This window comes from Hordeum vulgare, chromosome 2H, assembly GCF_904849725.1.
Source record: "Hordeum vulgare subsp. vulgare chromosome 2H, MorexV3_pseudomolecules_assembly, whole genome shotgun sequence".
NCBI lineage: Eukaryota > Viridiplantae > Streptophyta > Magnoliopsida > Poales > Poaceae > Hordeum > Hordeum vulgare.
In genome coordinates this window covers 613,006,735-613,078,823 of record NC_058519.1, presented here as the reverse complement: position 1 = coordinate 613,078,823, position 72,089 = coordinate 613,006,735, and the positions used below count along the sequence as shown (strand labels likewise).

Here is a 72,089-nt window from a genome sequence, read left to right as displayed (position 1 = left end):
AAGTTAGTACTTAGGCGATTCTGGATCGCAGCTAAGCCCCCGAGTGTCACGTGAAGTGCACACTCGGAGAAGGTTAATACTTAGGCAATTCTGGATCGCACCTAAGTTCCCGAGTGTGACGTGAAGTGCACACTCGGAGACGGTTAGTACTTAGGCGATTCTGGATCGCAGCTAAGCCCCCGAGTGTGACGTGAAGTGCACACTCGGAGAAGGTTAGTACTTAGGCGATTCTGGATCGCAGCTAAGCCCCCGAGTGTGACGTGAAGTGCACACTCGGAGAAAGTTTATACTTAGGCGATTCTGGATCGCAGCTAAGCCCCCGAGTGTGACGTTAAGTGCACACTCGGAGAAAGTTTATACTTAGGCGATTTTGGATCGCAGCTAAGCTTTTTTTTTGTTTGGAGACCGGAGTCTGCGACCTCAGAAGAACTTTGAACCTGCAAAAAACTCAATCTGCTTTATATTATTTCACCAATACTTGTTCTTTACATTGCTTCAGTCGACGATCACGTGTAGAAGCGCTTCAGGAGGTCTCCGTTCCATGCTCGCGGTTCGTCTATCTCCCTGTCGACGTTGTAGAGTCTGTATGCTCCATTGTTCAGCACCTTTGAGATGATGAAGGGTCCTTCCCAGGCAGGAGCCAATTTGTGAGGTCTTTGCTGATCCACTCGGAGCACCAGGTCGCCTGCTTGGAACGTACGACTCCTGACGTGTCGCACGTGAAAACGCCGCAGATCTTGTTGATAAATGGTTGAGCGAGTCAGTGCCATCTCGCGCTCCTCCTCTAGAAGGTCCACTCCGTCTTGCCTTGCTTGTTCTGCTTCAGCTTCGGAGAAGAGTTCGACTCGTGGAGCATTCTGAAGTAAGTCACTCGGAAGGACTGCTTCTGCTCCGTAGACGAGGAAGAACGGTGATCACCCTGTAGATCTGTTCGGGGTTGTGCGAAGACCTCAAAGCACTGAAGGTAGCTCGGTGACGCATGCGCCAGTGGCATGTCCCGCCTCTCGCAGGAGTCGGGGGTTCAAACCTTGCAAAATAAGTCCGTTTGCCCGCTCTGCTTGTCCATTGGATTGAGGATGCGCCACGGAAGCAAAATCCACTCGGATGCCTTGGCTTGTACAGAAACCTTTGAATCTGTCCGAGTCAAAGTTTGTCCCGTTATCCGTGATTATGCTGTGAGGTACACCGAATCTGGAGATGATGTCTCTGACAAATTTGACTACTGTTGAGGCGTCGAACTTCTTGATGGGCTTGGCCTCGATCCATTTCGTGAACTTGTCGACTGCCACCAACACATGTGTGTATCCCCCTTGGCCTGTCTTGAATGGTCCGACTGTATCTAATCCCCAAACAGCAAACGGCCACACAAGAGGGATTGTCTTCAATGCAGATGTCGGCTTGTGGGACTTGTTGGAGTAGAACTGACAGCCCTCACATCGGCTAACCATATCTTTAGCCATCTCGTATGCCTGCAGCCAGAAAAACCCAGCCCTGAATGCCTTGGCGAAGATTGCTCTCGAAGAAGCGTGATGACCGCAGGTTCCCGAGTGAATATCTTCCAGGATCAGTTGTCCCTCCTCTGGGGAGATACATCGTTGGAGAACGCCTGAAACGCTCTCCTTGTACAATTGGCCATCAATGACGGTGAACGAGTTCGACCTGCGGACTATCTACCTGGCCTGGACTTCGTCTTGTGGTAGTTCCTGCCTCAGGATATATGCAATGATCGGCACAGTCCAATCGGGGATGACGGCAAGGATCTCCATGACCAGATCAACCACAGCAGGTACATCGACTTCAGTCGGATCCGTTGAACTCTTTGGTTGTACCGGCTCCTCTGTGAAAGGATCTTCTTTGACTGAGGGAATTTGGAGGTGCTCGAGGCAGACGTCACTCGGGACTGGTCTCCGAGTGGATCCGAGTTTTGCCAACTCATCAGCTGCTTGGTTCTTCAGTCTTGGAACATGGTGAAGTTCTAGACCTTCAAACTTCTTCTCAAGCTTCCTCACTGTATTGCAGTATGTAGTCATGGTGGGGTTCCTGACGTCCCACTCTTTCATCACTTGATTGACCACCAAATCCGAATCGCCGTAGACCATCAGGCGACGGACGCCGAGTGAGATGGCCATACGCAACCCGTAGAGGAGAGCTTCGTACTCTGCTTCATTGTTGGAGGAATCGAAGTGTATCTGTAGCACGTACTTGAGCTTGTCACCCTTTGGCGATATGATCACAACGCCAGCGCCGGAGTCATTCAACATCTTGGACCCATCGAAGAACATTGTCCAATGGGCCGAGTAGATGTGGGCCGGTTGCTGTTGTTCTACCCATTCTGCTATGAAGTCAGCCAGAGCTTGAGACTTAATAGCTTTCTTGGCCTCGAACTTGATACCACAGTACAACATCTCCATCACCCACTTCGCCACTCGGCCTGACGCGTCTCGATTGTGGAGAATTTCCGACAATGGAGCATCAGAAACGACAGACACCGAGTGGTCTTGGAAATAATGGACCACCTTCTTCGCAGTCATGTAAATCCCGTAGATAAGTTTTTGATAGTGGGAATACCTCTACTTGGAAGGAGTCAGGACCTCGGAGACGTAGTACACTGGCCGCTGAACTTTGTATGCTTTGCCTTCTTCTTCTCGTTCGACTGTAAGAACAGTACTGACGACTTGATTTGTAGCCGCGATATACAGAAGAAGGGGCTCTTACTGAGCGGAGCAGTAAGAACCGGCTGGGTGGAAAGTCGGACTTTGAGGTCGTCGAATGCGACTTGGGCTTCGTCTGTCCACTCGAAGGTATCTGATTTCTTCATGAGTCGGTACAGAGGAAGCGCTTTCTCGCCGAGTCGACTGATGAACCTGCTCAAAGCCGCTAGGCAACCTGTGAGCCGTTGAACGTCGTGTATTCTGACCGGCCTCTCCATTCGGACGATGGTCCCGATCTTTTCGGGGTTGACATCGATCCCTTGTTCGGAAACGAAGAAACCGAGTAACTTTCCGCTGGGAACGCCGAATGAACATTTGGCGGGGTTGAGCTTGATATCGTACCTACGAAGGTTGGCGAATGTTTCTGCCAAGTCAGTCAGCAGGTCAGAACCTTTGCGTGACTTGACTACGATATCATCCATATACGCCTCCACATTTCGACCGATCTGGTCGAGGAGACATTTTTGGATCATGCGCATAAAGGTAGCTCCTGCATTCTTCAAACCGAATGGCATAGTGATGTAGCAGAAGCACCCGAATGGGGTGATGAAGGCTGTTTTTAACTCGTCGGGACCATACAGACGGATCTGATGATAGCCCGAGTAGGCATCAAGAAATGACAAACGCTCGCAACCCGCAGTCGAATCGACAATTTGATCTATGCGGGGGAGCGGAAAATGGTCTTTCGGGCAGACCTTATTGAGATGCTTGAAGTCGATGCACATTCGAAGCGACTTGTCTTTCTTGGGCACCATGACAACATTGGCGAGCCAGTCGGAGTGGTGAACCTCGCGAATGAAGTTGGCCGCTAGCAGCTTGGCCACCTCTTCCCCGATTGCCTTCCTCTTGTGCGCGGCGGACCGGCGCAGGCGCTCTCGGACGGGCCGAGCGATGGAATCCACGTGCAGTCGGTGCTCAGCCAACTCCCTGGGTACACCTGGCATGTCAGAGGGTTTCCATGCGAAGATGTCCCAGTTCTCACGGAGGAATTGGGTGAGCTCGGCTTCTTATTTAGGATCGAGGGTGGTGGAGATGTTCGTCGGGGCAGCAGTGGCGTCCGTCGGGTGGATGCTGACCTTCTTCGTCTCTCCCGCCGACTGAAATGCAGACTCTGAAGCTGGCTTCTTTGAGCGCATCAGGTCGGCGGGGTCGACTGTTTTCTTGTACTCGTCCAGCTCGAGGACAGCCATCTGCTGGTCGGCGATTCTTGATCCCTGTTGCAGACACTCTTCAGCCCGCTGCCGATTGCCTGTGATGGTGATCACATCCTTCGGGCCTGGCATCTTCAGCTTCAGGTATACGTAACATGGACGGGCCATGAAACGCGCATACACTGGGCGACCCAGAATTGCGTGATAAGCGCTCTGGAAGTCGACCACTTCGAACGTCAGCTTTTCCTTGCGGAAGTTCTTGTCGGAGCCAAAAACGACGTCCAACGCGATCTGGCCGAGTGACTTGGCCTTCCGTCCAGGGACGACTCCATGGAACTGCATGATGCTCTCGCTGAGTTTGGACATCGGGATGACCATCCCCTTGAGTGTGTCGGCGTACATGATGTTCAAGCCGCTGCCGCCATCCATGAGGACTTTGCGCAATCGGACTCCTTCTACCACCGGGTCGACGACCAGAGCCTGTCTCCCCGGGGTGGGTACATGTGCCGGATGGTCCGACTGGTCGAAGGTGATCGCAGTGTGAGACCATTTGAGGAACTTGGGGTTGGTAGGGGTGGCCATGTTCACCTCTCTGTTCACCAGCTTCAGTCGGCTCTTGCTCTCGACGTCAGCGAAAATCATGAGGGTTGCATAGACTTGGGGGAACGGATCCTCCTTATCCTCCTCATCCTGTCCATGGTCCTTCTCACTCGGTTGCCCTTCGCTGAACCCCTGGATCAGGAGGCGACACTGTCGAGTGGTATGCTTCGCATATATGGGTTGCCCTCTTCATCCATCTTCGTATGAACCGGACATGGCTGGTCCAGGATGGGGTTATTGAACTGCTTCTTCTTGGGGGTGAACTGAGCCTTCCCTTTGCCCTTGAACATGGCATTGGTTACGGTTGCAGCTTCTGCTTGCGGAGCGGTCGAAGCTTTCTGCTTCTGCTTCCGAGTGTTGCCCCCATCTCCATCAGCAAATGTTTTGTGCTTGCCGCTTCGGATGCGGTCCTCTTCTTTGCCATTTGCATAGCGTGTTGCTATCTCCATCATCTTGCTCATGGAGATGTCGCCTGTTCGGCCGAACTTCAGGTACAGATCCCTGTACCGCACGCCTGCCTTGAAGGCACAGACTGCTTGATGCTCGGTGACGTTCTCCACCGTGTGGTAGAGAGTTGTCCAACGCTGGATGAAGTCGCACAGGGGCTCATTCTGCTTCTGGACGCAGTGCTGGAGCTCCACGAGGCCAGCAGGGCGCTTGCACGTCCCTTCGAAGGTCCTGATGAACACCCGGGCCAGATCTGCCCAGCTGTAGATGCTTGAGGGGGCCAACTAGTTCAGCCACGCTCGCGCCGAGCCGTCGAGCATCAGAGGGAGGTGCTTCATGGCGACATGGTCGTCTCCTCCTCCGATCTGGACTGCCACTCGGTAGTCATCCAGCCATGTTTCTGGCTTGGACTCTCGTGTAAACTTGCTAATTCCCGTCGCCAATCGGAAGTTGGGAGGGATGTCAGCCGAACGGATGGCCCGACTGAAACACTCGGGACCAGAAACGATGGTCCTGCTTCCACTCGGACGGTCCATATCGTGACCATCACGGTGGGCTCGGCCCCTGTCGACCCTCCGCTGGGCGATATGCCCTCTTGCGTCGGGCCTTGGGTCGTAAGTGTCACCGACTGAACGCCGATCATCATGATGTCGGGGCCCTTAGGGGCCACCCCACGGAGGGGTGCGTGAACGGCGGCGATCTTCGTGATTTATGGAACGGCTGCCTCCTCTGTGCCGCTGATGGGAACCTTGGCTGTGAACTGACCGATGCGTATTCGCATGAACAGAACTATTATAGATCCTATTGTGCGACTGGGAGACCGCCGAATTCTGCTGCTGCGCCGTGTGCAATAGGGCTCGGATCTGCTCGATCCCTCTACCAGCCTCTGAATCAGTCGGTTGAAGGGAATCGGCTATCTTGGCAGCCGCAGCCAAGTTGAGGAGGGGTGTGCGGAACAGCTCCACGTTGCTCCGCCGAGTGTGCCGACTGGCAGAACGGCGAGGCGGACGATGCGCGCCGGACGCTTCGCCGATCTCGTGCTCGTTCCGGCCAGCTTGACGGGGGTCTTCATGAGAATTGGCCATGTGTACTTCTGCTGCAGGCCCGCGACCAGCGTACTCGGAAGGAAACTCAGTCGAAACCGAGCCCGAGCGCTGGGACGGCGGGGCAACCACAACTGACTCTAGAACCGCCACTTGTGAATACGCGTTCTGGCGCGCCTGGGCGTGTTGCACCCAACGCTGGAGCCGCGGACGGCGGGACCGCTTGATGCGGCGCGCGACGGCGGTGTAGGTCGACACCGGAGCCGACTGCTCGAGAAGAAGAATGCCGCGGGCGCCGGCACGGAAGTGCGTAGCCCCGCGACGGGGAAGCGCCTCGATGTCGAGGGGCGCATCCCGAAGCCACGCCGAATCGTCGACGATGAAGGAGAGAGCGCCGAAGAAGATCTGGTGACCCATGCTCGAATCTCCACCGGACGACATGACGAAAGGAAGTAGTCGCAAACTCGCCGGAAGTCGCTTAGACGCCTGCCCCACGGTGGGCGCCAACTATCGTGGGTATAAGCCTGACAGTAGATGTACAGGGTACGAAAAGGATGGGCAGAGCCTTAGCTACGGCGAGGTTGTATGAGTTCAGGCCCCTCTGCGGTCGAGGTAATAGCCCTACGTCTCAGTGCTCAGGGAGCTTGTTGTCGAGTGGAAATATGGAATACAATGAGTTGCTAACCCCTCTACCAGTGGGGGAGGGTGGCTTATATAGAGTGCGCTGCCCTCCACAACGGTTCCGGTACAGGGGTGGACTAGTGGGGATTGAATGCGTACGTTACAGGTAACGTACGCCCTAAATGCCAATAAATACACCTGGAAACGTACGACCGTTTCCCTCCAGGGGGGTTGCGATGTACCGAGTGGTATCCAGTCGGTTAGCTTGATATCCTCCGAATGTTAATCTCCGACTGGATGGTCGAGGACCTGTTACCGACTGGATGATGGGGACTCCTTAATTCAGTCGGAACTGACTAAGGGTCTTGTACTTTGTGAGAGGTAGTCCTTGGATAGAACTTACATGACAGGCCTATGACCCTACCCTAGGACTATAACCCCATCAGATGCCCCCCACTTAGTGCAGAGGTTTGGAGTGCTCGACATGGTGTATGATGACGTCCTCAACAACAGATCAGGCAACTCAGCATCTACCTAATGCGTGAGTTGCTTCCTTGCCCCAGGTGCCCCATGTGAATATATAGCCTAAATTGATTGTGTGACCCGTCCGAATTCGAGACGGGATATGAGATCGACGGAAGGTGTCCTTATGCACCGGTCGACAGCATTTGTTATACGGCCATGTTTTAATTGTGTTTGTGTGACTACTAAGTCCACCTGAAGAGTGTGATTGTGCAATGATGAATGGGCAAGTGCTGGCAACGCATGGTGACGTCATCTGGATGGTGCTTTTCGAGTGCAGGGGCTTAAGTTTTAGGGTAAAACTCTTAAATCAACCCTCCATTCGTTGAACCTGACTACATCATGGCTACAATGGTCGTTGTTGGAGTATTTATCGTGTTACACCTGTTACACCTGATTGCCATCATTGATAGCTGATGTTAAAAAGTTATTATTTTTACACAATACAATCTCAGACATCTATACCCACGCACCCCTATAAATGCATGCACGCACATTCTATGTTATAAGCACCTTTGAGATATTGCAAGATATCATATCTTGAGAATGGTGATGTCATCATAGACGACTCGTGGTCGAGGAAACAAACGTCTCTAAAAATTAAAATAAATTAAAAAAATGAACATCAATGTCAAGTATTGGATTTAAACCAGTTGTTTGAATCTGCTAGTTACTCCCTCCGTTCCTAAATATAAGACATTTTAAAGATTACACTATAGACTATATACGGATGTATATAGACATATTTTAGAGTATAGATTCACTCGTTTTGCTTCGTATGTAGTCTATAGTGTAATCTTTAGAATGTCTTATATTTAAGAACGGAGGGAGTAGCATATATATAGCATGTTGCGTACCAGTGTTTTTCAAAAGGACCGATCGATCTTCAGTGCGCTACTCGCCCGAAATAAATCGGCAGCCAAAGACTCTGCTGCATACGAGTATTCACCAAACGGTTATGTTAATTAAGGGTGTGGTTAAGAGTCACTCAAGTGACAAGACATGGATTTCACTTTGAACTATATATAAAGCAAAAGAAGTAAATTTATACTTTAGAATATATCCATATACATCCGTATATAATCTATAGTGAAATATTTAAAATGACTTATATTTATGAGCGGATGAAGTAAGAAAAAAAAGATAAAACTGAAAAGATATTTTTTTTCATGGATCTTAATATAAGATATCATGAAGATAACATCGACTAAGACATAATGAATCTCAAAAGATATAGCAAGACTGATAAGTGAGTCGTGTTATAATTAACATGAAAAAATAACCACTCAAACGGAAGCAAGGGGTCTGAGATATTTCAACAGCACACCTGTGCCTGCGGGGTCTGAGATATTTCATACACCTGTGCCTGCCTATACTGTGGCGATCGACGGCAGCTGCCCTCTCCTAACACGTACCTGCGCCGACGACGCACTGCCCTGCCGCCCAGTACACCTACGTGCAAGTGCCACCGAAACAAAGCTCGCCTATAAAAGGCAGCGTACACACGATGCTAAGCCCAAGCTCACTCAAACGCAGCCACACAACACTATCTCCTCGGTACATCAGAGCCTCCCAGTTAGCAATATGGCAAAGTGTCTCGCCGCCGCGCTCCTGCTACTGGTGGTGCTCGCGTACTGCGACGGTAGGGAGCTGAACCAGAAGGACCAGGCACTAGCAACGGCACGCGGTGCCGGTGCCGGTGCCGGTGGTGGCGTCGGCGAGGAGAAGATCTTGGGGTTGCCAGAGTTGCCGCTTGTGGGAACCGTTACCGGTACCAGCACCGTTACCGGTCCGGTGGTGGTGCTTCCTGCCCTTCCTGGGATCCCTGCTCACCCATGATCATCTCCAGTTCATGTGCTGGCTTACATGCTGAAGCTGAACATGTGGCTCTAGATCTCTAGCAAGCACTGTCCGGACGATAAACGCCGGCAGGAACGGCGTTTCGCTCATTTCATGTTCCTTAATAAGCGTCTGTATCAACTATCCTATCGTCTGTATTTTCTTTCAGTTCATGTCCTAGTATTTTCCGTTCCTTATGTGCTATGTATCGTCAACCTAATAAAAAAATATTCATCGTGATTACCTTCTTGGATACTCCATCGACGTGTACTGCTATTTGATCACTCTGATCACAAAGGTCCCAACTCCGGAGTTGTTCTGGTAAAAGAAAAGGTTTAGAGTTGTGGAATACGTTTCTACTGGTATTGTATACATATATACAAAAGCGTTGTCAAGGTAATCAAACCAATAACAATATCCCAACAACATCAAATGAGCAGTAGAGATGGAGGGTGTATGTGCACAGATCAGAGTTCTGGCACAGATCCAAAACCAGATATATAGCCTCGCACTAACCCTGAACTGACACAGAGTTCATGGTCATGGACATTGTTTACATGCAAGGCAGCTAGCTGGCGAAGAAGCTTGCCAATTTCGTCAAACAGCAAGATCGGGGGTACAAAGCGCCCCTAGCCAGCGTACGAAGATAGGTCGTCTACAAGCAAGCGCAAAAAATAGTGATATTCAGCGTTCTCCGACTAGTTTCGTCTAGGAAAAAAGAGATCAAACATCGTAGCCCATGAGACATTGAGGCCCTTTTGTTTAGAGACGCTCCGCTCCACAGCTCCGCAAAAAGAGCTGGCGGAGCTGTAAGGGAGCTGCAGTTTTTCAGCTCTACAGATTCAGAAAGCTGATGGATTACCGAACAGGGCCTGAGATTGGGTGTTATGTTATGTCCGGCCGTCAGTCTGGTACTGGAGCTGTGCGGAGCTCCCTGCTGCCAGACCAGATCGCTTAAGTTGTTGCTACACACTATATGCATGCGTACGCTATGTTTTCTCAACACAGTTCTCTTTTGCGCTCAGGAAAAAAAAGCCCCCAAGGTAGGCAACAAGAAGAAAAATCCCAGCAGGGAGTTCATTGCTGGCTTGAGAGCATCTACAGCTGGAACATGCAAATTCGGCTCCGACACATGTCTAATTAACAGCTCCACATCTGGGCATTTCATAATAGATAGTACCTCCGTCCAAGTGTATAGGGCATGCGCGTAGTTCTAGGTTGTCAATTTAACTAATTAAATATATATTATATGTGATAAAAATTACATATTCAGAAACTACATTTCCACATGAATCTAATGGTATATTATTTATTACATATAATATATATTTAGCTAGTTTAATTAAGAACCTAGAACTACGCGCATGCCCTATACACTTGGCCGGAGGTAGTACTTATATTCATTTAAAAGTATGCAAATCAAAAACCTATGTACTACATAGCTACTCCTCCTCGGAGATGTCGACTATCTCCATGCCCTTGAGTGGATACATGCATCGCAGCTGCAGCTCCGTCCCCTCCGACGACTCCGGCTGCTCCACTCCGGCCTCCTCCATCGCTATCTCCGTATCGAGCTCGTCGAAGAGCGTGCCGGCCTCTGTCTGCTTCTGCCGGATAAGCTCCCAGTTGGCCTTCACCTCCGCCTCATCCTGGATGGACTCCAGGATGGCCTGCTGCCCCGCCATCTCCTTGGTTTAGGCGAGGGCAAACTTCGCATCCTCCTCAGCCATGTTGAACTAGGGAGCAGGCTCCTCCTCCTCCGGATCTGCCACCTCCATCGGCTCCGACAGCTGCTCTCTCCCCTCCTTCTTCGGCTCCGTGAGTCCGGAGGCACACCCGTAGAGATGCGTGTGGCTCGCCTAGCCTGGATTTCCACCTTGATCTGCATTTGACGCTCCTGCGTGAGCATCGCGCAGGTCGTGATCTTACGCCGGATCATATCGACATCGGAAAGCGTGGGAGAGGAGGCGGATGGGCTTGGGTGGGGTGTATAGAGGGAGGAGGTGGATGTGTTAGGGCTGGGGGCGTCTGCCGCCTTAAATAGTCGGATTTGGCCTCGGGTTGCAAGTCGGAGCGGCACCACACGGTGTTTCCTAGCGAGTCCGCATGGGACCCCATCGTCAGGTCGAAATGGCGGGCGTGTCCGAGCGCCCCATGTCCTTCCCATATTTGAACTGGATATGAGGGGTTTCCGTCAGCCCAGGCATTTGTGGAACGTTTGGGAGCCCGACTGGATCAAAATTTCATGACCGGTCAGTGACCAGGTGGCCTGTCGAGGCGTTTAAGACTGGTATGAGGGGTCTGGCTATATATGCTCTCACATACAAGGACCTACCGTCGAGGCAGATGGGTTGTTACTTCAGTTCACCGAGACAGTGGGGTGAATAATGATCGTATGCCTGCTAGGCCTAACCATGCATTTCGTCCTCCCGCATTTGTTTGGGTGTGCACGGTCCATGTGTGTGTTTTGATGGGCCTAAGTTGTGAGAGTCGTGACGAAAGTCCAGACTCCCGCAAAGCCTCCTACTTTGCTACTGAATTATGAGAAAATGAACAGCCGGATCGGTATATAAAGAAATATGATATGGTATTAGATGGCAAAGTGCATCCAAATAGTTCAATCCAAATGGTTGTGGATAGTTCAAGAATTCACCTTATAGATGCCCTTACAACTCATGAAGTATCAAGGTGTACCACCTTCTAGGAAGAGAGTATCAAGGTGCAGCAGGCAGTGGCGGAGGTAGAGGCGCCCCCTGAGATTTACAATAGCTTTATATCATAGAAAAAAATAAAAAATATTACAAAAAATAATTTTAATGTATAGTTCTACTATTGGCCCATCCTAACCCATTAGGTTAGATCCACTACTGGCAGCAGGTGCGAAGTTACGTGTCACACCATACTCTAGGTGTGGCGCTACATCTGATTGTGGTATGTGTGTGAAGCTCGCAAGTTTCGATTTTGCATCCTTGAAGAAGATAATGTACCCAACTTTTGTTGGTGATAAAAACAATTATTGCATCAGTCAGCTTCTTTTGAAATCGATTGCTTTTATAATGTCGCGGAAAAAGGTCTATTTAAGACCGGTGGTGGGGGCGGCAGACGATGTGAAGGCGCCGAATAGCATTTCCACTGCCAAGCTCAAATATACCTATGCGATCCTAGCAACTACATGCGATGAGTGATCGTCACTGTTGCACGACCATCCATCTGCGTCAAGTCTTCGTTGGTAGTTTGTAACTCATCGCTGCCATCAGGTCTAGAGAGATGAACCTTTCAAAGACCTTTCAGTGACCATCGTGGAGTCGTAGGAGATCGTTGCACCACAGTGTGAAGCCACCACTACCCAGTTGATCGGATCTGGATCATCACCATCAAGTCGTCCAAATCTGAATCACGGCACCCGCGTCGGCTTGATCATGGACGGCGTCGAAGCTATGACTGGCGAGCATCAGTTCCAACCGCCATGGCATCTGCATAGCCGTGGACAATCACCACCACCTAGAAGCTCATCTGCTCATGGGCCGCTGCTCAGGTTCCAAGAGTCCATCGTCTGCGCAGGAGACAATCGAAGGACCCTCGATACCATGATAGAGGCCGACAACCACAGTGGCGGCAAGATCACTACCCGCCCTTCGTGCCAGCCTGATATACTTGGGCCAGCACCCGTCACACACCGGCACGTCGTTGCGCCATATGCACCCCACCTCGGAAGTGAGGGGGGAAGGCCCGCCACAGTCGTCATAAGTTCTTTGCACAGCGGCGCTTGTCGGCGACGACGGGTACGGTCGTACGGAGGGGATGGTGTCCGGCGGTGGCTAGGGCTAGCACCCAAGTCACCCATACGGAAGCCGACATATGCTGTTTCGGTTCTCCTGATACATTCATGGTTATAAACGGTGGAGGACACAGAACACTCGTTGATGTTCATCCATAAAAAATCAAATGTTTTTTAATATAGTTTAGAATTTATTCTTCATGCATTGTGCTCAGGACTAGAGTCACGATCCGAACTTCCTTTCTCATGCACCAGTGAAGACCAGAGAGCTAATTTGGGGCACGCAAGTGCAGGGCACTCCCCTCGCGCATGTTTGGGAGTAGGCTTTGGTACCGTAGTGCCGACAATCTACAGATTGTTGGATTTTTAACGGAGCACATCAAGCAAGCAGATGAAAAACGACACGGCAGCCGAAAACATGCACGTCCCGTCTCACTGTCTCTGGAGTCACTCGGAAGTTTGGATCATTCCTTGAGTCTTCGCACCATCACATCAAACAGGTTTTTCTTTTCTTTACACGATGATGAATAAGGTCTAGCGAACTGTTACCAGGGTCAGATCACTAGTTGCAAGGTTGCTGCATGCGGAACGTCGGCACGGAAAAACGAAGCCATCCGGCTCCAGTCCATTCCACCCGTGACGCATCGATCTCCGCGCGATGTCGACGAGGGAAGCAGAGATTGCACGTCTGAAGCTAGCTAGCTACACTCCGTCGCGTCGACGTGCCGCCCGGCCTGGACGCGTGGAGGAAGCACGTACGCCCTATGTAGGGAGGAGTACGATCGAGCATGTGCGGAGCTCCATGTTGCCGTCGACTCAATGACCGGACGCAGAAGGACGGGAACCGGCGTCGCCGTGCGTCGAGCGGAGGCCCGAATCCCTGTTTTTACCCTTTTTGTTAGTGTCAGATTGATTTCTGACCCAATTTTAAAGGAATTCATGGCCTGGTCTTATTGGACGCGTCTAGTGGCGGCCGATCTAAATAGAATTTTTTTACTTCCCCGTCCCAAAATTCTTGTCTTAAATTTGTTTAGATATAAATGTATATAAACACATTTTAGTATTTAGATACATCCATTTCTAAACAAAACTAAGGGCCTGTTCGACAACTGCCCAGCTCCTGGCTTCTCTGAATCAGCGGGCGAAGATGGCCCGAACGGGTCACCTCCGAGAAGCTAGCTTCCCAGATCTAAGGCGAGTTGCAGTGTAGAAACGAGGAGCTCGTGTTTTGGCGATCTCAGAAAACGAGGAGCTGGAGTTAAAGTTATTTACAGAAAGATGCCATCACGAAGTGAAACAAAACGATTCGTATAAGAAAAAAATAGAACAAAGCATGTAACTTCGCTCTCTACCAGGCCAGGATCGAGTTTATTGGGCCAAGCCGCTACCAACCCAGGACTAGCGATCTGGGATCTAAAAATTCTATGTCGAACGGTTTTTCTCATCCACGATTTTCGTTCGGAAGCTGGAAGTGAGATCGAGAAGCTGGATTTGAGGATTTATGAAAGCTGGGCACTTGCCGAACAGGCCCTAAGACAAAAAAATTTATGACGGAGGGAGTAGTCTTTAATCCATAAAAGGAAATCATTTGTCTTTCTAATCATAGTATAAATAGAATTCTAATTCATGTTAGAAAGAAAAAGTAACATGTAAACAAAAAAAGTGTAAAAACATATGTGAAAAGGTGTGAACACATTTAATACGATTTCAGAAACTCTAAAAAAATCGTAACTTTTAACCCGTGCGTCGAAATTAATATCAGTTTTCACTATTGAAATCTTCGCAACGTGTTCTTCAAAACACGATCCCGCGTGGTATGTTTGGATGAGTATTTTTTTTTGCAACTTAATTCTCGTTTGTGCAACTGTCTATGAGTCAATGTGCAACTACATGACAATCGTTGTGCAAAAATGTTCCTATTTGTGGACTTATAATTTTCATCCTAAAATCTTAAACGTGCACGCGCGCTATTTGCACGAATCGAGCGGCCACACGGTGACCGTTCCGATCGGACTCTAAACCTAAACTAAACTGACCGCTGACGTCCGTTCCTCATCTTCGGATGGCCCTGAGCCCTGGAAAATGAAGCCCCACCTCCTCCGCAACCATGAGCCTGAAGCCCCACCTCCTCCGCAACCATGAGCCTCGGGAAATGAAGCTATCTGCCTCCGTCCTTGGGAACTGAAGTTATCCGCCTCCCCGTCGTCGCCATGTGACACCCTGATTTTTGCTCTGATTTTTCGTTCGTGAGATTGAACTCTCGTTTTTTCTTTCGATGTCACTTGATTTTGTTTTTTCTCTTGGGTATAAGAAAATGGTTAATTAGAAATGACTTTCCCCTCAAACCAGAGATTCTTCTCAAGCCATCATTTCTACCAATCCCTACTTTCTGAATTATCGAAGAGGAAACCCTAATTCCTTGAGTTACAAAGGAACCCTAGTTTCCTTTGATCTTTTATCTCCCACAATTTTCCCGTGATTCCCCTACATCTATATACCATGTATATGCAAAAATATTACCAATTCATTTGCAATATTTTTATTTAAAAATATTTTTTTTCTGCCAGTTGAAGGAATTAAATCGAGATAAATATCTATGCATCTATTAAGTCCATGAAAACTTGTGGAAATGTTCCTTGTTACCATATTGACCTTTCTTAAAATATTGGGCAAAGTTAAATGACAGAAATTACATTTTCCTATATAAAGCCAATATTTCAAATATGCCACTTTCTAGCTACCATTTTGGTTGCTCCTAAAATTCCTAAATTATTCCTATAAATCCTATGACCCCTATTGAGGGAGTCCGGGACTAAGGGGTCGTTGGGCCGCCGACCTATCTTCGCAGCCGGACTCATGGGCCACCCTATAATTATCATTGAAGGGCCGAACTACAAGACGACGTTGTGTCCAAAACGGAATCTTTCGAAGCCATGGTGTATGCTCCAAGTCAAGATCATAATATCGACATGTTTCTTCCCGGATGTAACCAGCATTGTGTAACCCTAGGTACCCATGGTATCTATATAAACTAGAGGGTTTTAGTCCGTAAGGCAGATTAAGATCATTACTCCTAAGGATTTAGACCAAATCAAACGATCTCAAGGTAGATCAACTCCATACTTGATACTTCCTCATCAATACAAACAAAGCCGGACGTAAGGTATTACCTCCATCAAGAGGGACCGAACCTGGGTAAATATCGTTTCCCCTATCTCTTGTTACCCATCGATGCAAGATCCATAGTTCGGGACCCCCTACCCAAGATCTACCGTTTTTGACACCGATACCTATATATGCCACATATGCCTAAACATGTAGTTCCATAGTTCAAGTTGTGAGCACATGATCCATTTGCAAATTGTTCCCAGTTTGGCATGTTAGAGCTTATTTCTCCATGCATGGTTTTGGTAATTGATGACAATCCCTATGGACTAGTGGTTGCCTTGAGTTATATTCGAAGGATTTGTCCATAGGCACTTCTTGGAGTCCATATGTTGGTTTCAAGGTGTTTATATGGTGACCAAGGTGGTATTCAAGGATTTATCCAAATATTGGTCATGGAGAAGAAATCCCTAGGTTGATCAAGACTAAGTTAAACAGTGAATCAAGTTGATCAACACACAAAGCGTACAAAATTTATAGAGAAGGATCACTTGATTCCATGGTATGGTAGGTATCGTCCATTACACTTTGTGTACTAACCCATGGTCTACGTGAGAGTTCTATGCGGGGTTAGCTATATTTCCATGGACTTGCGCCAAGAGGAAGATCTCATACAACCCATGAAGGATGACATCAAGTGGTGATCGTGATCAAGATTGCGGTGTGCAAGTTCAAGTGGAGCATCACGAAGAGATCATGCTTCAAGCTCATTATGGTGACAATGGACTTGTGAAGACGTGTCGAAGAGTGGCTCACCCATAATGAGTATGGGGAGCAATCAACTAGTCTTCATCGAGCCAACACAATCAAGAAAGATGGTCCATCTTGAGGAAGTCAAGATCGTCATCACCTAGCTCAAGTGTACTATGTGCAAGGTATAGGTTTGCTCTTGATAGGTTTTCTATTTTACCAGTCTCATGGTGGTAGTTGGAAGATCAGGTTATATGATCGATGTCGTACTATCAAGGGGGGCTCTGAAATGAGTAGCTTGTTCGTATCGTTCGTTGAGAGATCAAACCATTTGCTTCCTTGCATCATCTTTCTTGGTTATTGTTTGTTGTTTCTCTTTGTGAGTTTTAGAGCTTATGGTCATCTTCATGCAAGCTCGAGTTCATCGAATTAAGAGTCCATATGCATCATCTATGATATTTTTTGTTTTGGCATTTTTGCCGGCTCTTCATTCATAGAGGTTTCACATCTTTATATCATTGGCATTTTTATATTGTCACTGTTGGATAGCTCTTGTCATCTTGAATCCAACAATATTGAGTTTGCTCAATTCGGAGCTCATTTGCAGAAGTTATGGTAGTTCTGGTGTTCACTCATTCATCTGTTGCTTCCTTTCTCGTCCGGAAAGATCCCAGCGGTAGTACCGCTCCCAGCAGCGGTACTACCTCTTATCTATAGCAGTACCAGCCTGGTTAGTGATCGTACTGCTCTCGGGCGGTAGTGCCCCCTGGTCAGTGCCGCTGCCTTGGGGTCTTGACACTTTTCGTGTCGGACTGGGTGGTTTCTGGAGTGGTCGTTCTGGGCGGTAGTACCGCTTACTACTATCCCGCCACTTCCACCCATGTTTTCTCGGGCTGGATTCTCGACGGACCTTGAGCGGATGTAGGAGGCGGTACTACCCCTTATGGGTGGTAGTATCGCTCCTGGCAGCGGTAGTACCGGTCCGACGGAACTACCCCCTACTGCCTTCCCTCCTTATCTGCTACTCACAGCCGCAACGGTACTACCTCTTATCAGTGGTAGTACCGCTTGTATGCGGGATGAGGGGATAACAGTTATAGTTTTTTTCCTTCTACAAAAGGGGTTTTTCTTCCCCATTGAATCTGATCCTATAAGCTCGTGTTTGCCCCCCATTGTTGACTTTCTTTGAGCTTGTTAACTCTCAGTCCCTCCAATGATTCTTGCTAGTTCTTGAGGGAAAAGAGAGAGGAGATCTAGATCTATGTTTCCACCGATCACTTTCTCCTCTATGTGAGGGAAATCTCTTGGATCTAGATCTTCGAGTTTTTTGTGAGCTCCTTGTTCTTCCTCTCATATTCCTCCATAGCTTTTGTTGTTGTGGAGGGATTTGAGTGTGAGGGATTTGACCACTTCGTGTGTTCTTGCCATTGCATTAGTTGCATCTGTTTGAGTTCTCCGCAGCGGTACGTGGAAGTGAAGTTTGAGAAGCTTATTACTCTTGGGTTCTTGGTACCCTAGAGCATGTTTATCTTTGGTGCTTTGGCGTCCTAGATTCTTGGTGGTGTCTCGGAGCTCAATGATTATGGTGTAAAGCTCCGGACAAGTGTCAGAGTCTCTAATTAGGTTGTGGAGATCACCCCGAGCAATTTGTATGGGTACCGGTGATCGCCCACAAGGGTTGCCAAAGTGCATGGGTTCGGTGACCGCCCCCAAGTGTTGCCACTTGTACGGGTTCGGTGACCGCCCTCAAGGGTCCCTTAGTGGAATCACGACATGATGCATTGTGCGATGGCGTGAGGAGTTTACGGTGGCTCTAGTGGCTTCTTGGGGAGCATTATGCCTCCACACCGCTCCAAACGGAGATTAGCAACCGCAAGGGTGTGAACTTGGGGATACATCATCATCTCCACGTGCCTCGGTTATACCTTACCTGAACCCTTTACTTATGCACTTTACTTTATGATAGCCATATTGTTTCTTGTTATATATCTTGCTATCAATTAGTTGTTTATCTTGCTTAGCATAAGTTGTTAGTGTACATAGGTGAGCCTAGTTGTTTTAGGTTTTGTGCCTTTACTAATTAAACATTAGTTTTATTCCGCATTTGTTCAAGCCTAAACCGTAATTATTTTAAAGCGCCTATTCACCCCCCTCTAGGCGACATGCATGTCCTTTCAGGGCATGTGCAAAGGAAGTTCTTGAATCCTTAATCCTTCTGAGCTGCAATTTCGCAGGGCTATTTACGTTGATAAATCACTCATGCAAACCAAAAAAAAAATCAGCTCAATTCATCTATCCAATCTTCCCCAATCATTTATCAATGTTTCTATTCACATCCTAGCTTTGTGAAGGAAGTACCTTCATAGTGCATCCAAATGAGCTGAAACCCCTACCAGATTATCCCCATGCCTATTATTTTGCTACCCACAAGAAGTCAGTTCATTCCATCTAACCATTCTCTCATAATCATCCAAAAACAATTTATGTCTAGTGGGGCACTTTGCAAAGGAAGTACCAAATAGCCTCACCATTTGTGATGATATTTTGCCAGGATGGTTACCCTACCAAGTGATCATCCTCAACCAAATCCCATCATCTTTGTGTTGGGGAACGTCGCATGGGAAACAAAAAATTTCCTACGCGCACGAAGACCTATCATGGTGATGTCCATCTACGAGAGGGGATGTGTGATCTACGTACCCTTGTAGACCGTACAGCAGAAGCGTTAGTGAACGAGGTTGATGTAGTGGAACGTCCTCACGTCCCTCGATCCGCCCCGCGAACCGTCCCGCGATCAGTCCCATGATCTAGTGCCGAACGGACGGCACCTCCGCGTTCAGCACACGTACAGCTAGACGATGATCTCGGCCTTCTTGATCCAGCAAGAGAGACAGAGAGGTAGAAGAGTTCTCCGGCAGCGTGACGGCACTCCGGAGGTTGGTGATGATCTTATCTCAGCAGGGCTCCGCCCGAGCTCCGCAGAAACGCGATCTAGAGGAAAAACCGTGGAGGTATGTGGTCGGGCTGTCGTGGAAAAGTCGTCTCAAATCAGCCCTAAAACCTCCGTATATATAGGTGGGAGAGGGGCAGCCTTGCCTTGGGACTCAAGGAGCCCCAAGGGGGTCGGCCAAGCCAAGGGGGGGAGGTCTCCCCCCCAAACCGAGTCCTACTTGGTTTGGTGGGTGGAGTCCTTCTTTCCTTTCCCACCTCTTCCCTTTTTTTTCTTTTCTCTTTGATTTTCTTCCTATGGCGCATAGGGCCTTCTTGGCCTGTCCCACCAGCCCAATAAGGGCTGGTGTGCCACCCCAAGGCCTATGGGCTTCCCCGGGGTGGGTTGCCCCCCCCCCCCCCGGTGAACTCCCGGAACCCATTCGTCATTCCCAGTACATTCCCGGTAACTCCGAAAACCTTCCGGTAATCAAATGAGGTCATCCTATATATCAATCTTCGTTTCCGGACCATTCCGGAAACCCTCGTGACGTCCGTGATCTCATCCGGGACTCCGAGCAACATTCGTAACCAACCATATAACTCAAATACGCATAAAACAACGTCGAACCTTAAGTGTGCAGACCCTGCGGGTTCGAGAACTATGTAAACATGACCCGAGAGACTCCTCGGTCAATATCCAATAGCGGGACCTGGATGCCCATATTGGATCCTACATATTCTACAAAGATCTTTATCGTTTGAACCTCAATGCCAAGGATTCATATAATCCCGTATGTCATTCCCTTTGTCCTTCGGTATGTTACTTGCCCGAGATTCGATCGTCAGTATCCGCATACCTATTTCAATCTCATTTACCGGCAAGTCTCTTTACTCATTCCGTAATACAAGATCCCGCAACTTACACTAAGTTACATTGCTTGCAAGGCTTGTGTGTGATGTTGTATTACCGAGTGGGCCCCGAGATACCTCTCCGTCACACGGAGTGACAAATCCCAGTCTTGATCCATACTAATTCAACGAACACCTTCGGAGATACCTGTAGAGCATCTTTATAGTCACCCAGTTACGTTGCGACGTTTGATACACACAAAGTATTCCTCCGGTGTTAGTGAGTTATATGATCTCATGGTCATAGGAACAAATACTTGACACGCAGAAAAAACAGTAGCAACAAAATGACACGATCAACATGCTACGTCTATTAGTTTGGGTCTAGTCCATCACGTGATTCTCCTAATGACGTGATCCAGTTATCAAGCAACAACACCTTGTTCATAATCAGAAGACACTGACTATCTTTGATCAACTGGCTAGCCAACTAGAGGCTTGCTAGGGACAATGTTTTGTCTATGTATCCACACATGTAAATGAGTCTTCATTCAATACAATTATAGCATGGATAATAAACGATTATCTTGACACAGGAATTATAATAATAACTGTATTTATTATTGCCTCTAGGGCATAATTCCAACAGTCTCCCACTTGCACTAGAGTCAATAATCTAGCCCTCACATCATCATGCGAATTACATTGTAATAAATCTAACACCCATACAGTTCTGGTGTTGATCATGCTTTGGCCATGGAAGAGGTTTAGTCAGCGGGTCTGCTACATTCAGATCCGTGTGCACTTTGCATATATTTACGTCCTCTCCTTCGACGTAGTCGCGGATGAGGTTGAAGCGTCGTTTGATGTGTCTAGACTTCTTGTGAAACCGTGGTTCCTTTGCTAAGGCAATGGCACCCGTGTTGTCACAGAACAAGGTTATTGGATTCAGTGCGCTTGGCACCACTCCAAGATCCGTCATGAATTGCTTCATCCAAACACCCTCCTTAGCCGCCTCCGAGGCAGCCATGTACTCGGCTTCACATGTAGAATCTGCTACGACGCTTTGCTTGGAACTGCACCAGCTTACCGCACCCCCATTAAGAATAAATACGTATCCGGTTTGCGACTTATAGTCGTCCGAATCTGTGTCAAAGCTTGCATCGACGTAACCTTTTACGTCGAGCTCTTCGTCACCTCCATACATGAGAAACATCTCCTTAGTCCTTTTCAGGTACTTCAGGATATTCTTGACCACCGTCCAGTGATCCACTCCTGGATTACTCTGGAACCTACCTGCCATACTTATGGCCAGGCTAACGTCCGGTCTAGTGCACAACATTGCATACTTGATAGAACCTATGGCTGAAGCATAGGGGACGGTGCGCATATGCTCTCTATCCTCATCAGTTGCTCGGCATTGAGTCTTACTCAATCTCGTACTTTGTAAAACTGGCAAGAACCCTTTCTTGGACTGTTCCATTTTGAACCTCTTCAAAACTTTATCAAGGTATGTGCTTTGTGAAAGTCCTATCAGGCGTTTTGATCTATCCCTATAGATCTTAATGCCTAGAATGTAAGCAGCTTCTCCTAGGTCCTTCATAGAGAAACATTTATTCAAGTAATCCTTTATGCTCTCCAAAAATTCTAAGTTGTTTCCAATCAGATATATGTCATCCACATATAATATTAGAAACGCCACAGAGCTCCCACTCACTTTCTTGTAAATACAAGATTCTCCAACCACTTGTATAAACCCAAATGCTTTGATCACCTCATCAAAGCGTTTGTTCCAACTCCGAGATGCTTGCACCAGTCCATAAATGGATCGCTGGAGCTTGCACACCTTGTTAGCATTCTTAGGATCGACAAAACCTTCGGGTTGCATCATATACAATTCTTCCTTAAGGAAACCGTTAAGGATCTCCGTTTTGACATCCATCTGCCAGATTTCATAATCGAAAAATGCAGCTATTGCTAACATGATTCTGACGGACTTAAGCATCGCTACGGGTGAGAATGTCTCATCGTAGTCAACTCCTTGAACTTGTGAAAAACCCTTTGCCACAAGTCGAGCTTTATAAACGGTCACATTGCCATCAGCGTTCGTCTTCCTCTTAAAGATCCATTTGTTCTGAATAGCCTTGCGGCCCTCAGGTAGTACTTCCAGAGTCCACATTTTGTTCTCATACATGGATCCTATCTCGGACTTCATGGCTTCTAGCCATTTGTTGGAATCTGGGCCCACCATTGCTTCTTCATAATTTGCAGGTTCATTGTTGTCCAACAACATGATTGATAAGACGGGATTATCATACCACTCTGGGGCAGCACGTGGTCTCGTCGACCTGCGTGGTTCAACAGAAACTTGAACCGGAGTTTCATGATCATCATCATTAACTTCCTCCTCAACCGGCGTCGCAACGACAGAGGTTTCCCCCTGCCCTGCGCCACCATCCAGAGGGATGAGAGGTTCGACAACCTCGTCAATTTCTATCTTCCTCCCACTCAATTCTCTCGAGAGAAACGACTTCTCGAGAAAAGCTCCGTTTTTAGCAACAAACACTTTGCCCTCGGATTTGAGATAGAAGGTGTACCCAACTGTCTCTTTTGGGTAACCTATGAAGACGCACTTTTCCGCTCTGGGTTCAGCTTTTCAGGCTGAAGCTTTTTGACATAAGCATCACATCCCCAAACTTTAAGAAACGACAACTTTGTCCTTTTGCCATACCACAGTTCGTATGGTGTCGTCTCAACGGATTTTGATGGTGCCCTATTTAAAGTGAATGCAGTTGTTTCTAATGCATAACCCCAAAACGATAACGGCAAATCGGTAAGAGACATCATAGATCGCACCATCTCTAATAAAGTACGATTACGACGTTCGGACACACCATTACGCTGTGGTGTTCCAGGCGGTGTCAACTGTGAAACAATTCCACATTGTCTTAAGTGAGCACCAAACTCGAAACTCACATATTCACCCCCACGATCAGACTGTAGGAACTTGATCTTCTTGTTACGATGATTTTCAACCTCACTCTGAAATTGCTTGAACTTTTCAAATGTTTCAGACTTGTGCTTCATTAAGTAGACATAACCATATCTACTCAAATCGTCAGTGAAGGTGAGAAAATAACGATATCCGCCGCGTGCCTCTACGCTCATCGGACCACACACATCGGTATGTATGATTTCCAACAAGTCACTTGCACGCTCCATTGTTCCGGAGAACGGAGTTTTAGTCATCTTGCCCATGAGGCATGGTTCGCACGTGTCAAGTGAATCAAAGTCAAGTGACTCCAAAAGTCCATCGGCATGGAGTTTCTTCATGCGCTTTACACCAATATGACCTAAGCGGCAGTGCCACAAAAATATGGCGCTATCATTGTTAACTCTAACTCTTTTGGTCTCAATGTTATGTATGTGTGTATCGCTATCAAGATTCAATATGAACAACCATAAAAGATGTTACTCATAGAAGTAGAACAACCATTATTCTCTGAGTTAAAAGAGTAACCGTCTCGCAATAAACAAGATCCAGATATAATGTTCATGCTCAACGCAGGCACTAAATAACAATGATTCAAGTTCATAACTAATCCTGATGGTAACTGAAGTGAAACTGTGCCGACGGCGATTGCATCAACCTTGGAACCATTTCCTAGGCGCATCGTCACTTCATCTTTCGCCAGCCTTCGTCTATTCCGCAGTTCCTGTTTCGAGTTGCAAATATGAGCAACAGAACCGGTATCGAATACCCAGGCACTACTACGAGAGCCGGTTAAGTACACATCAATAACATGTATATCAAATATATCTGATTTTTCTTTGGCCGCCTTCTTATCTGCCAGATACTTGGGGCAATTGCACTTCCAGTGACCCATACCCTTGCAATAGTAACACTCTGTCTCAGGCTTAGGTCCAGCTTTGGGTTTCTTCGTCGGATTGGCAACAGGCTTGCCGCTCTTATTTGAATTACCCTTTTTGCCTTTGCCGTTTCTCTTGAAACTAGTGGTCCTATTCACCATCAACACTTGATGCTCTTTACGGAGTTCACACTCTGCGACTTTCAGCATCGCAAACAACTCGCCGGGAGACTTGTTCATCCCTTGCCTGTTGTAGTTCAACACAAAGCCTTTATAGCTTGGCGGCAATGATTGAAGGATTCTGTCAGTGATAGCCTCTTGCGGGAGTTCAATCCCCAGCTCAGCTAGACGGTTTGAGTACCCAGACATTTTGAGCACATGTTCACTGACAGACAAGTTCTCCTCCATCTTGCAAGCATAGAATTTATCGGAGGTCTCATACCTCTCGATCCGGGCGTTCTTCTGAAAGATAAACTTCAACTCCTGGAACATCTCAAATGCTCCATGATGCTCAAAGCGACGTTGAAGTCCCGGTTCCAAGCCATACAAGACTGCACATTGAACTACTGAGTAGTCCTCCTTACATGCTAACCAAGCGTTCTTAACATCCTGATCAGCCGTAGTGGGTGGTTCATCTCCTAGCGCAGCATTAAGGACATAATCCTTCTTCCCAGCTTGTAAGATTAGCTTAAGATTACGAGCCCAGTCTACAAAGTTGCTTCCATCATCTTTCAACTTAGCTTTCTCTAGGAACGTATTAAAATTCAGGATGACTGTCGCGTGAGCCATGATCTACAACACAAATATATTCAAAGTGGACTTAGACTATGTTCAAGATAATTAGAGTTTAACTTAATCAAATTACTTGCTAAACTCCCACTCAAAAAGTACATCTCTCTAGTCATTTGAGTGGTTCATGATCCACTTACACTAGCTCAAGTCCGATCATCACGTGAGTTGAGCATAGTTTCAGTGGTAAGCATCCCCATGCTAATCATATCATCTATATGATTCATGATCGACCTTTCGGTCTCATGTGTTCCGAGGCCATGTCTGCACATGCTAGGCTCGTCAAGCTTAACCCGAGTGTTCCGCGTGCGCAACTGTTTTGCACCCGTTATATGTGAACGTTGAGTCTATCACACCCGATCATCACGTGGTGTCTCGAAACGACGAACTGTAGCAACGGTGCACAGTCGGGGAGAACACAATTTCGTCTTGAAATTTTAGTGAGAGATCACCTCATAATGCTACCGTCGTTCTAAGCAAAATAAGGTGCATAAAAGGATTAACATCACATGCAATTCATAAGTGACATGATATGGCCATCATCACGTGCTCCTTGATCTCCATCACCAAAGCACCGGCACGATCTTCTTGTCACCGGCGCCACACCATGATCTCCATCAACGTGTCGCCATTGGGGTTGTCGTGCTACTCATGCTATTACTACTAAAGCTACATCCTAGCAAAATAGTAAACGCATCTGCAAGCACAAACGTTAGTATAAAGACAACCCTATGGCTCCTGCCGGTTGCCGTACCATCGACGTGCAAGTCGATATTATCTATTACAACATGATCATCTCATACATCCAATATATCACATCACATCGTTGGCCATATCACATCACAAGCATACCCTGCAAAAACAAGTTAGACGTCCTCTAATTTTGTTGTTGCATGTTTTACGTGGTGACCATGGGTATCTAGTAGGATCGCATCTTACTTACGCAAACACCACAACGGAGATATATGAGTTGCTATTTAACCTCATCCAAGGACCTCCTCGGTCAAATCCGATTCAACAAAGTTGGAGAAACTGACACTTGCGAGTCATCTTTGAGCAACGGGGTTACTCGTGGCAATGAAACCAGTCTCCCGTAAGCGTACGAGTAATGTCGGTCCAAGCCGCTTCAATCCAACAATACCGCGGAATCAAGAAAAGACTAAGAAGGGCAGCAAAACGCACATCACCGCCCACAAAAACTTTTGTGTTCTACTCGAGAAGACATCTACGCATGAACCTAGCTTATGATGCCACTGTTGGGGAACGTCGCATGGGAAACAAAAAATTTCCTACGCGCACGAAGACCTATCATGGTGATGTCCATCTACGAGAGGGGATGTGTGATCTACGTACCCTTGTAGACCGTACAGCAGAAGCGTTAGTGAACGCGGTTGATGTAGTGGAACGTCCTCACGTCCATCGATCCGCCCCGCGAACCGTCCCGCGATCAGCCCCACGATATAGTGCCGAACGGACGGCACCTCCGCGTTCAGCACACGTACAGCTCGACGATGATCTCGGCCTTCTTGATCCAGCAAGAGAGACGGAGAGGTAGAAGAGTTCTCCGGCAGCGTGTCGGTGCTCCGGATGTTGGTGATGATCTTGTCTCAGCAGGGCTCCGCCCGAGCTCCGCAGAAACCCGATCTAGAGGAAAAACCGTGGAGGTATGTGGTCGGGCTGCCGTGGAAAAGACGTCTCAAATCAGCCCTAAAACCTCCGTATATATAGGTGGGAGAGGGGGAGCCTTGCCTTGGGGCTCAAGGAGCCCCAAGGGGGTCGGCCGAGCCAAGGGGGGAAGGTCTCCCCCCCCCCCAAACCGAGTCCTACTTGGTTTGGTGGGTGGAGTCCTTCTTTCCTTTCCCACCTCTTCCTTTTTTTTTCTTTTCTCTTTGATTTTCTTCCTATGGCGCATAGGGCCTTCTTGGGCTGTCCCACCAGCCCAATAAGGGCTGGTGTGCCACCCCCAAGGCCTATGGGCTTCCCCGGGGTGGGTTGCCCCCCCCCCCCGGTGAACTCCCTGAACCCATTCGTCATTCCCGGTACATTCCCGGTAACTCCGAAAACCTTCCGGTAATCAAATGAGGTCATCCTATATATAAATCTTCATTTCCGGACCATTCCGGAAACCCTCGTGACGTCCGTGATCTCATCCGGTACTCCGAACAACATTTGGTAACCAACCATATAACTCAAATACGCATAAAACAACGTCGAACCTTAAGTGTGCAGACCGTGCGGGTTCGAGAACTATGTAGACATGACCCGAGAGACTCCTCGGTCAATATCCAATAGCGGGACCTGGATGCCCATATTGGATCCTACATATTCTACGAAGATCTTTATCGTTTGAACCTCATTGCCAAGGATTCATATAATCCTGTATGTCATTCCCTTTGTCCTTCGGTATGTTACTTGCCCGAGATTCGATCGTCAGTATCCGCATACCTATTTCAATCTCGTTTACCGGCAAGTCTCTTTACTCGTTCCGTAATACAAGATCCCGCAACTTACACTAAGTTACATTGCTTGCAAGGCTTGTGCGTGATGTTGTATTACCGAGTGGGCCCCGAGATACCTCTCCATCACACGGAGTGACAAATCCCAGTCTTGATCCATACTAACTCAACGAACACCTTCAGAGATACCTGTAGAGCATCTTTATAGTCACCCAGTTACGTTGCGACGTTTGATACACACAATGTATTCCTCCGGTGTTAGTGAGTTATATGATCTCATGGTCATAGGAACAAATACTTGACATGCAGAAAAAACAGTAGCAACAAAATGACACGATCAACATGCTACGTCTATTAGTTTGGGTCTAGTCCATCACGTGATTCTCCTAATGACGTGATCCAGTTATCAAGCAACAACACCTTGTTCATAATCAGAAGACACTGACTATCTTTGATCAACTGGCTAGCCAACTAGAGGCTTGCTAGGGACAGTGTTTTGTCTATGTATCCACACATGTAAATGAGTCTTCATTCAATACAATTATAGCATGGATAATAAACGATTATCTTGACATAGGAATTATAATAATAACTATATTTATTATTGCCTCTAGGGCATGATTCCAACACTTTGACCAAGTAAAACTCCCCCACCTCACTTCAAAAAACTTGTGGTCCAAAGAGTTTTCTAGACAAAGTGCATAACCCCTCCGCATAATCCATGCACTCCCCTTGATACTTCTCCAGTGTAGCTATAATTTTTGATTATTTCATGCTATTATCTTATCAATCTTGCATTATTTATATGCCATTTTATATCATTTTTAGGAACTAACTTATTAACTCAGTACCAAATGCAAGTTCTTGTTTTCTGAGTGTTTTTGGTTTTACAGAAAATCAGCACCAAATAGAGCCCAAACACGACGAAATTTTTGATGATTTTTCTAGACCAAAAGAAGACCTAGGAGCTTTGGAGGGAGACGAAACGCCGCACGAGGCCACGACAAGGCCAGAATGCGCGCCTAGGGGGTAGGATGTGCCCCCGCCCTTGTGGCGCCCCTATGGGCCCCCTTCGCCGCCTCTTCGTCCTATAAATTCTTAAATATCCTAAAAACCCTCAGGAGAGCCCGAAACAAATTTTCCACCGCCGCAAGTCTTTTTTCTTCCGCTATCCCATCTGAAAGCCTTTGCCAGTACTCTATCGGAGGGGGAATCAATCATGAAGGCCGTCTTCATCAACCTTGTTACTTCCCACATGATGTGTGAGTAGTTCCTACAAGACCTACAGGTCCATAGCAGTAGCTTGATGGATCTCACTCTCTCTCTATCTCTCTCTCTATCTCTATCTATCTCTCTCCCTCCCACCCTCTCTCTCTCTCTCCTTCTCTCCCTCTCCCTCTCTCTCCCTCCCTCTCCCTCCCTCCTCTCTCTCTCTCCCCCCTGTTGGGGAACGTGGTACGGGAAACAAAAAATTTCCTACGCACACGCAATACCTATCATGGTGATGTCCATCTATGAGAGGGGATTTCCGATCTACGTACCCTTGTAGATCGCACAGCAGGAAGCGTTAAGAAACGCGGTTGATGTAGTGGAACATCCTCACGCCCCTCGATCCGCCCCGCGAACCGTCCCACGAACCGTTCCGCGATCTGTCCCACGATCCGCTCCGATCTAGTACCAAACGGACGGCACCTCCGCGTTCAGCACACGTACAGCGCGACGATGATCTCGGCCTTCTTGATTCAGCAAGAGAGACGGAGAGGTAGATGAGTTTTCCGGCAGCATGACGGCGCTTCGGAGGTTGGTGGTGATCTATCCCAGCAGGGCTCCGCCCGAGCTCCGCAGAAATACGATCTAGAGGAAAAACCGTAGAGGTATGTGGTGGGGCTGCCGTGGCAAAGTTGTCTCAAATCAGCCCTAATACCTCAGTATATATAGGAGGGAGGGGGAGGGACTTGCCTTGAGGCTCAAGAGAGCCCCAAGGGGTCGGCCGAACCAAGGGGAGGAGTCCTCCTCCTCCAATCCTAGTCCAACTAGGATTGGAAAGTGGAGTCCTTCTCCACCTTCCCACTTCCCCTTTTTTTTCTTTTCTCTTTGATTTCTTTATCTCCTGCGCATAGGGCCTCTTGGGCTGTACCACCAGCCCACTAAGGGCTGGTGCGGCACCCCTAAGGCCTATGGGCTTCCCCCGGGTGGGCTGCCCCCCCCCCCCCCGGTAAACATCCGGAACCCATTCGTCACTCCCCGTACATTCCCGGTAATGCCCGAAAACTTTCCCGTAATCAAATGAGATCATCCTATATATAAATCTTCGTCTCCAGACCATTCCGGAAACCCTCGTGACGTCCGTGATCTCATTCGGGACTCCGAACAACATTCGGTAACCAACCATATAACTCAAATACGCATAAAACATCGCCGAACCTTAAGTGTGCACACCCTGCGGGTTCGAGAACTATGTAGACATGACCCGAGGGACTCCTCGGTCAATATACAATAGCGGGACCTGGATGCCCATATTGGATCCTACATATTCTACGAAGATCTTATCGATTGAACCTCAGTGCCAAGGATTCATATAATCCCGTATGTCATTCGGTATGTTACTTGCGTGAGATTCGATCGTCAGTATCCGCATACCTATTTCAATCTCGTTTACCGGCAAGTCTCTTTACTCGTTCCGTAATACAAGATCCCGTGACTTACACTAAGTCACATTGCTTGCAAGGCTTGTGTATGATGTTGTATTACTGAGTGGGCCCCGAGATACCTCTCCGTCACACGGAGTGACAAATCCTAGTCTTGATCCATACTAACTCAACGGACACCTTCGGAGATACCTGTAGAGCATCATTATAGTCACCCAGTTACGTTGTGACGTTTGATACACACAAGGCATTCCTCCGGTGCGAGTGAGTTATATGATCTCATGGTCATAGGAATAAATACTTGACACACAGAAAACAGTAGCAACAAAATGACACGATCAACATGCTATGTTCATTAGTTTGGGTCTAGTCCATCACATGATTCACTCAATGATGTGATCCAGTTATCAAGCAACAACACCTTGTACATAGTCAGAAGACCTTGACTATCTTTGATCAACTAGCTAGCCAACTAGAGGCTTGCTAGGGACAGTGTTTTGTCTATGTATCCACACATGTATCTAAGTCTTCATTTAATACAATTATAGCATGGATAATAAATGATTATCTTGATACAGGAATTATAATAAAAACTTATTTATCATTGCCTCTAGGGCATAATTCCAACAGTCTCCCACTTGCACTAGAGTCAATAATCTAGTCCTCACATCGTCATGCGAATTACATTGTAATAAATCTAACACCCATACAGTTCTGGTGTTAATCATGCTTTGCCCGTGGAAGAGGTTTAGTCAGCGGTTCTGCCACATTCAGATCCGTGTGCACTTTGCAGATATTCACGTCCTCCTCCTCGACGTAGTCGCAGATGAGGTTGAAGCGCCGTTTGATGTCTCTGGTATTCTTGTGAAACCGTGGTTCCTTTGCTAATGCAATGGCACCCATGTTGTCACAAACCAGGGTTATTGGATTCAGTGCGCTCGGCACCACTCCAAGATCCGTCATGAACTGCTTCATCCAGACACCCTCCTTAGCTGCCTCCGAGGCGGCCATGTACTCCACTTCACATGTAGAATCAGCTATGACGCTTTGCTTGGAACTGCACCAGCTTACCGCACCCCCATTAAGAATAAATACGTATCCGGTCTGCGACTTAGAGTCGTCCGGATCTGTGTCAAAGCATGCATCGACGTAACCTTTTAGGGCGAGCTCTTTGTCACCTCCATATACGAGAAACATCTCCTTAGTCCTTTTTAGGTACTTCAGGATATTCTTGACCGCCGTCCAGTGATCCACTCCTGGATTACTCTGGAACCTACCTGCCATACTTATGGCCAGGCTAACGTCCGGTCTAGTGCACAACATTGCATACATGATAGAACCTATGGCTGAAGCATAGGGGACGGCACTCATATGCTCTCTATCTTTATCAGTTGCTGGGCACTGAGTCTTACTCAATCTCGTACCTTGTAAAACTGTCTAGAACCCCTTCTTGGACTGTTCCATTTTGAACCTCTTCAAAACTTTATCAAGGTACGTGCTTTGCGAAAGTCCTACTAGGCGTTTTGATCTATCCCTATAGATCTTTATGCCTAGAATGTAAGCAGCTTCTCCGAGGTCCTTCATAGAGAAACTTTTATTCAAGTTATCCTTTATGCTCTTCAAAAGCTCCATGCCATTTCCAATCAGTAATATGTCATCCATATATAGTATTAGGAACGCCACAGAGCTCCCACTCACTTTCTTGTAAATACAGGATTCTCCAACCACCTGTATAAACCCAAATGCTTTGATCACCTCATCAAAGCGTTTATTCCAACTCCGAGATGCTTGCACCAGTCCATAAATGGATCGCTGGAGCTTGCACACTTTGTTAGCATTTTTAGGATCGAGAAAACCTTCGGGTTGCATCATATACAACTCTTCCTTAAGGAAACCGTTAAGGAACGCCGTTTTGACATCCATCTGCCAGATTTCATAATCGAAAAATGCAGCTATTGCTAACATGATTCGGACGGACTTAAGCATCGCTACGGGTGAGAATGTCTCATCGTAGTCAATTCCTTGAACTTGTGAAAAACCCTTTGCCACAAGTCGAGCTTTATAAATGGTCACATTACCGTCAGCGTCCGTCTTCTTCTTAAAGATCCATTTGTTCTAAATAGCCTTGCGGCCTTCAGGTAGTACTTCCAAAGTCCACACTTTGTTTTCATACATAGATCCTATCTCAAACTTCTTGGCCTCCAGCCATTTGTTGGAATTCGGGCCCACCATTGCTTCTTCATAATTCGCAGGCTCATTGTTGTCCAACAACATAATTGATAAGACGGGATTACCGTTCCACTCTGGAGTAGTACGCGGTCTCGTCGACCTGCGAGGTCCGATAGGAACTTGATCCGGAGTTTCATGATCATCATCATTTACTTCCTCCTCAACCGACGTCGCAACGACAGGGGTTTCCCCTTGCCCTGCGCCACCATCCAGAGGGATGAGAGGTTCGACAACCTCATCAAGTTCTATCTTCCTCCCACTCAATTCTCTCGAGAGAAACTCCTTCTCAAGAAAAGCTCCGTTCTTAGCAACAAACACTTTGCCCTCGGATTTGAGATAGAAGGTATACCCAACTGTCTCTTTTGGGTAACCTATGAAGACGCGCTTTTCCGCTTTGGGTTCCAGCTTTTCAGGCTGAAGCTTTTTGACATAAGCATCACATCCCCAAACTTTAAGAAATGACAACTTTGGTCTTTTGCCATACCGTAGCTGATATGGTGTCGTCTCAACGGATTTCGATGGTGCCCTATTTAAAGTGAATGCAGTTGTTTCTAATGCATAACCCCAAAACGATAACGGCAAATCGGTAAGAGACATCATAGATCGCACCATCTCTAATAAAGTACGATTATGATGTTCGGACACACCATTACGCTGTGGTGTTCCAGGCGGTGTCAACTGTGAAACAATTCCACATTTTTTAAGTGAGCACCAAACAAGAAACTCAGATATTCACCCCCACGATCAGATCGTAGGAACTTGATCTTCTTGTTATGATGATTTTCGACTTCACTCTGAAATTGTTTGAACTTTTCAAATGTTTCAGACTTGTGCTTCATCAAGTAGACATAATCATTTCTACTCAAATCGTCATTGAAGGTGAGAAAATAACGATATCCGCCGCGTGCCTCCACACTCATCGGACCACACACATCGGGTGTGTATGATTTCTAACAAGTCACTTGCACGCTCCAATTTTTCGGAGAACGGATTTTTAGTAATCTTGCCCATGAGGCATGGTTCGCACGTGTCAAGTGAATCAAAGTCAAGTGACTCCAAAAGTCCATCGGTATGGAGTTTCTTCATGCGCTTTATACCAATATGACCTAAGCGGCAGTGCCATAAAAACATGGCGCTATCATTGTTAACTCTAACTCTTTTGGTCTCAATGTTATGTATATGTGTATTATCACTATCAAGATTCAATATGAACAATCCTCTCACATTGGATGCATGACCATAAAAGATATTACTCATAGAAATAGAACAACCATTATTCTCTGACTTAAACGAGTAACCGTCTCACAATAAACAAGATCCAGATATAATGTTCATGCTTAACGCAGGCACTAAATAACATTTATTTAAGTTCATAACTAATCCTGATGGTAACTGAAGTGAAACTGTGCCGACGGCGATTGCTTCAACCTTGAAACCATTTCCCACGCGCATCGTCACTTCATCCTTTGCCAGCCTTCGCTTATTCCGCAGTTCCTGTTTCGAGTTGCAAATATGAGCAACAGAACCAGTATCGAATACCCAGGCACTACTACGAGAGCTGGTTAAGTACACATCAATAACATGTATATCAAATATACCTGATTTTCCTTGGCCGCCTTCTTATCAGCCAGATACTTGGGGCAGTTGTGCTTCTAGTGACCCATACCCTTGCAATAATAGCACTCTGTTTCAGGCTTAGGTCCAGCTTTGGGCTTCTTTGTTAGATTGGCAACAGGCTTGCCGCTCTTCTTTAAATTACCCTTCTTTCCTTTGTCGTTTCTCTTGAAACTAGTGGTCTTATTCACCATCAACACTTGATGCTCTTTACGGAGTTCTGACTCTGCGACTTTTAGCATCGCGAATAACTCGCCGGGTGACTTGTTCATCCCTTGCATGTTATAGTTCAACACAAAGCTCTTATAGCTTGGTGGCAGTGATTGAAGAATTCTGTCAGTGATAGCCTCTTGCGGGAGTTCAATCCCCAGCTCAGCTAGACGGTTTGAGTACCCACACATTTTGAGCACGTGTTCACTGACAGACGAGTTCTCCTCCATCTTGCAAGCATATAATTTATCGGAGGTCTCATACCTCTCGATCCGGGCATTCTTCTGAAAGATAAACTTCAACTCCTGGAACATCTCATATGCTCCATGATGCTCAAAGCGACGTTGAAGTCCCGACTCTAAGCCATACAAGACTGCACATTGAACTACTGAGTACTCCTCCTTGCGTGCTAACCAAGTGTTCTTAGCATCTTGGTCAGCCGCGGCGGATGGTTCATCTCCTAGCGCAGCATTAAGGACATAATCCTTCTTCCCAGCTTGCATGAGCAACTTAAGATTACGAGCCCAGTCTACAAAGTTACTTCCATCATCTTTTAACTTAGCTTTTTGTAGGAACGTATTAAAATTCAGGGTGACTGTCGCGTGAGCCATTGATCTACAACACAAATATATTCAAAGTGGACTTAGACTATGTTCAAGATAATTAGAGTTTAACTAATCAAATTACTTGCTTAACTCCCACTCAAAAAGTACATCTCTCTAGTCATTTGAGTGGTTCATGATCCAATTCCACTAGCTCAAGTCCGATCATCACGTGAGTTGAGGATAGTTTCAGTGGTAAGCATCCCTATGCTAATCATATCAACTATATGATTCATGATCGACCTTTCGGTCTCATGTGTTCCTAGGCCATGTCTGCACATGCTAGGCTCGTCAAGCTTAACCCGAGTGTTCTGCTTGTGCAACTGTTTTGCATCCGTTGTATGTGAACGTTGAGTCTATCACACCCGATCATCACGTGGTGTCTCGAAACGACGAACTGTAGCAACGGTGCACAGTCCGGGAGAACACAATTTCGTATTGAAATTTTAGTGAGAGATCACCTCATAATGCTACCATCGTTCTAAGAAAAATAAGGTGCACGAAAGGATTAACATCACATGCAATTCATAAGTGACATGATATGGCCATCATCAAGTGCTCCTTGATCTTCATCACCAAAGCACCGGTATGATCTTCTTGTCACCGGTGCCACACCATGATCCCCATCATCATGATCTCCATCATCGTGCCGCCATCGAGGTTGTCGTGTATGCTATGCTATTACTACTAAAGCTACGTCCTAGCAATATAGTAAACGCATCTGCAGACACAAACGTTAGTTTAAAGACAACCCTATGGCTCCTGCCGGTTGCCGTAGCATCGATGTGCAAGTCAATATTAGCTATTAAAACATGATCATCTCATACATCCAATATATCACATCACATTGTCGGCCATATCACATCACAAGCATACCCTGCAAAAACAAGTTAGACGTCCTCTAATTGTTGTTGCATGTTTTACGTAGTGGCCATGGGTATCTAGTAGGATCGCATCTTACTTACGCAAACACCACAACGAGGATGTATGAATTTCTATTTAACCTTTCTCCAAGGACCTCCTTGGTCAAATCCGATTCAACTAAAGTTGGAGAAACCGACACTTGCCAGTCATCTTTGAGCAACGGGGTTGCTCGTAGCGATGAAACCAGTCTCTCGTAAGCGTACGAGTAATGTCGGTCCGAGCCGCTTCGATGCAACAATACCGCGGAATCAAGAAAAGACTAAGGAGGGCAGCAAATCGCACATTACCGCCCACAAAAACTTTTGTGTTCTACTCGAGATGACATCTACGCATGAACCTAGCTCATGATGCCACTGTTGGGGAACGTGGTACGGGAAACAAAAATTTTCCTACGCACACGCAATGCCTATCATGGTGATGTCCATCTACGAGAGGGGATTTCCGATCTACGTACCCTTGTAGATCGCACAGCAGGAAGCGTTAAGAAACGCGGTTGATGTAGTGGAACGTCCTCACATCCCTCGATCCACCCCGTGAACTGTCCCACGAATCGTCCCGCGATCCGTCCCACGATCCGCTCCGATCTAGTACCGAACGAACGGCACCTCCGCGTTCAGCACACGTACAACGCGACGATGATCTCGGCCTTCTTGATCCAGCAAGAGATACAGAGATGTAGATGAGTTCTCCGGCAGCGTGACGACGCTCCGGAGGTTGGTGGTGATCTATCCCAGCAGGGCTCCGCCCGAGCTCCGCAGAAATACGATCTAGAGGAAAAACCGTGGAGGTATGTGGTCGGGCTGCCGTGGCAAAGTTGTCTCAAATCAGCCCTAATACCTCAGTATATATAAGAGTGAGGGGGAGAGACTTGCCTTGAGGCTCAAGAGAGCCCCAAGGAGTCGGCCGAACCAAGGGGAGGAGTCCTCCTCCTCCAATCCTAGTCCAACTAGGATTGGAAAGTGGAGTCCTTCTCCACCTTCCCACTTCCCCTTTTTTTCTCTTTGATTTCTTTATCTCCTGCGCATAGGGCCTCTTGGACTGTCCCACTAGCCCACTAACGGCTGGTGTAGCACCCCTAAGGTCTATGGGCTTCCCCCGGATGGGCTGCCCCCCCCCCCCCCCCCGGTGAACATCCGGAACCCATTCGTCACTCCCGGTACATTCCCGGTAATGCCTGAAAACTTTTCGGTAATCAAATGAGGTCATCCTATTTATCAATCTTCGTCTCCGGACCATTCCGAAAACCCTCGTGACGTCCGTGATCTCATCTGGGACTCCGAACAACATTCGGTAACCAACCATATAACTCAAATACGCATAAAACATCGCCGAACCTTAAGTGTGCAGACCCTGCGGGTTTGAGAACTATGTAGACATGACCCGAGGGACTCCTCGGTCAATATCCAATAGCGGGACCTGGATGCCCATATTGGATCCTACATATTCTACGAAGATCTTATCGATTGAACCTCAGTGCCAAGGATTCATATAATCCCGTATGTCATTCCCTTTGTCCTTCGGTATGTTACTTGCCTGAGATTCGATCGTCAGTATCCGCATACCTATTTCAATCTCGTTTACCGGCAATTCTCTTTACTCGTTCCGTAATACAAGATCTCGTGACTTACACTAAGTCACATTGCTTGCAAGGGTTGTGTGTGATGTTGTATTACCGAGTGGGCACCGAGATACCACGGAGTGACAAATCACAGTCTTGATCCATACTAACTCAACGGACACCTTCGAAGATACCTGTAGAGCATCTTTATAGTCACCCAGTTACGTTGTGAGTTTGATACGCACAAGGCATTCCTCCGGTGCCAGTGAGTTATATGATCTCATGGTCATAGGAATAAATACTTGACACGCAAAAAATAGTAGCAACAAAATGACACGAGCAACATGCTACGTTCATTAGTTTGGGTCTAATCCATCACATGATTCACTCAATGATGTGATCCAGTTATCAATCAACAACACCTTGTACATAGTCAGAAGACCTTGACTATCTTTGATCAACTGGCTAGCCAACTAGAGGCTTGCTGGGGACAGTGTTTTGTCTATGTATCCACACATGTATCTAAGTCTTCATTTAATACAATTATAGCATGGATAATAAACAATTATCTTGAGACATGAATTATAATAATAACTTATTTATCATTGCCTTTAGGGCATAATTCCAACACCCCCTCTTGATCTCCAATACAATGATCTTTTCGGAGACCTATTCATTGTAATCTTTGCGGTGTGTTTGTTGGGATCCAATGAAATGTGAATTTATGTTTAGATTATTCTGTGAAAGTAATTGATCCAATTTAAGATTAAATATGTGTGATTTCATATAGCTATGTATGCTTTTCAATCTATAAGTTTGCTTTGGCCAAGCTGATGAGTAGATCATTAGAGTAAGTGGCGCATAGTAGTAGGTTCAATCTTGCGGTGTCCTCACGCTATGACAGGAGGAGTAGCGAGGTACATATTTATACTTTTGCTACTAAGGATAAAACGATGAAGTCTGGACATATTATTTTGTCTTACAGTGGGTTGTCTTTTAATGCAGGGCAACCACATGCACTGCAAAGCGGCAAGGGCGATGCTCTTGTCCGTCCTGTCGTTTCAATGCCTAAGCGCATTGAGAGGCCTCTCTAAGATGACATGAATGGGGCACTCATGCTCGGGAGTGGCACTGAACTTTTCTTGCCGGAATGTGAGCGAGCGCGGGTGTGGTTTTTTTTCTGGTCCAGGCTAATCACGACCGGTCGTGGCAACGGTCCAGATTCCAGCACCCCCCCCCCCCCCCCCCCCAACACACACACACACACACCCTCAAGTTTTCTCTGATTTGCTCGGACCGATGCAGGAGTGTATTGGATGACAAAACATGTTCTGACCAATAAGCAATGCATTCTCTCCTTATGTATACTGTGAAGGACTTCATGAAAGATGATCACCCCATTCATTATGTATATGTGTTTAATAAAGGCGGTTTGAACGAAAATTCACAGGGACACGCACCTGCCCAGCTATGTCGCCTGCCCGATTGCCACGCAATCCACTAAGTCATTGGATCCCGGACGAGGGATAATAACAGGATTGACTACAGTTTTCAGTCTATTCTTCAAATCTTAGTGGAAGTTTTAGAGCTAACATTTGAAAGACAAATAGACCTAAGTTTGTAACTCAATTTGGCATCCTTGGTTTTAAGGATCAATCGTATAACACCATGGTTCGGTCTAAAAATATCTAGCCTACCTTCATGGAAATCGTCTACTTCTAATAAGGGAATCTCCAACGGCAACACGCAAATATCCTCCTGCATCCGTCTGCGGACAAGATCGACCAGTCCGCATACACGGATGTGGGAGACTGTCATCTAACGCTAGCCGCATACATTTTGACAATAACTTGAATCAACCGAACAAAATTCATGCAAATATGATCGAATTTCATATAAACATGATAGATTTCATATAAAAAATGCCGGATTTTCATCTAAACATGAAAGATTTCATTACATTTACGTCAACTAAGGGGCGCTAGTCCGTCTCTACCTAATCTAAATGGTCGCCCATAGATCCCTTTGTCTTCGTCATGTCCGGCAACCCGGTCACTCGACTTTCGGGAGCCCCCCCCCCCCCTATTGATGCTTCAGCGGGAGGGAAATGGGGCGCCTCTGCTTCCTTGGATCCCTTGCAGAGTCGACGATGGTCCTCGCAAAAGAAAAACTGGGCAAGACACTGGTTGTGTACGCCGGCATCGCCTCGGTGGTAGCCTTCATGGGACCCAAGCGGCGACGGCCTCCCGTGTTCTACTTCTCCTTGATGATGGCGGCGGACGCGGAGGCATTGGCCACCGACTCGTCGCTCTCTGTGCACCCGACTTTTGTCTCTGCCCGCATGACGCGGTCGTAGGCACGGGAGGCACGGTGGCAAACACGGGAGGTATGGTTTCCGTCGTACTCCATGTCGGGCCGACAGAGCAACTCGCCACTCCTCATGAAGCTGGCCTGGAGCGGTGAGTTGCTGAACCACGCACCGGCTTGGGCCGGCAACTTTCTCCGTCGGGCTAGGCGAGAGGTGGAGCATTGAGCTGCCTCGCTCGTGCTCGTATCCGACGGGCTCGGCAGGCCACCTAGTCATCTTGTATGTCGGAGAACTTCTCTTCGAAGCCATCGGAAGAGTGGAGAAAATGGTGTAGGAGGAGATGAGGGAACGATGGAGGGGTGCGATTCTTGCCCGGCTTCTGACCTTGTTTAAATGTTTAAATACAGGGCAGATGGGAGGAGCTCGGCCGATGTTGCATTTAATGTCGTCCCGCTCATGAACGGACATGTGGTTGGAGTAGATTTCTCGGCTTCCATGCGGGTTTAATGAGGGCGTTTGAATGCGTCGAGGAGGCGTGTTCAGCCGAGCATGCAGCGGGTGGTGCCCTCGACCGGTGGGCCACTTCAATGGCGAGGCAGTGAGAGGTCGTGTCCATCCTAAGCCGCCTTCAATGTGGAGCGACGCGCTCTACAAAGACATGAATGCAGAAGCTGATGTCGGGCTTGAAGCACGCGAGGGAGGGGAAGTCGGAATCGGGCTTGGGATTGGTCCAGACTCCCTTAAAGCTTCCTCATATTTGTCTTCGGTTTGCGTAAGAAATCATATCCGAAACGTTTCGCGAACGCAGAGAGGACCGCGTTAGATGACTTCTATAATCCATACGGTTGTGAAAGGTTTGAGAGTCCACGTTGAAGATGCCCTAAGTTCTCTAAATCCCACTTAACAAGCTCCCAATTCTATTTTTACTTTAAATTCAGTGGGTATCCGTACCACTCAAATGAGAGCAAGGGGCTTCATTTCTTCATCGGCACACCCGTGCCTATACAGTAGCGATCGACGGCAGCTGATTTGTCTGCCCTCTCCAAACACGTCCCTTCGCCGGCCGACGACGCACTGCCGTGCCACCCAGTGTACCTACCCGGAAGCGCCACCAAAGCACGCCGCCTATAAAAAGCAGCGTCGCGCCATGCCAATCCCAACTAAGCTCACGCAGACACAGCTACACAAGAGTCAAGACCACCTCCCCACCAGTGGCCAGCAACTCAGAACCTCCCATACCAAGTTAGCAATGGCAAAGCGCCTCGCCGTCGCGCTCCTGCTGCTGGCCCTGCTCGCGTCCACCGACGCGGGTGCCACTGCAGGTGCCGGTGCCGGTGCTGGTGGCGGCGTCGGCGAGATGAAGGCTCCGGTGGCCGGGCTGCCGGTGCCCGACCTCCCGTTGCTGCCACCGATTACCGGCACCGTCACTGCCCCGGTGGTTCCTGGGATCCCTCCGGTTCGCAAATCCACCGCCGCCAACAAGTCTCCATGATCATCTATCTACCTATGGCGTACGTGCCGGCTTACATGCAAGCTGAAGCCCAACTACTCGTGGCTCTAGACTTGCAGCTAGCACGTACCGGCCGGAGGAAAATCGCCGGCGTTTCGCTCAAGCGTCTGTACCGACTATCGTGTCGTGTGTATTTCCTTTCATTTCAGTTAAGCTGTCGTGTGTATTTCCTTTCAGTCATCGTCGACTCGCTTGATGTGCTACATGCATCGTCGACGCGATAAATAAAGGATTTGTCAGTGTGATCGCCCTCTTGGATAGACATAGACATCTCAACAGGTTGCATCATCTACTCACTGCTTTGTCAACACTGATCACAAGTCTCACCAATTCCGAGGTATCCGTTTGCACTTCAACATATGCTGGTAATATATACACAGATAACACAACACTGTCAAGGGAATGAAACCAATAACAATGTCGCAACCACAGCAAACCAGCGGTACCGATATAGGTTGTATGTGCACGGATCCGAAACAAACGGAAAATATGGGGATCGAAATCCATGGTACAGATGCAGCCTACTAGTTTCTATGCAATTCAGAATGTGTGTTTACAACCTTTCCTGTTCATAATGGTGTATTCAAGTCACTCGATTGATTGTGCTTCTTGCTGGGCAGTTTGGGATCAAGTTAGGTCGTCCTCGTCCAAGGAATCCCCGTCGCCGCCTCCCACGTCTTTCTTGATGGCCTGCAGGTCACCTGTTGGTAGTTTCCTTGCGAGCCGAATTACCTGCAGCGACCGACCCGAGTGAAGACGCAGGCAAAATTAAAGTGAGATGGAACGGTCGAACGCAATTTATCCTGAGATTACTGCTGAAGAACACACAACTGCCAATATAGCAATGCCAGAATCTGAGGAATATATCTTAATTATTAGGAAAACTACCCATAACATGTCTAACCTATGATGCATCGGTTCTTAGTCCCCTCCCAATCCTTCACCATGTACTGGTGCTAAGCATGCCACATAAGCAAAACACGGATGCAGCAATGTAACTGTGGAGGAGAGCAGACTTTGGTGTCCTCAGAAATAAATGGATCCAGAGCATGAAGAACCTACAGCTAATTAAATGAACCTTAGCGACAACAAACTAGGCACCTATGCATTGGGAGTTCAGTCCCTAAGCTTCATCACACAGTAAGCAATTGCTCTAAGCACCTGTGCATTTGGAGAGGCCTTAGTTCACCATTCTAAGCACATGCACCACCATAGGTCATCCTCTCATGTAATCGATAGCCTTTTAACTAAGGATCTCAAAAGACATACCACATGGTCGAGGTGATTAATAGCAGTTGATTGAGCAGCACGCTTGATTTCTTCAGCATCACCTTCCTCATAAGCAGACAACAGTTTCATTGCACATCGATTCTGGTCACTATTCAGGAAGCCTTGAACCCTGCAAGACAGAAAAAGAGGAAAGAGAAGTGATTTAATACAACCAACATAAGACAAAATATGTTATATGGCAATGCAAACCAGTCTATTACGCACAACTTACCCTGAGCAATCATTGTAGCATTTCTGAGCTTGTTGAAAATCATGTGCATAAAGGTAGATAATGATTGCACTCAGATAGGCCTGCACACATGAAGAAACTCTGGATTAACACTTTTTTTTCCAAAATCATGATACCTTTTAACTGAACAAGCAAGAATGAATATAGTTTCATTTTGCACATGAATGTTTTAAAAGGGATAAACTTCCAAGACCAGCTAGCATGCTATTATCTATTAGGAAACTTCTCAGTTTTCACCTCGCATAATCTTTCTCGCTGCGAGAATTATCTTGTCCGAAAAAAAAGTTTCAGAATTTACACACTATTCAGTGAACACATTTTGGTGAATACCAAGGCTTTCCTCAGAGACCTTGCAAAATATAAATTTCTGAATAGCAAAGCACATTTTGGTGTACCTTGCATTGGCTGTTGACGGCATTGCACTTATCAGCAGCTGAACCAAGTCTTAAATGGAATGCAGCGGCATCTGAGTACCTGTCAGAGATGGCCAAATATGGAATGACACGCAAATCAGTACATAAACACGATTGCTAAAAATGCCAACTGATGCATATGTGCATAAATGTCAGAAAAAGATCAAAGACAGCGTGTGAACTGAAGAATGCAACGATAAATAAGGATGCCTCTACAACTTCAAGAACATTTTAATCCACAAGTACATTCAGCAAACAGAACCATCAAAAGGTATGATTGCAACAACTCTAATAATTGTAAGCAAAGCAATTGTTTGGGAAAGGATACAAAAAAAGACCAAAACAAATAGACAGGCACATATACAAAAAAGGGCCTCCTGTGAATCCAATGAATTGAAGGCATGCAAGAAGGGATGTGGGTTTTACCAAAAAAAGAGACTCAATAAAAATATACACAAATCATTGAATAAGGATATATAAGCTCGTGGCATATAGAATCAACCAGGTTGGATTATTTTAGTAAGCAAATGTAAGCCCTTGCCGATTTCTATAGTCTCTGCCTGCTTCTTTATGTTTGATGAATCAAACATCATCCTTAGCTAAAGCGAAAATTGCAAGCATAGACCAATTGCAAAAAAGAAATAAAAAAAAGGGAATTAATCCCTAAGTACCAGAAAGAACGACTGTAGGAACTGAAATTGGTAAAGATACCACCTATCATTGCCCACCATTTGGTGCGCGTGTAGCTTACTCCAATTCCGTTGGTGTTTGCTGGGCAGTACTTATTCTAGTAGATATTGTACAAGTCCCCTAGTGTTGCTCTCATAGTTTTGGGATCGAGACTCATTATCTATCCTAAAGTGTGCTTGCTCTAAAAGTAACAGCAAAGAAGATAAAATAAACATAAGAGTAAATAAATTCAAGAAAATCATGCATGACACATGACATGGCATGAATTTGTAAGAGGACATGCAAAAATGTATTAACATGCATAAGCTGATCTGTGCAAACTTACTTCTCAAGCTTCACATATAAACTTGCAGCAGCTCGGTACAAGTCAAAAGCCATCTGCTCCTTTCCATCTTCTTCTAGAAGTGTGCAAGCGTCATCATACAATTTAGTTGCTTCTTCTGGAGCTTTATCTTCCAAGGCACTGATATTATAATGATTAGACATATGAGCCTCGGAACAAATGATTATCGGATTACTATTGAATTACCTGGCACCCTTTGCAAGAGCGTCAGAGGCAGGTTGTGATCTTCCGCATTCGCGGTAAAATTCTGATGCTCTGCGATAGAAGTCCGAAACTTCATTCCAGAGTCCAAGCTCCTTTGCTAAAGCACCAGCATTTTCCATATGCTTAGCAGCATCCCACGGTCTAGGGAATTAGCTAAGGGTAAATTAGGTGATTGTTCGACGATGTGACAGTACAACAGACATAGATAAATTTCTGAAGGATACGATGAGATCATCTCTTGTCCTTTCGAAGCCTTCTCAAATGCATCCTTTGCTTTCTCATTGTCCTTTCTGAATCTATAAGCAATTGCTTTAAAATGGAGATGAAATTTCATTACATACAATGCAGGGGAGCAAACAGTGAAAGAGAGTATACAAATATGGCAACGGCAATACAGCATACAAAGTCACTGACCAGCTTGTTCGTACAAGGCGGTAGCACTCTTCCAATCAGCATTCCATCTTGTAAAGCTCAGTTTTGTTCTGCAAAAGAATATATTGGAAAAAAGATTGTCCATATTTATTTAGCAAAATATTACTATAAAATAGATGCAAAAGGGATTCTTTAAATGAAATTGATTTGATACAGAAATCAGTAAAAATACGAAAATCAGCATACTTAGCAAACACTCTCATGTTAAAACAAACAGGTGGCAATGTCTAATATATCGTCTAACAAGTAGCTGAAATTGTCAGGCAATTGCGAAGAAAAAGCCTTCTGAAAATGATTCCAATTACCACCTGGCAATTTGTTTGCACTGAGGGAGGCAGCTCTAGTTATGTTTTGCATGTATAGACTATGTTGCAAAGAGAGTATCAGTTTTTAAAAACTGGTGAGCATTTGAGAGGCTACGATGAACAAGAGGTTCACTTTTATGCAAGGCAATGTGCTCTTGTTCCCTGCAAAAAAAAAAAAGGAGTGCTCTTGTTCTCATCTACTATCACAGTCGAAGTGGAGAATATCCAGGCTAAATTTCTGAATGTGCCACATCAGTCAGTGCAGTGGATTTGGCACCACAAATTCTCCAACGGCCAATGTGCTAACATGCCCAACAAGCCACACCGCTGAAAGCATAACCGCAGTAAGAAGCACCACAGACCGATACAAGAATCAGTACACCTATTCAATGGCATTTTCCTGCTAGTTTATTGCACCTGCTCCAAGCTAATGATCCCTTTTCAGGCAGGAGTGGCCAGGAAATCCCCTAGCGTCTGGGGCAAGTCGTCTGAATCCTACTACCCCAAAGCTTACCTCCCTCCACCAACCACTTGGAGATCACCAAGATCCTAAGGCCAGGGGCCACATATCTTTACCAAGAAAATCGCCAGCTCCGCCTTACCTAGGATCGGTCACAGATCCAGGACTCCCGATCCTTCTTGGTCGGGAAAGAAGAACTCTGCTGAAGAAACGCAAACCAATAGGCATAGGCTCTAATTCGACAGCGGCACCCTCGACCAGTCCGCCTTCTGGACCGCGATCAGACGGCGCGCACGTCGGAAGGAGCAGGGGGAATTCAGGTGTGGGGGAAGGGAGAAGAGGAAAACGAGAGGGGGAGAGGGGACTTGCAGTTTGTCGGCCTTGGCCATGAGCTTCTCCGGGTCGGCGGACGAGCCGGCCATGGCGGAGAGAGACCAGCGGCTCCTCCTCTTCTTCTTCTTCTCCGCTGCTGCTGCTGCTCCTCCTCGCAGACTCTCTCGGGCCGACGACGGCTGGTTGGGTTGAGCTGCTGAGTTGCCTGCCGTCTGGAGGAAGGGATCCGGTTCCTCTCTGAGATCCGTGCAGCGTCAGTTGTTCACCCCGACGCTGTGACGCACGGGACCACCTGGCCAAACGGGCCGGCCCGGCACGAATATTAGCCGGGCCGAGCCATGCCGGTCCATGTGCGCAGCCTTCCGGCCCAGGCATGGCACGGGAGCTAAACGAACCGGTCCGTCGACACATCTCGCACGATTTTAGGTCGCTTTTAGGTAGTTTTTGATCAATTTTTACCTATTGGGCTATTTTTACCTATTTTAGGTCCTGACACGGCCTAAGGCGGGCTCATGCCTTGCACTGGCCAATTTAAGTCGTATCGTGTCTGCTCCATAACGGGCTCGTTTAAGTCGTGTCGTGCTTGACCCACAACGGGCCGTGCCGACGGGCTCACTGATCGGCTTGTTTAGCCCGACCTGTTTGGCCAGCTATAAGACGGGTGTCCGATAGCTGGGGGAGAAACAATGAAGTCTTAGCAGGGTGATCGGGGCCAACCCTCGTAATGAGGACTAACAACCAGTGGGCCTCACCAACGGTCCGGAATTCCAGTGTAGTTGGATCTATGATGATACCTTCGGCTGGCATGTCCCGCATGTTTTGAATACTTAGAAAATTCTTCGATCGTTGTTGCCGGAAGTGTTGGCAATATGTTTAGAGCCTACTTGTTTATATAAAAAAATGAATATTATAGTTAACAATATAAGCATGAAAATATAAGTATATGAGATTTGTTATACTTGATTAGTTTATTATTGAAAAATAATTTTGGAATATATGTAGCATAATGTGAGTTCGAAATTTCTTGGAGTTATCCATGCAAGTGTCTTCTTCATTGAGTAAAAATTGGACATGAATAGTAAGGATGACTCTTTCCCACAACGTTGCTACGATAAGAAAAACGTAAGTAGTTGCTAAATAAAATAAAAAAGTATAAACTTAAAATTTAATAAAAGAAAGTGCTTAAAAAGAATAATATTTTTAATTATAGTTAAAAAGGTATTTTAAATAAAAACTGTGGAGGATGACCAACATGAATATATGATGTGGCAAGGTTACAAGCATAGACTAATGCAAAAATAATTATAATCTATAAGTTAAATGCATGACTTGTTTAGGCCTTGTTTGGTTATTATTTAACCCACGTGGATTGCCGGGGATGGTCGTCCAAACCACGTGGTCCATTTCAGTCGGGATCTGTTCCCCATGGGTTTCTATTTGGTTGTTTGGTTTTGGCCGTGGCGTGGATATTCCCTGCTCAAACCACTTGGATCCACTTCCTTTCATGGGGCCTGCAAGAATCTCCTCCCACCAGTGGAACAAATCCACGACAAAAGGCAACAAGACGAGTGGGGATTGGTGACAGCAAGTGGTCAAGCTAATCCCTGCGAGGATTAGTTCCACTTGGGGATTGGTTCCCTTGTAACCAAACAAGGCCTTATGTGGCAGATTTTACATGGCTTAGTGGGAGGAAAGACTTAAATACTTTTCTTAGTGGGACGTTAAGGTGGATACTTTGCAGGTTAAGAAAATTGGGACCAACCTCTTAAGAATGTAAGATTTCAGTTTACTTTCGCATGTATTTCTTTGAGTTTTGTGTCGGTTTCAAAATATCACAATAAATTTTAAATGTTTCAACTTGCGTGGAAAATGAAATGGAACATTCAGAACACAGTGTGTGTGTGTTCGTTCTTACGATTATCTATGATTTCAAGCTTTGGTCGCTTATGTTTAAAGAACCTTTTGATAGAGTCGCAGCCTATCTCTTTTCACACGTTGGCGTGATCATGTAATTATGTTCCTTGTGTTGCCTTCGTGTAATATTCACATGTGGGAATCATTTTCTCCATATGACTTCTCAAAGAAAATTCAATATTTGGCTTGCTTTGGGTAGCTTTCGTAGTACACACAATAGCAAAAAAATCTGCTATTAAAGGGGAGTTGATATTGTCATCTCCATCTCCCACCAAGTTATCCTCCCATGTTCCCCTTTCCCATTTGGTTTTTTGTTGGTTTTTTGGTAACCCCACATCTCTACTATTTAAAAGGAGTTGATAGTTGTGTCTTCACCTCCCATCCATTTTTTTCTTCCACATTTTCCTTCCATTTTGGTTTCCTGTTAGTTTTTAGGTAACTCCAATATGTCGCACAAATCTCTACTATTAAGGGAGTTGGTGGCGCCGCCTCCATCTCATATCCGTTTTTTCTTCTCTCACGTTTCCCTCTCCTTTGTTTTTCTGTTGGTATTTTGGTAACCCTAATCAACGTCGCACAAAATAAAAACCAACATAAATATATAACCTTGGAATAATCTAAATCAAATCGATGATTTCCCAAAATCACGTCCTTCATTAACTCAATCAAATCAATCTTACTAACATCTCAACTAAATCAAAACTTTTCTTGCCTTTCTCTATCCATACTCTCATCAAATTAAATATTACCAAAATTGATGTAATGTACTCCCTCTGTACCTAAATACTTGTAGTTGGGGAGAATTAACTTAGTTCTCCCCAACTACAAGTAGTTAGGTACAGAACGAGTATATATGGTTAATGTCAAACCACTAGAGTAGGCGCTCATTGCAAGATGCAATCTAATATCCAAAACTAAATCTTGTACGGGAAAGTTGAGAGTGAGGGCAATTTGGAGAGAAAAGGTAAGAATATAGATGTTTCCAAGACCAAAGTAAATTACATGTTTAGTCCTCTTACTTGTTGGCTTGTAACACCATCGTTATAGTACTCACACAATGCTCCAAACAGCCGTGAAACACACGAATACGTAATAGGTATGGTTCTGCCTAGTAATGCATGTATGTGAAGCGTTGAGGCCATTGCCACATCAACATAAATTAAAATTGTATGCCCATATTAACATTATATGAGAGAGAAACAATACAAAAATTTAATTATGTGATGTAAGGGCAGCTTCAACTCCGGCCCCCAAAACGGCCATCGTAGCAATCTAACCGTGTCCCCTAAATGTTTTGCCTTTGATTGTTTTTATGTCCGGGAGCTCAAAATAATAGCATATAAAATCTTCCATGAGACGAAATATTCAATGCCGATGTAGTTCTAATTTAAATATTACAATCAAACTAAGTTTTCAAATAAAATAGTTTAAACTTAAATTTAACTCGCACATATGTTCTAGTTGTTCCCCTTAACCGTTGACATATGCTTAGTCAAATCTTCCTTGAGCTACTCATGAGTTGCTCGATGTCGAATTTGTTGATGCATTTGAACAAACTCATAAAACATGGCCAGACTCTGATGTGGAAGTTGGATAGGATCACCCAGACTCTCAAATTCTAGACCATTGATAGCAAATTCACCATCATCCTTCACATCATGGTGTGCATGATCACATAAAATTTCATCACCTCCCACAAGGTCTATGCATCCCATTGTTAGGAGGTCCACAAACAAGTGTAAACGGGCTTGGAGCAGTCCAAGTGGCCTCTCCAGATCCCTTTTATCTCCTTATTGTCTTTGGGAAAAGTGAGCTATTTTCTGACCAACTGGCTCAGAGATGATCTTGGCGAAGGTAGCCCACGGAGGATTGGTAATCCACAAGTATAGGGGATCGCAACAGTCTTCACGAATAGTATTACACCCTAATTTATTGATTCGGTGCAAGGGGAGTCAAAGAATATTTATTGATCTTAGCAGTTGAGTTGTCAATTCAACCACACCTGGGATATCTCTCTGCAACAAAAGTTTTAGTAGCACAGTAAAATAGAAGTAGTAGCAGTAAGAGTAACATCATCAGTTTTGTAGTGATTGTAACAATAGTAGCAACAATAGTAACTTAACAAGATTCAATATATGAAAAGCGTAGGCATGTGATCGGTGATGGATAATGATTTAGATGACATTGATCATGTAGTAGTTACATACTAGAGAGACACAAAACTAGCTCCAACTCATGAAGGTAATGTAGGCATGTATTTCGTATAAAGTCATACATGCTTATAATAGGAACTAGCATGACATATTTTTTCGTACCCTCACGTGGCAGCGGGCTCCATAAGGAAACTAAGGGATATTAGGGCCTCCTTTCTAACAGAGAACCGGAACAAAGCATTAACACACAGTGAATATATGAACTCCTCAAACTACGACAATCACTGGAAAGAATCCCAATTATTGTCACCTTGGGGTATGTGGATCATGACACGTAATAGGTGCATACAACTTGCAAGATAGGATGCAACACACTCTCATATTCATGGAAACATAAAAGGCTTAGATCTGAAATCATGGCACTCGGGCCCCAGTGACAAGCATTAAGCATATCAAAGTCGTATCCACATCAATCTCAAAACATATTGGATACTAGGGATCAAGCCCTATTAAAATAACTCGATTACATGATCAATCTCATCCAATCCCATCACCTTCCAGCAAGCCTAGAAAGGAATTACTCACCCCCATTGGTGAGTGTCATGATGGTGTTGATGGAGAAGGATTGGTGATGACGACGACAACGAATCCCCCTCTCCAGAGCCCCAAACGGGCTCTAGATCATCCCTCCCAAGGAACATAGGAGGTGGCGGCGGCTCCATCTCATCAAACGCGATGAAATCTTCTCTCCTATTTGTTTCTCCGGAATTAGAAATTTATAGGACTGGAATTAGGGTCGGAGGAGCCCTGAGGTGGCCCCAAGCCATTAGGGCATGGGCACGCCCTGTTGGCTTGGCACCAGCAGATGGCCCGCTCTGGTGGGTATTCGCTCCATTACTTTTTATATACTCCAAAAATAATCCACAAAAAGTTTTGACCAATTATTAGAACTTTTATCTCTGCCCAAAAACAACACTATGCAGTTCTGCTGAAAATAGCGTCAGTCCGGGTTAGTTTCATTTAAATCATGCAAATTAGAGTCCAAATCAAGAGTAAAAATGTTTGGAAAAGTAGATACATTTGGGACGTATCAAGGATACATACCATCAACCAAATAGTAGATCATAGTGTACTCATGCCCATTGATAGTACAGTTGCAAGGAGGAGCTTGCCCTTTACTTAACGTAGCAAACAATGGATACCACTCTCGCACAATGATTTCATCATGAGACCCAAGCATGCCAAAGAAAGCGTGCAAAATCCATGGATCATGTGATCCAACTGCTTCAAGAATAATGATGGGGTTCTTAACATGGCCCCGATTATTGCCCTTGTAGAGCCTTTCAGTAGTTCTTCCATCTCTAGTGCATGAAATAAAAAGATCAAAGATAGACTGGCTACCCTCTTGATTCGGACATTGCCAAGAGCCTCTCGGTGTCTCCGACATTTAATTCTCTCAAGTACCGAGGTCCAAACACCTCGACCACCACAGTAGCAAATTTGACCATGGCATCTTCGCAGGTGATCTCACACATCCGAAGGTACTCGTGCCACGAATCTGTGGTCGTGCCTTATGCAAGAATTTGCAATACAACCTTTCATTTCTAGTAAACAATCCAATCTTTTCTATGACATCCTTCTTTAAGACGAAATCGTTATCGTAGGACCGGACGCCATCAATAGGGCATTGAGGGCAAAGTAGCCGTCTACCAGCGTTAACTGCCCCCATGTCCTATTTCGATTCAGCACAGGATGATCCTTGTGTGATCCCTTGAAATTGAGAACATGCTCTTTCGCACGCTCCGCCACCACAAGAACCAGACACATCATCGTGTTTCATCCTCATAATCCTCCTCGTTGGATGTTTCATCGGATGATTCAACACAATGCTCGTACATGTACTCCATGCTTGAATTCATTGCTTTCAAGAAGGGTAGAAAAAAATTAGCACGAACATTCCACCAAACACTTGTCGGGTGTCATGACCCCCTTAAGGGTGGATGGTACCTGCACGGCGAATGGAGGAGAAGTGCGAACCAGCTGACCGACATCGCGAATGGGTGAAGCAGCCTAGATCTCATAGCTCGAGGAAAGGCTTGGTGGGCGGCCAGGTTGGTAGAGTGGTGGCATTAGTGAGGGACGAAGCGGGATCAAGAGAAATAGCGAAAAGATGGAGACGTGGGGTTCCGGATGGGGTTTTGGGTGGGTCGGGGGTGTGATAATCCTACGTGGCGGCGGTCGAGACACCCGCAAAGCTCCCCTAGTTTGTTTCCGTTTTACAGGAAAATGGACAAACGGACAAGTCCATGGACCTATGTGGGACAACAAAGAATGTCAAACTGCACCCGAAAGTAAGGTCCAAATGTATGCGGGCAGTTTGAGGATCCTCTTTGAAGATGTCCTAAGTTTGAACTTGGAATCTCAAATGACTAGTTTGCACTTGATCTAGCTAAATTTTATGTTTACATTAAGCTCGAAGTCTTGATAGAGCGACGCTATTCATCGCTTGCCTAGGCCGGCCTAGTAGCATATCAAACTAAGATTATTTTTTATGCCAACTTGAGTAGTGTACCATACCTCTTCAAGCAATTTTCTGCATGTGCATTTATAACTGTTTTATTAGTTTCGTCATGTTTTTTACATTTTATTTCATTTAAACCTAATATTTTATTTTCTCCTCTTGAATAAAAGTGACCAATGCAATTTAAAATTTTATATTTATTTATGTACGAGTCTTTATAAAAAGTTCAGTGTGTATTAAAAAATTCTAAAGTTATTGTTACATTTTAAAAAACACTTTGAATATTCATAAATACCTGGACAGTATTTATATAATGATGCAATTAGTAATATTTTTAATACATGTTAAATATTCTCCTAAACCACAATGAGCATTTGCCAAAATACACATTATCAACTTTTTCATAATTATGTATTTTTAAAATACAATGAAGATACGAAATAATTATGCGCGATTGTGGTTCTAGATGGACGAAGATACGTAAATTATTCTTACATTTGATTTTTTGTAAACCCACGTAAATTTTTGAAAATCATGTTTACCTCTTCAAGGTACCCAATAGTGAAAATAGAATAAAGATTTAAAATACACAGTATTGTGTGCTAATAAGTATTGTAACTTTTTTCCCTCAAATAAAGTATTGTAACTTTTATTACATTTTTTTAAATGGAAGGGAAACTAAAGTCCAAAATAAAAAAGATAAATAAACATGATTTTGAAAGAAACCCTGGTAGAAGACGAATGAGAAAGATAGCTTGAAGATTTGAATAGCAAGAAGAGGTGTGCTAAGCTATACGCCTTTATAGATCAGAATTATGCACTAAGACATTGCAGTAGGGTGCGTAGCTTGTTCATCAACTTACCTTGAGGTCTTAGTTTTGGATAATCCCAGGGTCAATTTTGTTTTGCTATATTACTTCACTTTCTTATGCTGACAAGTTGGACCCATAATTCTACTGTGCTGAGTTTGTAGTCTAGTACACGCATCCGTACTTCCGTAGTCTTCTTTTAGAACCCGTACTTCCGTAGTCGGGGCCGTATCTATTATGTAATCGTGTGTTTAAGGACTGCATTGGACCATTCTGCATGTACAAAGACCATTGTGTTACAACTTACAAGTCATTAAGTAATAAGTAGATGACTAAACATGTAATTTACCCCCAATATCGCATTGATTGATTGACATGATGGTTTAATACATCAAAGATAATACATATTGAATTAAATGAGTTGATTGTTAAGGTTTCAGGTCTCAAAGTGACTACTCGTCTTGAGTACACGCATTCATATTCAGGGCCATGTGTGTTATGTATTCGCGTGTTTAAAGACTGTATTGGAGCATTCTACGAGTACACAGATGATTGTGTTACATGCCAGCAAGTAGAAGAGCTAAACGTGCGGTTTACTCCCAATATCGACATGGATTGGTTGACATTATGGTTTAATACATCAAAGATAATACATATAGCAATTTTGAAAAACATGATTTTCAAGATTTCAGATCTCAAAGCGAATAGATGATGGATGAAAGCGCTTGATATCAAGTGCATGATAAAAAATCATTTTCAGAGTGAAAGCCACCGATATTAGTGGCCGAACTTCATAAGGGGCAACCCATGCCCGAGCCCGAGCCACTACTAGGGAAAAACTTATAGGTGGAGGACTGATGACCCACAAGTGTAGGGGATCTATCGTAGTCCTTTCGATAAGTAAGAGTGTCGAACCCAACGAGGAGCAGAAGGAACTCACAAGTGGTTTCCACCAAGGTATTCTCTACAACACTGAAATTATCGGTAACAGATAGTTGTGTGATAAGATAATTCGTAGCGAGTAGCAAGTAACAATAGTAACAAAGGTGCAGCAAGATGGCCCAATCCCTTTTGCAGCAAGGGACAAGCCTGGACGAACTCTTATATGAGGTAAAGCGCTCCTGAGGACACATAGGAATTTCTGTCAAGCTAGTTTTCATCATGTTCATATGATTCACGTTCGCTACTTTGATATTTTAATATGTTGGTGGACCGGTGCTTGGGTGCTGCCCTTACTTGGACAAACATCCCACTTATGATTAACCCCTCTTGCAAGCATCCACAACTACGAAAGAACAATTAATACAAAGTCTAACCATAGCATTAAACTAGTGGATCCAAATCAGCACCTGATACGTCCATTATGCATCATGTTTTCATGTTGATATTTATTGCTTCTTGGGCTGTTATTTCACTTCACGGTCCAATACTTATGCCTTTTCTCTCTTATTTTGCAAGGTTTACATGAAGAGGGAGAATGTCGGCAACTGGAATTCTGGCCTGAAAGTGGAGCAAAGTTGAGATACCTATTCTGCGCAACTCCAAACGCCGTAAAAATCAACGAGGATTTTTTTCGGATTTATAAAAATTACTGGGCCGAAGAAGCGCTAGAGGGGCGCCAGTAGGTGGCCACAAGCCTGCACGACGCGGCCACCCCCCCAGGCCGCGCCATGAGGGCTTGTGGGCAGCCTGCTGGCCCACCGGCCCCCCTCTTCTGCTATATGAAGGGTTTCGTCCGGAAAAAAAAATCAAGGAGGGGCTTTTTCGTGGATTCTCCACCGCCACGAGGCGGAACTTGAGCAGAACCAATCTAGAGCTCCGGCAGGACGATCCTGCCGGGGAAACTTCCCTCCCGGAGGGGGAAATCATCGCCATCGTCATCACCAACACTCCTCTCATCTGAGGGGACTCGTCACCATCAACATCTTCATCAGCACCATCTCATCTCCAAACCCTAGTTCATCACTTGTAACCAATCTCCGTCTCGCGACTCCGATTGGTACTTGTAAGGTTGCTAGTAGTGTTGATTACTCAGTCCAGTGGTCAAGTAGAGCTAAGTAATAGAGAGATTAAACTGATTCTGCAAAAGATTGTCAACAGGTCTAGAAAGGATTGGTCTAAGAAGCTTAATGATGCATTGTGGGCTTATAGAACTGCCTATAAGAATCCCATGGGCATGTCTCCGTACAAAATGGTGTACGGTAAAGCATGTCATTTACCTCTTGAGCTAGAGCACAAAGCTTATTGGGCAATCAAAGAGCTCAACTTTGATTTCAAACTTGCTGGTGAGAAGAGGTTATTTGATATTAGCTCAATTGATGAGTGGAGAACTCAGGCATATGAGAATGCCAAGCTGTTCAAAGAGAAGGTTAAGAGGTGGCATGATAAGAGGATACAAAAGCGTGAGTTCAATGTAGGTGATTATGTCTTGCTATATAACTCTCGTTTAAGATTCTTTGCAGGCAAGCTTCTCTCTAAATGGGAAGGTCCCTATGTTGTTGAGGAAGTATATCGTTCCGGTGTTATCAAGATCAACAACACAGAAGGTAATTGTCCGAGAGTGGTAAATGGGCAGAGAATCAAGCATTATATCTCAGGTACTCCCATAAATGTTGAAAGCAATATTATCAACACCATAACTCCGGAAGAATACCTAAGGGATATTTATCAACCTGTTTCAGACTCCGAAAACGAAGAGGTATGTGATTCGGTAAGAAAACAGAGTCCAAAAATTTTCTGGTAGGAAATTTTCTCCGTTTTGGAATATTTGAAAAAATACAAAAATTGGAAGTAGTCCGGAAAGTGCGCGAGGAGGCGACAAGCCTGCACGACGCGAGCCCACCCCCTGGTCGCGCCGTGAGGGCTTGTGGCCACCTCGTGCGCCTCCCGGACTCCGTTTTCGTGCGGGTTACTCCTTCTGGTCTGAAAAAAAATCATTATATATACTCCCGTTTGGTCTGACCCCTGCATCACGCACATTCCCTCTGTTTTTGTTTCGAGCCTATTTCTGTTGCATATCTAGATTGCTATGACTTCCCCAAAAGCTCCGAAGGACAAGATCTTCAAGAAGGTCATCAATCCCTACCTCACGGGAGTGCTGCAACACCCTCAATCTATCGAGATGCGTGAGGGGATGTTGCACATCCGTGATGTTGAGGGGCCTAAGAAGACCGGGAGCGTGGAGACGAGGCTCGAAGCAATGGAGCAACAAGTCTTCAAATGCCAAGGGATGGTGGAGCATGGACTCAATGCCAACCACATGATGATCACGGAGTTCACCAACAAGCACATGATTGATGCCAATGACATTGGGAAGCATCTCTCCAGGCTCTATGACCGGGTTGATCAACTCCAGGCCCAGATCTATGACCTGCAGAACCAAAACTGTGAGTATGAATATAGATTTAAATCAATACGGTTGGCTGCAGATTTGAGGATTCCGGAGACTCGTTCATCTTTCCATGATGGAGCACCTATGCCTTGGAAGACGGAGGATCAAACTCATGTTGCAACAACTCCACCTTCAGCACCAAAGGAAGACAACTGAGCATTGGTATGGGCAATCCCCTTGGCTTGTGCCAAGCTTGGGGGAGTTGGCCCGGTATCGTATCAGCATCACATCTTTTGCCTTTACCTTTGTTTTAGTTTTCCTTTTCTGTTTTCTCTTTCTCTAGTAGCTTAAAAGTCTTAGTGTTTTAGTCTTGAGTTTTTCTTTGTGTCACCCCTGATGTATTCGAGCTCGTGAGCCATATAATAAAGAGTGTCTCAGTTCAAGGGATTTGTCTCTTGCCATGATCAAAAGAGTGAGAATAGAACAAAAGCATGAAATATCATGTAATGATCTTATGGGAAGTGATGGCTTCACATATAAAAAGAATGAGAATTGAAACTTGTTGAGGGTAGGCAAACGTAGACCTTGGTCATGGTTGCAATTAATAGGAAGTGATAAAGAAGGAGAGGTTCACATATAAATATATCATCTCTGACACGATCCATGATTGTGAACACTCACTAAACTATTGCATGCCTAGAAGTAGATGTTGGACAAGGAAGACAACATAATGAATTGTGTTTTCTTGGCTCCAAACAATGTTATATGATTAGAGATCCCTTAGCATGTGACGATTGCTTCCACCTCACGTTAGCCAAACCTCCCGCACTAAGTAGAGATACTACTTGTGCATCCATAAACCATCAACCCAGTTTTGCCATGTGATTCCACCATACCTACCTATGGATTGAATAAGATCCCTCAAGTAAGTTGTCATCGGCGCAAGCAATAAAAATTTCTCTCTAATATGTATGATCTATTAGTGTGTGGAAAATAAGATTTGTACGAACCTGTGATGAGGAAGACATAAAAGCGACAGACTGCATAATAAAGTTCTTTATCACAGGATGCAATATAAAGTGACGTTCCTCCGCACTAAGAGGACACGCATCAAAACCTCAAAAGCGCATGACAACCTGTGCTTCCCTCTGTGAAGGGCCTATCTTGTACCTTTACTTTTTGCCCTTGAAAAAGTCATGGTGATCTTCACCAATTCCTTATTTCGCCTTTATCTTGGCTACCGTTATATGCTTGGGAAAGATCTATATTCATATGTCAACTTGGAGGTAAGTATTCATGAATTATTATTGTTGACATTACCCTTGAGGTAAGCAGTTGGGAGGCAAAACTGCAAGCCCCTATCTTTCTCTGTGTCCAGCTGAAACTTTGATCTCATGAGTACCACGCGAGTTGTAGCAATTGTAGAGAACGAAAGAATGATTGAGTATGTGGATTTGCTTTACAAGCTCTTATTTGACTATTTCTGATGTTGTGATAAATTGCAATTGCTTCAATGACTAAAGGCTATCGGTTGTTACTTCTCGGTAAGGTTCTTGATCCATGCTTTACTTTGTGAAGGAATTATCACTTTAGCATGAGAGATTATATGTTGGTATTGCTATTCTGATCATGATCATGATGCATGCATGTTTGTATCTTGTTTTGTCGACACCTCTCTCCCTAAACATGTGGACATATTTATTGAGCTAGGCTTTCGCTTGAGGACAAGCGAGGTCTAAGCTTGGGGGAGTTGATACGTCCATTATGCATCATGTTTTCATGTTGATATTTATCGCTTCTTGGGCTGTTACTTCACTTCACGGTACAATACTTATGCCTTTTCTCTCTTATTTTGCAAGGTTTACATGAAGAGGGAGAATGCCGGCAACTAGAATTCTGGCCTGAAAGTGGAGCAAAGTTGAGATACCTATTCTGCGCAACTCCAAACGCCGTAAAAATCAACGAGGATTTTTTTCCGGATTTATAAAAATTACTGGGCCGAAGAAGCGACACAGGGGCGCCAGCAGGTGGCCACAAGCCTGCACGATGCGGCCACCCCCCCAGGCCGCGCCATGAAGGCTTGTGGGCAGCCTGCTGGCCCACTGGCCCCCCTCTTCTGCTATATGAAGGGTTTCGTTCGGAGAAAATATCAAGGAGGAGCTTTTTCGTGGATTCGCCGCCGCCACGAGGCGGAACTTGAGCAGAACCAATCTAGAGCTCCGGTAGGACGATCCTACTGGGGAAACTTCCTTCCCGGAGGGGGAAATCGTCACCATCGTCATCACCAACGCTCCTCTCATCGGAGGGGACTCGTCACCATCAACATCTTCATCAGCACCATCTCATCTCCAAACCCTAGTTCATCACTTGTAACCAATCTCCGTCTCGCGACTCCGATTGGTACTTGTAAGGTTGCTAGTAGTGTTGATTACTCTTTGTAGTTGATGCTAGTTGGATTATTTGGTGGAAGAGTTTATGTTCAGATCCTTGATGCTACTCATTACCTCTCTGGTCATGAATATGATTATGCTTTGTGAGTAGTTACTTTTGTTCCTGAGGACATGGGATAAGTCATGCTAATAGTAGTCATGTGAATTTGGTATTCGTTCGATATTTTGATGTGTTGTATGTTGTTTTTCCTCTAGTGGTGTTATGTGAACGTCGACTACATAACACTTCACCATTATTTGGGCCTAGAGGAAGGCATTGGGAAGTAGTAAGTAGATGATGGGTTGCTAGAGTGAAAGAAGCTTAAACCCTAGTTTATGCATTGCTTCGTAAGGGGCTGATTTTGATCCACTAGTTTAATGCTATGGTTAGACTTTGTCTTAATTCTTCTTTCGTAGTTGCGGATGCTTGCGAGAGGGGTTAATCATAAGTGGGATGCTTGTCCAAGTAAGGGTAGTACCCAAGCGCTGGTCCACCCACATATCAAACTATCAAAGAAACGAACACGAATTATATGAACATGATGAAACTAGCATGACAGAAATTCCCGTGTGTCCTCGGGAGCGTTTTTCCTCCTATAAGACTTTGTCTAGGCTTGTCCCTTGCTACAAAAGGGATTGGGCCACTTTGCTGCACCGTTGCTACTTTTGTTACTTGTTGCTCGCTACGAATCATCTCACCACACTATCACTTGTTACCAATAATTTCAGTGCTTGCAGATATTTCCTTGCTAAAAACCAGTTGTCAGATCCTTCTGCTCCTCGTTGGGTTCGACACTCTTACTTATCGGAAGGACTACGATTGATCCCCTATACTTGTGGGTCATCAGCCCCTTACAAAGCAACGCATAAACTAGGGTTTAAGCTTCTGTCACTCTAGCAACCCATCATCTACTTATTACTTCCCAATGCCTTCCTTTAGGCCCAAACAATGGTGAAGTGTTATGTAGTCGACGTTCACATAACACCACTAGAGGAAAGACAACATACAACGCATCAAAATATCAAACGGATACCAAATTCGCATGACTACTTATAGCAAGACTTATGCCATATCCTCAGGAACAAAAGTGACTACTCACAAAGCATAATTATGTCCATGACAAGAGAGGTATTGAATAGCATTAAGGATCTAAACATATGATCTTCCACCGAGTAATCCAACTAGCATCAACTACAAAGAGTAATTAACACTACTAGCAACCTTACAAGTACCAATCGGAGCCGCGAGACGGAGATTGGTTACAAGAGATGAACTAGGGTTTGGAGATGAGATGGTGCTGATGAAGATGTTGATGGTTATGAGCCCCCTCCGATGAGAGGAGTGTTGGTTATGACGATGGCGACGATTTCCCCCTTTGGGAGGGAAGTTTCCCCGGCACGACGGCCCTGCCGGAGCTCTAGATTGGTTCTCCTCAAGTTCCACCTCGTGGCGGCGGCGATTCCTCCCGAAAGCCTCCTCCTGATTTTTTCTGGGACGAAACTCTCCTTATTGCAGAAGATGGGAGCCGGAGGGGCAACAGGGGGCCCACAAGCCACCCAGGCGCGACCTGGGGGGTAGGCCGCGCCTGGCAGGCTTGTGGCCTCCTCGTGGCTCCCCTCCGGTACTTCTTCTGCCCAGTATTTTTTATAAAATCCAAAATAATTCCTCGTTGATTTTCACAGATTTTGGAGTTGCGCAGAATAGGTATCTCAAACTTGCTCCTTTTTCAGACCAGAAATCCAGCTGTCGGCATTCTCCCTCTTCATGTAAACCTTATAAAATAAGAGAGAAAAGGCATAAGTATTGTACCGTAAAGTGTAATAACTGCCCACAAAGCGATAAATATCAACATAAAAGCATGATGCAAAATGGACGTATCAACTCCCCCAAGCTTAGACCTCGCTTGTCCTCAAGCGGAAGCCGAGATCAATAAATATGCCCACATGTTTAGAGATAGAGGTGTCGATAAAACAAAATACGGACATGCACAAAGTAAAGTATGGATCAAGAACCCTTTTGGGAATTAACAACCAATAGCCTTTAGTCATTGAAGAATTGCAATTTATCATAACATCGGAAAGAGTCAAATAAGAGGTTGTAAAGCAAATCCACATACTCAATCATCCTTTCGTCTTCTACAATTGCTAAAACTCACGTGGTACTCATGAGATCAAAGTTTTAGTTGGACACAGAGAAAGATAGGGGCTTATAGTTTCGCCTCCCAACTACTTACCTCAAGGGTAATTTCAACAATAATAATTCATGAATACTTACTTCCAAGTTGACATATGAATATAGATCTTTCCCTAGCACATGACGGTAGCCAAGATAATGGCGAAATAAGGAATTGGTGTTGATCACCATGACTCTTTTAAAGATAAAAAGTAAAGGTACAAGATAGGCCCTTCGCAGAGGGAAGCAGATGTTGTCATGCACTTTTGAGGTTTGGATGTGTGTGACCTCTTAGTGTGAAGGAACGTCACTTTATATTGCCTCCTATGATAAAGAACTTTATTATGCAGTCTGTCGCTTTTATGTCTTGTTCATGATAGGTTCGTACAAAGCTTATTTTCCACACACTAATAGATCATACATATTTAGGGAGCAATTTTTATTGCTTGCACCGATGACAACTTACTTGAGGGATCTTCTTCAATCCATAGGTAGGTATGATGGACTCTCATGGCAAAACTGGGTTGAAGGTTTATGGATGCACAAGTAGTATCTCTACTCAGTACAGAAGTTTTGGCTGAGATGAGGTGGAAGCAAGCGTCACATGCTAAGGGATCTCTAGTCATATAACATTGTTCGGAACCAAGCAAACATAATTCAATAGGTTGTATTCCTTGTCCAACATCTACTTCTAAGCATGTAATAGTTTAATGAGTGTTCACAATCATAGACGGTGTCAAAGATGATATATTTATATGTGAACCTCTCTTTCTTTATTACTTCTATTAATTGCAATAATGACCAAGGTCTACGTTTGTCCACCCACAACAAGTTTCAATCAACATTTTTTTTATATGTTAAGCCATCACTTCCCATAAGATCATTACATGATCTTTCATGTTTTTGTTCTTTATTATTCTTTTCTTTAGATCATGTCATGAAGCAAGGCCCTTAACACGATTACATTGGGGGTAACACAAAGCAAAACTGAAGCCTAGATCATACTAAGAACCTTATTTTACTAGAGAAAGATAAACCAAAAAGGATCGAACTAAGATAAAGGTAAAGGCAAAAGATGTGATGGTGATACGTGATACGTCTCCAACGTATCTATAATTTTTGATGGTTTCATGCTATTATCTTATCAAACTTTGGATGTTTTGTATGCCTTTTATATCTTTTTTGGGACTAACTTATTAACTCAGTGCCATGTGCAGTTCCTATTTTTTCCGTGTTTTGACCCTTTTCAAAGGAGGATTTTAAACGGAGTCCAAACGGAATAAAACTTCCAAAAAGATTTTTTCCGGAACAGAAGATACGCACAAAGCTTGGGAACAAAGGCAGAGAGTCCCTGGGGAGACCACAAGCCCCCATGGCGCGGCCAGGGGGGCCCGTGCCTCCCAGGCTTGTGGGCTCCCTGGGCCTCCCGTGCCCTAGCTCCTTCGCCTATAAATTCCCTAAAATCACTAAAAAAATCAGGAGATCAACGAAACTACTTTTCCGCCGCTGCAAGCATCTGTCTCCGCAAGATCCCATCTGGGGCACGTTCTGGTGCCTTGCCGGAGGGCAGATTCGGATACGGAGGGCTTCTTCATCAACACCATGACCTCTCCGATGATGCGTGAGTAGTTCACCATAGACCTACGGGTCCATAGCTAGTAGCTAGATGGCTTCTTCTCTCTCTTGGATCTTCAATACAAAGTTCACCATGATCTTCAAGGAGATCTATCCGATGTAATCTTCTTTTGCGGTGTGTTTGTCGAGATCCGATGAATTGTGGATTTATGATCAGTTTATCTATGAATCTTATTTGAGTTTCTTCTGATCTCTCTTATGCATGATTTCATATCCTTGTAATTCTCTTCGAGTTGTGGGTTTTGTTTGACCAACTTGATCGATGATTCTTGCAATGGGAGAAGTTCTTGGTTTTGGGTTCATACCGTGCGGTGACCTCACCCAATGACGGAAGGGGTAGCGAGGCACACATCGTGTTGTTGCCATCAAGGGTAAAAAGATGGGGTTTTCATCATTGGTTTGAGATTATCCCTCTACATCATGTCATCTTGCTTAAGGCGTTACTCCGTTCATCATGAACTCAATACACTAGATGCATGCTGGATAGCGGTTGATGTGTGGAGTAATAGTAGTAGATGCACAAAGTATCGGTCTACTTGTCTCGGACGTGATGCCTATATGTATGATCATTGCCTTAGATATCGTCATGACTTTGCGCGGTTCTATCAATTGCTCGACAGTAATTTGTTCACCCACCGTACTATTTGCTATTTTGAGAGAAGCCTCTAGTGAACACTATGGCCCCGAGGTCTAATTCACACCGTATTTTCAGCCTTACTCTTTTACTTCGTTGCACTTTCCGGCTTCAGATCTCACTTTGCAATCAATCTTAAAGGGATTGACAACCCCTTTATAGCGTTGGGTGCAAGCTCTTTTGTGTTTGCGCAGGTACTCTGGACTTGACGAGATTCTCCTACTGTATTGATACCTTGGTTCTCAAACTGAGGGAAATACTTACTGCTCCTGTGCTGCATGATCCTTTCCTGTTCAAGGGAAAAACTAACGCAAGCCAAGTCTCCATCAACGTGCCAATTTCTGGTGCTGTTGTTTGAGAAGTAGCAGAAGGATTTCTGGCGCCATTGCCAGGGAGGATCAAGTCAAGAACTCATCCAAGTAAGTGTCGCAAACTCATCTCTTGCATTTACTTTTTTCCCTCTCGTTTTCCTCTCCCCCACTTTTGAAAAACAAAAATTTACAAAAATATTTGCCTTATTCGTTTGCCTTTTTCGTTCGCCCTTTTCTCTCGCTTGCTTTCTGTTTGCTTGTGTGCTTGCTTGCTTGCTGAAGTCACCATGACTGAAAACACCAAACTTTGTGACTTCTCGAATATTAATAATAATTATTTTATTAGTACTCCGATTGCTCCCGCCACTAGTGCGGAGTCATATGAAATCAACGATGCTTTGTTGAATCTTGTTATGAAAGAGCAATTCTCCGGCCCTCCTAGTGAAGATGTCACATCCCATCTTAATACCTCCATTGAGATTTGTGATATGCAAAAGAAGAAAGATGTGGATAATGATGTGATTAAATTGAAGCTTTTTTCCTTTCTCGTTGCGAGATCGAGCAAAAACTTGGTTTTCGTCTTTGCCCAAAAATAGTATTGATTCTTGGAACAAGTGCAAATATGCTTATATATCAAAGTATTTTCCGCCGTAATGATATCATGAATTTTGAGCAACTTGATCATGAATATGTTGCACAATCTTGGGAGAGAATGAAATTGATGATTAGAAATTGTCCCGCTCATGGCTTGAGTCTTTGGATGATTATACAAATCTTTTACGCTGGCTTGAATTTTGCTTCTAGAAATATCTTGGACTCCGCCTCAGGTAGAACGTTCATGGAAATCACGTTAGGAGAAGCCATAAAACTCCTAGACAATATCATGACGAACTACTCTCAGTGGCACACTGAAAGGTCACCTACTAGTAAGAAGGTACATGCTATAGAAGAAATTAACTCGTTAAGTGCTAAGATGGATGAGTTAATGAATTTGGTTGGTAGTAGAAGTGCTCCTTTAGATCCTAATGATATGCCCTTGTCTTCCTTGATTGAGAGCAGCAACGCTAGCTTGGACGTTAATTTTGTTGGTAGGAATAATTTTGGCAACAACAATGCTTTTAGAGGAAACTATGTTCCTAGGCCTTTTCCTAGTAACCCCTCTAATAACTTTGGCAACTCCTACAACAATACTCATGGAAATTACAATAGATTACCCTCTGATCTAGAGAGTAACATCAAAGAGTTTATCAACTCACAAAAGATTTTCAATGCGTCCATAGAGGAAAAACTACTCAAAATTGACGATTTGGCTACGAGCGTTGATAGAATGTCTAGTGATATTGATGCTTTGAAAGTTAGATGTGCTCCTCCCGAGATCAATATGGATGAAACTTTGAAAGCTATGCGTGTTTCGATGAATGAGAGCAAAGAAAGAACCGCCCAAATTCGTGCTAGACATGAATGGCTTAAAAGGGCGTGTTCTCGTGATAAGAATCACGAAGATCTTAAAGTGCTTGGTGTGACTCCCATTGATCTTAATGATTCGGAGTTCATCTATCTTGATGCTAAAAGCATTGAAAGTGGAGTAGAAGATATTAAAACTTTGAGTAGTAATGAAATTACTACTTTGGATTTCAAGGAATTCAATTATGATAGTTGCTCCTTGATTGAATGCATTTCCTTGATGCAATCCATGCTAAACTCTCCACACGCTTATAGCCAAAACAAGGCCTTTACCGATCATATCATCGAAGCTATGATAAAATCTCTTGAAGAGAAACCTGAATTGGAAGTTTCTATCCCTAGAAAGCTTCATGATGAGTGGAAACCTACTATCAAAATCAAAATCAAAAACTATGAATGCAATGCTTTGTGTGATTTGGGTGCTAGTGTTTCCGCGATTCCAAAGTCTTTATGTGATGTTCTGGGTTTTAATGAGATTGAGGAGTGTTCTCTTAATTTGCATCTTGCGGATTCTACTATCAAGAAACCCATGGGAAGGATCAATGATGTTCTTATTATTGAAAATAGGAACTACGTACCCGTGGATTTCATTGTGCTTGACATTGATTAGAATCCTACATGCCCTATCATTCTTGGTAGACCTTTCCTAAGGACTATCGATGCTATCATCGATATGAAGGAAGGGAATATTAGATTTCAATTTCCTTTAAAGAAGGGCATGGAGAATTTTCCTAGAAAGAAAATAAGATTGCCTTATGAATCTATGATGAGGGCTACTTATGGTTTGAGCACCAAAGACGACTATACGTGATTCTATCGCTTTATGCCTAGCTAAGGGCGTTAAACAATAACGCTTGTTGGGAGGCAACCCAATGAATTTATCTTTTTCTTTCTGTTTTGTTGCGTCCACGCCGTCATAATTCTGTTATGATAGTGTCTTTTGTGTTTCTTTTTGTGTTTGAGCCAAGCAAAACCTTTATGACTAGTCTTGGTGATGGTTCATTGATCCTGCTGGAAAAAGATAGAAACTTTTCGCTCATGAGATTATTTTTCATTTTTATTCAGAAAGGGATTTTGAGTTGATTATTTTTGCTGCTGGTTGATATGCATTTTTCCTAGGCAGTCGTAAGTTTTCAGAAATTTTGAGGTACCACAAGTATACGAAGTATACAGATTGCTACAGACAGGTTTGTTTTTGACAGATACTGTTTTTGTTGAGTTGGTTGCTTGTTTAGATGAAACTATGGATTATCGGGGGGTACTAGCCATGGAAAAGTGAGAATACAATAATCTAACACCAATATAAATAGAAATCAAGATTGCCACAATACCTACAGAGGTGGTAGTTTGTTTTCTTGTGCTAATTACGAGTTTCTGTTTAAGTTTTGTGTTGTGAAGTTTTCAAGTTTTGGGTGATATTCTCATGGACAAAGAGATAAAGAGTGGAAAGAGCTCAAGCTTGGGGATTCCCAAGGCATCCCAAGCCAAATTCAAGGACACCAAAAAGCCTAAGCTTGGGGATGCCCCGGGAAGGCATCCCCTCTTTCGTCTTCAATCCATCGGTAACATTACTTGGAGCTATATTTTTATTCACCAAATGATATGTGTTTTGCTTGGAGTGTCTTGTATCATAGGAGTCTTTTCTTTTTGTTGTGTCACAATCATCCTTGCTGCACACCTTTTGAGAGAGACATGCACTCATCGTGAATTTGCTAGAATGCTCATCGTGCTTCACTTATATCTTTTGAGCTAGATAATTTTGCTCTATGTGCTTCACTTAGGTCTTTTAGAGCACTGCAATGCGTGACTTCGTAGTTGGTTTGAGCTATGAAAGTAGTCCCAAAGGTGATAAGTACCCAAAGATGATACAAAAACCTCCATCTTCATGTGCATTGAGTAGAAACAGAAGTTTTGATTCCTCTCAATTAGTTTTGAGACGTGGATTGGTAATATTAAGAGTTATGTTAGTAGGGTGTTGTGAATCTAAAAATACTTGTGTTGAACTTAGTGATTCCCGTAACATTCACGTATGGTGAACCGCTATGTTAGGAAGTCGGAGCATAATTGATCTATTGATTGTCATCCGTTGTGTTGCGGTCGGGATCACGCGTTGGTTAAAAGCTACCAACTCTTCCCCTAGGAGTATGCGTTTAGAACTTTGTTTTGATTACTAATAAAAACTTTCACAAGAAGCATGTGAGTTCTTCATTACTAATGTGAGTCCATGGTATAGATGCACTTTCACCTTCCACCCTTGCTAGCCTCTCTAGTACCACGCAACTTTCGCCGGTGCACAAACCCACCATATGCCTTCCTCAAAACAGCCACCATACCTACCTAATATGGCATTTTCATAGCCATTCCGAGATATATTGCCATGCAACTCCCACCGTTCCGTCTCATGACTTGTGCCGTCACTCTCATATTGCCTTTGCATGATCATATCCCGGTACACTGCCGAAGGCATTTCCTTATAGAGTCGTCATCATTCTAAGCTTTGAGCTGTGAGTAAATAAAAGTGTGATGATCATCCTTATTAGAGCATTGTCCCATGTGAGGAAATAAAAAAGAGAGGCCAAAGTTGGCCACATAAAAAGAAGAAGAGGCCAACAAGCCCAAATAAAAAAAAGAGAAAAAGAGAGAAGGGACAATGCTACTATCTTTTTCCACACTTGTGCTTCATAATAGCACCATGTTCTTCATGATTGAGAGCCCCTTATTTTGTCACCACCATATACTAGTGGGAATCTTTATTATATAACTTGGCTTGTATATTCCAATGATGGGCTTCCTCAAATTGCCCTAGGTCTTCGTGAGCAAGCAAGTTGGATGCACACCCTCTAGTTCTCCTTTTGAGCTTTCACATACTTATAGCTCTCGTGCATCCTTTGTATGGCAATCCCTACTCATTCACATTGATATCTATTAATGGGCATCTCCATAACCCTTTGATATGCCGAGTCAATGTGACCATCTCCGCCTTTTTTTGTCTCACAACCACCACCACACTCTATTCCACCTATAGTGCTATATCCATGGCTCACGCTCATGTATTGCGTGATAGTTGAAAAAGGTTTGAGAAAGTAAGAGTGCGAAAACAATTACTTGGCCAATGCCGGGGTTGTGCATGATTTAAATTAGTTGTGTGGGGATGATGGAGCATAGCCATACTATATGATTTTGTAGGGATGACTTTCTTTGGCCTTGTTATTTCGAAAGTTCATGATTACCGTGCTAGTTTGCTAGAAGTATTATTGTTTTCATGTCAATAGAAAACTATTGTTTTGAATCTCACGGATCTAAACATTCATGTCACATGAAAGAAGTTACAAAGGACAACTATGCTAGGTAGCATTCCACATGGAGATCTATCCGATGTAATCTTCTTTTGCGATGTATTTGTGGAGATCCGACGAATTGTGGATTTATGATCAGATTACCTATGAATCTTATTTGAGTTTCTTCTGATCTATCTTATGCATGATTTCATATCCTTGTAATTCTCTTCAAGTTGTGGGTTTTGTTTGGCCAACTTGATCTATGATTCTTGCAATGGGAGAAGTGCTTGGTTTTGGGTTCATACCGTGTGGTGACCTCACCCAGTGACAGAAGGGGTAGCGAGGCACGCATCGTGTTGTTGCCATCAAGGGTAAAAAGATGGGGTTTTCATCATTGGTTTGAGTTTATCCCTCTACATCATGTCATCTTGCTTAAGGCGTTACTCTGTTCGTCATGAACTCAATACACTAGATGCATGTTGGATAGTGGTCGATGTGTGGAGTAATAGTAGTAGATGCAGAAAGTATAGGTCTACTTGTCTCGGACGTGATGCCTATATGTATGATCATTGCCTTAGATATCTTCATGACTTTGCGTGGTTCTATCAATTGCTCGACAGTAATTTGTTCACCCACCGTACTATTTGCTATTTTGAGAGAAGCCTCTAGTGAACATTAGCTATGGCCCCCGGGTCTACTTCACACCATATTTTTAGCCTTACTCTTTTACTTCGTTGCACTTTCCGCCTTCAGATCTGACTTTGCAATCAATCTTGAAGGGATTGACAACCCCTTTATAGCGTTGGTTGCAAGCTCTTTTGTGTTTGCGCAGGTACTCTGGACTTGACAAGATTCTCCTACTGGATTGATACATTGGTTCTCAAACTGAGGGAAATACTTACTGCTCCTGTGCTGCATCACCCTTTCCTCTTCAAGGGAAAAACCAACGCAAGCCAAGTCTCCGTCAACGTGCCAATTTCTGGCGTTGTTGTTTGAGAAGTAGCAATACGATACCGGGGCAACTCCCCCAAGCTTGGCACAAGCCAAGAGGAGTGCCCATACCCATGCTTAATTGTCTTCCTTCGAAGGTGATGGTGGTGGAGTTGTTGCAATCTGGGGTTGATCCTCCGTCTTCCAAGGCATAGGTGCTCCATCATGGAAAGATGATCGAGTCTCCGGAATCCTCAAATCTGCAACCAACCGTATTGATTTAAATCTGTACTCATACTCACAGTTTTGGTTCTGCACGTCGTAGATCTGGGCTTGGAGGTGATCAATTCTGTCATAGAGCCTGGAGAGGTGCTTCCCGATGTCATTGGCATCGATCTTGTGCCTGTTGGTGAACTCCGTGATCATCATGTGGTTGGCGTTGAGTCCGCGTTCCACCATCCCTTGGCACTTGAAGACTTGCTGCTCCATTGCTTCGAGCCTCGCCTCCATGCTTCCGGTCTTCTTGGGCCCCTCAACATCACGGATGTGCAGCACCCCCTCATGCATCTCGATAGATTGAGGGTGTTGCAGCACTCCCGCGAGGTAGGGATTGATGAACTTCTCGAAGAACTTGTCCTTCGAAACTTTTGGGGATGCCACAGCGATCTAGATCTGTCTGCACAGTAGCTCAGAACGAAAACAGAGGATATTTGCGTGATACGAGGGTCAGAGCTTTCAGGAGAATATATAAAGATTTTTTCCCGACCAGAAGGAGTACTCCGCAAGAAAAAGAGTCCGGGAGGCACACGAGGTGCTCACAAGCCCCCCAGGCGCGGCCAGGGGTAGGTCGCGCCTGGCAGGCTTGTCGCCTCCTCATGTGCTTTCCAGACTACTTTAAATTTTTCTATTTTTCTAAAAATTCCAAAATGGAGAAAATTGCTACTATTAAAGTTTTGGAGTCGGTTTACTTACCGAATCACATACCTCTTCGTTTTTGGAGTCTGAAACAGGCTGATAAATATCCCTTATGTACTCCTCCGGAGTTATGGTATTAATAATATTGCTTTCAACATTTATGGGAGTACCTGAGATATAATGCTTGAATCTTTGCCCATTTACAACTCTCGGAAAATTCCCTTCTGTGTTGTTGATCTTTATGGCACCGAAACGATATACTTCCTCAGCAATGTAAGGACCTTCCCATTTAGAGGGAAGATTGCCTGCAAAAAATCTTAAACGAGAATTGTATAGCAAGACATAATCATCTACCTTGAACTAACGTTTTGTATCCTTTTATCATGCCACCTCTTAACTTTTTCTTTAAACAACTTGGCATTTTCATATGCCTGAGTTGTCCATTCATCAAGTGAGCTAATATCAAATAACCTCTTCTCGCCAGCAAGTTTGAAATCAAAGTTGAGCTCTTTGATTGCCCAATAAGCCTTATGCTCTAGCTCAAGAGGTAAATGACATGCTTTACCGTAAATCATTATATACGAAGACATGCCCATGGGATTCTTATAAGCAGTTCTATAAGCCCGCAGTGCATCATCAAGCTTCTTAGACCAATTCTTTCTAGACCTATTAAGAGTCTTTTGCAGAACTAGTTTAATTTTTCTATTACTTAGCTCTACTTAACCACTCGACTAAGGATGATAAGGGGATGCAATTCTATGGTTGACATCATAATTAGCAAGCGTTTTACGGAAAGCACCATGAATAAAATGTGAACCACCATCAGTCATTAAATATCTAGGGACTCCAAATCTAGGGAAAATAACTTCTTTAAGCATCCTAATAGAGGTGTTGTGATCATCACTTCTAGTTGGGATAGCTTCTACCCACTTAGTAACGTAATCAACACCAACAAGAATATGAGTATACCCGTTAGAATGTGGAAAAGGTGCCATATAATCAAAACCGCAAACATCAAATGGTTCAATGACAAGTGAATAGTTCATAGGCATTTCCTGACGTTTACTGATATTACCTATTCTTTGACATTCATCATAAGACAAGAAAAACTTACGGGCATCCTTGAAGAGAGTAGGCCAATAAAATCCGGATTGCAATACCTTGTGTGCAGTTCTATCTCCCGCATGGTGTCCTCCTATAAGCCTCGGAGTGAAACTTCTGTAGGATCTGTCCCTGTTCATGCTCAGGTACACAACGTCTAATAACACCATCTACTCCTTCTTTATAAAGGCGAGGATCATCCCAAAAGTAATGTCTCAAATCAAAGAAGAATTTCTTCTTTTGTTGGTATGTGAAACTAGGTGGTATATATTTGGCAACAATCTAATTTGCATTATCAACATACCAAGGTGTACTACTTGAAACATTGATGACAATCAATTGTTCGTCAAGAAATCTATCATCAATAGGTTGTCGGTCATCAAGAACATTCTCCAACCTAGACAAGTTATCTGCTACGGGGTTCTCAGCACCCTTCCTATCAACAACATGCAAATCAAATTCTTGTAGCAAGAGAACCCATCTGATAAGTCTAGGTTTAGCATCTTTATTTTCCATGAGATACTTAATAGCAGCATGATCAGTGTGAATAGTAACCTTGGAATCAACAATATAAGATCTGAACTTTTCACATGCAAACACGACTGCTAAAAATTCCTTTTCGGTAGTAGCATTGTTTCTTTGGGCACCGTCTAGAGTTTTACTAGCATAATGAATGACATTCAATTTCTTATCAACTCTTTGTCCTAGAACGACACCAACAACATAAT

General features: G+C 44.9%; 2 protein-coding genes across 2 annotated transcripts; one reads left to right on the top strand and one right to left on the bottom strand.

Annotated features, from left to right (window-relative positions):
• Positions 1 to 40,619: 40,619 nt before the first annotated feature.
• On the top strand, positions 40,620 to 41,307 carry LOC123427815. Its single transcript, XM_045111945.1, has one exon. The coding sequence runs from the start codon at positions 40,702 to 40,704 to the stop codon at positions 41,044 to 41,046; it is 345 nt and encodes a 114-aa protein (XP_044967880.1). The 5' UTR covers positions 40,620 to 40,701; the 3' UTR covers positions 41,047 to 41,307.
• Positions 41,308 to 41,394: 87 nt separating this feature from the next.
• LOC123427814 (gamma-soluble NSF attachment protein) lies at positions 41,395 to 46,013 on the bottom strand. The gene is made up of 9 exons (XM_045111944.1): positions 45,800 to 46,013; positions 44,648 to 44,715; positions 44,458 to 44,542; positions 44,216 to 44,374; positions 44,012 to 44,149; positions 42,979 to 43,057; positions 42,566 to 42,645; positions 42,334 to 42,463; positions 41,395 to 41,796 (listed from the first exon to the last, which is right to left on the bottom strand). Exons 1-9 carry the CDS (start codon positions 45,850 to 45,852, stop codon positions 41,692 to 41,694), a joined length of 897 nt encoding a protein of 298 aa, XP_044967879.1. The 5' UTR covers positions 45,853 to 46,013; the 3' UTR covers positions 41,395 to 41,691.
• Positions 46,014 to 72,089: the final 26,076 nt, after the last annotated feature.

Coding starts and splice junctions, on each gene's coding strand:
- LOC123427815 (XM_045111945.1), top strand. CDS start 40,702: ATGCCAATCCCAACTAAGCTCACGCAGACACAGCTACACAAGAGTCAA.
- LOC123427814 (XM_045111944.1), bottom strand. CDS start 45,852: ATGGCCGGCTCGTCCGCCGACCCGGAGAAGCTCATGGCCAAGGCCGAC. Junction 44,716..45,799: donor ATGGCCAAGGCCGACAAACT/GCAAGTCCCCTC, acceptor ATTCTTTTGCAG/AACAAAACTGAGCTTTACAA. Junction 44,150..44,215: donor GCTCTTGCAAAGGGTGCCAG/GTAATTCAATAG, acceptor TTATAATATCAG/TGCCTTGGAAGATAAAGCTC.